The 57130-nt window shown below is 36.7% G+C and overlaps 3 protein-coding genes and 1 pseudogene across 4 annotated transcripts; 3 read left to right on the top strand and 1 right to left on the bottom strand.

Moving 5' to 3' along the window:
- The first annotated feature begins 32577 nt into the window (after positions 1-32577).
- Positions 32578-47642, top strand: LOC120200671. Its single transcript, XM_039201441.1, has 6 exons — positions 32578-32799; positions 32875-33095; positions 33435-34095; positions 34515-34857; positions 34920-35627; positions 47632-47642. Exons 1-5 carry the CDS (start codon positions 32626-32628, stop codon positions 35537-35539), a joined length of 2019 nt encoding a protein of 672 aa, XP_039057372.1. The 5' UTR covers positions 32578-32625; the 3' UTR covers positions 35540-35627; positions 47632-47642.
- Positions 32856-49806, top strand: LOC120200668 (annotated as a pseudogene).
- Positions 35889-41463, bottom strand: LOC120200667 (subtilisin-like protease SBT2.2). 2 transcript variants are annotated; one of them, XM_039201439.1, is made up of 11 exons: positions 41336-41453; positions 40973-41264; positions 40194-40347; positions 39537-39934; positions 39192-39287; positions 38831-38903; positions 37951-38233; positions 37393-37724; positions 36877-37147; positions 36507-36788; positions 35889-36412 (listed from the first exon to the last, which is right to left on the bottom strand). In XM_039201439.1, the coding sequence occupies exons 2-11, from the start codon at positions 41131-41133 to the stop codon at positions 35985-35987; spliced, it is 2478 nt and encodes an 825-aa protein (XP_039057370.1). In that variant the 5' UTR covers positions 41134-41264; positions 41336-41453; the 3' UTR covers positions 35889-35984. The 2 variants fall into 2 exon arrangements, with proteins under 2 accessions (XP_039057370.1, XP_039057369.1); XM_039201438.1 differs by having other exon boundaries at positions 40973-41463.
- A 5215-nt stretch (positions 49807-55021) lies between the features above and the next one.
- LOC120200669 (protein G1-like6) lies at positions 55022-55969 on the top strand. Its single transcript, XM_039201440.1, has one exon. The coding sequence runs from the start codon at positions 55218-55220 to the stop codon at positions 55755-55757; it is 540 nt and encodes a 179-aa protein (XP_039057371.1). The 5' UTR covers positions 55022-55217; the 3' UTR covers positions 55758-55969.
- The last annotated feature ends 1161 nt before the right edge of the window (positions 55970-57130 follow it).

Here is a 57130-nt window from a genome sequence, read left to right as displayed (position 1 = left end):
GAAACCCAGACCAACCTCTAGCCAACAACAGCGTCGCTTCTCCTTGAAACACCATACCCGACCTCATCTCTCTTCAACTAATCTCATCCCCTAAAACCGACTATAGCTTCCTTCTTCTCCCACAGCCGGACTCCCAAAAGCCTTAGTCCCACAGGCCACACTTAGTACAATGAAAATGGCTAAACCGACCACCTATGTTCTATGACATCCTAAACGAAACCCTAACCGAAGCAAAACGGCCCTCACAAACTCCATCGCTCAAAGCCCCAACAACGGAGGAAGTATATCAATGAAAAAGTAAGGCAAAAATTTCATTATTGTTTTCATTCAATAACAAATTTCGTTTCTAACATTTTCATAATACATATTTTTTAGATTATTTTTTCCAAACGAAATCTCCTAAATCGACTCGAAGATGCTAAGTAACAGCTTCTGCCCTAAGGATGTAACCGTGGCACTGGAAATGGCCCCAATCTCTAAGGTAAACATACTGCTATTCCTTTACGTTTTGATTTGGGTTTGATTCGAAATACATACACTCAAGAACATTATGAAAACAATGGAAAATGAAAATAAAATAAATACCCTTGTTGATTCCGTGTGTTCTGTTCCTTGATTTTCAAATTCTTGTTGTACAACCGTTTGATCTTTGAATACCAGGGAAAAGAATGTTGTTTACACTCACTATTTTTATTGTGGTTCTGTATGTAACACAAAACAACCAAAAATCCAGACGATCTTTCGTGCCTTTCTTCGTTGGTTTTCTTTTCACTGTTTTTTTTTTTGATTGTGTTTTTGTTCTGTTTCCTGCCAAAATGGTTCCTCCCCCCTCGTTTCAAAACTGAGCCCCTTATTCTCTGTGCTCTCTCCCACGTTTTCAGTGGTTAATTTCAGTAAAACTGACCCTTCCCCACTTGTTTTGGTTAACTCCAGTAATCATTTTTCGTTTTCCCCTGATTTTACGTGAACTGACTTAGATGATAATGTTGTTGGGTCATGGGCTTGAATTGGGTCGCTGAATTGGGCCTCCAACTGTTGTGCTTCGGGCTGCTCTGGGTCTGCTCCGACTTGGCCCGGACAGAAACGAGCATCTACAGCTGCCCCTCTTTATTCATTGTCGGTAACGAGAATAGAACAAGATTAAAAGATGGTCGAATTTGTCCGGTCACGAGAACTTCAAAAGATTAAACCACTCAAATTACGTTACTTCAGAGAAGTGATACTTGAAAAATCTTCAAATAACGGGTCTGCTCCCTTTCTTTCAAGGAGTATAAGAACTCGACAATCTTCATAAAACGGGTCCGCTCCTATCCGTTCAGGGAGTATAGAACTCGAACAATTCATAAAACGGGTCCGCTCCCTATCCGTTCAGGGAGTATAGAACTCGTTCTTCAATAAACTTGTCCGCTCCCTATTCTTCAGAGAGTATAGGACTCAATCTTCAACGAATTGTCCGCTCCCTATTCATTCAGAGAGTATAGGACTCAATTTCAACAACTTGTCCGCTCCCTATTCTTTCAGGGAGTATAGGACTCAATCTTCAACAAACTTGTCCGCTCCCTATTCTTTCAGAGAGTATAGGACTCAATCTTCAACGAACTTGTCCGCTCCTATTCATTCAGAGAGTATAGGACTCAATCTTCAACGAACTTGTCCGCTCCCTATTCTTCAGAGAGTATAGGACTCAATCTTCAACGAACTTGTCCGCTCCCTATTCATTCAGAGAGTATAGGACTCATCTTCAACGAACTTGTCCGCTCCCTATTCATTCAGAGAGTATAGGACTCAATCTTCAACGAACTAATTTGCTTCACTACTCTTTCGTGAAGGCTTATAGATGATTTGCTTCAAAGGTCAAACCTGAAAATCAAACATTATTCATCATGAATGTATATTTGAAAAATATTATACTAAGAAATTTAGAAGTTGAGAAAATTTTGAAATCCATCTCCATCGTGAAAACTTGTTGGAGCCATTGGATATTTGAATCTGCTTTAGCTCAGTTTTCATATAAACATCATTCTTTTCAAAATCCAAACCAAATATCTTCATCTCGATGCTTCAATATCTTCAATCTTCAACTATCATTGGGGAACCTGCAAATGCTTAAGTCGTCATGCAATTATGAGTGCCATGATCCTATTCATGCCTAAATGTATGCAAATATGCAATTTGATGCACTTTTTCTTTGAAGGAACTCTATCTCCTTTTGATCTCGATGGAACTCGGCTTCATCTTGGGCACAGAACGTTTGACAGTTCACCCAGTTAACAATCTCAATTCCATATCTCTCGGCTTACCAGTACCTGACTATTTCTTTCTTGAAACCCGTCAGTACCCATGACCAACCTCTCGACAAACAACAATCTCTTAGGGTCATCTTTTAATGGCTGAAATTTTCTACGTCAAGATTTCACTTTCCCGTAACCACACAAGCTCAAATGTTTAAACCATTGTCAACTTCAGAATACCTGCATTTTCCAAAAACCTTTTGCACAATAATACAAAATGATCTCATGTACTTCAAGTTAAGCTATATGTTTTAACTTTTAAAAATAAGATGCTTGCAAGAGGGAAATTAACAAGAAAAGACATCTTATTTGTATAAATACATAGAATTTTAGGCAACTAAATGGCAACTTTTAACTGGAAACAGCAAAAGAACAAAAGAGTAGGCGTCTTCAAATATCAATAATGCAAATGCTTTTGAATGGCACGCCGTTAGAATGTCGAATGTAGCTTCTGTCAGAAGGATTTCCAAAATTGTGGTGCTTAAGAGTATGAAGCTACTTCTAAACTCCCCAAATCTCTATCATTAGATGCCCTAAACAGTATTGAATCTCATATGCATTCAATTTCTCTTCTGGTTGTTTTCATCGAGACTCATTAATCTTGTAGTCTCATCCTTGATCACAACTGTCATTGTTACTATCCATTAGGAGCTCTTTCCACTTCTAAAATTGATTCAGAACCTCCACCATGCGCGAATTCTGAATTTCAATTCACTCAAGTAGCCCTTTGCGGGTTTTCAACTTGAGACCTCCTTGGTTCCAAGACGCCCTTTCGGGTTTTCATCTTGAACCTCCTTTTATTCTCTTTTTTCATTTTTCTTTTCCTTCCTTTTTCCATTTTTCTCTTTTTTTCTTTTCGTTTTTCCATCATTTTTCTTTTTTCTCTTTTTTCTTCTTTTTCTTTTTTTTCTTTTCTCTTTATTTCTTCTTCAAGCAAATATCTCTTAACAGCATCGGAATTCTGGATATGGTAATTCTGATCCGTCCATTTCAGTTAGGACTAGAGCTCCCCCAGAAAAGGCCTTCTTGACACATAAGGTCCTTCCCAATTGGGCATCCATTTTCCTCTGAAAATCCTTCTGAATAGGCAAAATCCTTTTAAGCACCAAATCTCCTCATGGAATTCTCGAAGGCGAACTTTTTACCATGTGCGTATCATACGTTTTTGGTACATCTGACCATGACAAATAGCTTTCAATCTCTTCTTCAATCAAATTCAACTGGTCATACCTAGCTTGGACCCATTCTGCCTCATCAAGCTTTACCTCTGACAAAATCCGAAGTGAGGGAATTTCCACCTCAATAGGTAAGACAGCTTACATCCCATAAACCAAAAGAAAACGGAGTTGCCCCAGTTGAAGTCCGTACTGAAGTTCGATAAGCAAACAGAGCAAGGGCAATTCTCATGCCAATCCTTATAGGTCTCAGTCATTTTCTCTATGAGCCTTTTGATGTTCTTATTGGCCGCCTCTACTGCCCCATTCATCTTTGGGCGATAAGTGGTGGAATTATGATGCTTTATTTTGAACTGTTTACAGACCGAGTCCATCATCTTATTATTTAAATTCAACGCATTATCGGAGATAATCCTCTCGGGCAAACCATATCTACAAATGATCTCCTTCTTCAAGAATTTACATATTGTAGACTGGGTAACATTTGCGTAAGAAGCTGCTTCTACCCACTTGGTGAAATAATCTATGGCTACCAGAATGAAGCGAACCATTTGAAGCTTTGGGCGAAATTTGTCCAATAACATCCATGCCCCACATTGAGAATGGCCACGGAGCTGTCATTACGTGCAACAGATGAGGAGGAGTATGTATCCTATCTCCATAAATCTGACACTTGTGACATTTTCGGGCATAATTGATACAGTCTGTTTCCATAGTTGACCAATAATACCCAAATCTCATAATCTGCCTAGCCATAATATGCCCATTAGCATGGGTACCACATATTCCCTCATGCACTTCTTCAAGAATCAATTTGGCCTCTTTGCGTCCACACATCTTAACAAACCTGATCCAAACTTTCTTGTATAGAGTTCACCATCAAGCACATACCCTGATGCCATTCTTCTAATGGTTCTCTTATCATTCTCAGTGGCCTGTTCTGGATAACTCTGATACCTTATATTGCAAGATATCATAATACCAGGGTTTCCATCTTCTTCCTCTTCGATATTAAAACAATGGGCTGGATACTCATAAGCCTTCATTTCAATGGGCATCATATTTGAATATTCGTTCATCTTAAATGCTGCTGCCAGTGTGGCTAAGGCATCTGCCATTTGATTCTCTTCTCTGGGGAGGTAATTGAAAGTTACTTCTTCAAATTCTTCAACAAGCTCCATAACCAACTTACGGTATTCTACAAGCTTGGGATCTTTTGTCTCCCATTCTCCTCTGAGTTGGTAGATTACCAAAGCTGAATCCCCATACACTTTAAGCATTTTTACTTTACGTTCACAGCAGCTCTAAGACCCAGAACACAAGCTTCATACTCGACCATATTGTTTGTACAATCAAAATTAGGCCGAGTGGTGAAAGGATAATGCTCTCCCTCTGGTGAGACCAAAATTGCCCCGATTCCATGTCCCAAGGCATTCGAAGCACCATCGAAGTTCAACTTCCAATATTTGCTAGTGGATGCCACGGCTTCTTCTACCGAAATAGCCATTAAATCTTCATCCGGGAAATCAAAGCTCAACGACTCATATTCTTCCGAAGCCCTGCTTGCAATGAATTCTGCTATAGCACTTCCTTTAATTGCCGTCTGGTTTACATACTGGATGTCAAATTCGGACAATAAGATCTGCCAACGAGCTAATCTTCCAGATAATGCAGGCACACCCATTAGATATTTCAAGGGATCAAGCTTGGATATAAGCCAAGTAGTATGATACAACATATATTGCCTAAGCCTTCGGGTAGCCCATACTAAAGCGCAACACAACTTTTCAATGGGTGAGTATCTTGTCTCACATTCAGTGAACTTCTTGCTGAGATAATAGATAGCCCTTTCTTTCTTCTCAGTTTGGTCACGTTGCCCCAGCACACACCCCATTGAATTTCATAAACTACAAATAAGAATCAAGGGTTTGCCTGAGATGGGTGGCGCTAAAATTGGAGTGCTCGACAAATATCTTTTCACTGCTTCAAAAGCTCTTTGACAGTCCTCACTCCATTCTCCTGAGTTATTCTTGCGAAGAAGGCGGAATATGGGATCACACTTTTCCGTCAGCTGTGAAATAAACCGAGCTATATAATTCAATCTCCCCAAAAATCCTCTGACTTCTTTTTGTGTTCGTGGGGCTGGCAAGTCTTGAATAGCTTTTACTTTATCTGGGTCTATTTCAATTCCTTTTCGGCTTACTACGAAACCCAACAACTTTCCAGATGTCACCCCAAAAGTACATTTATTTGGGTTGAGTTTTAACTGGCATCTTCTTAGTCTTTTAAAAAGCTTTCTCAAATTCCCGATATGTTCTTCCTCTGTCTTAGCTTTGACTATCATATCATCGACATAAACTTCTATCTCTTTATGCATCATGTCGTGAAATAACGTCACCATGGCCCTTTGATATGTTGCCCCTGCATTCTTCAGTCCAAACGGCATTACTTTATAGCAAAACGTTCCCCACATGGTAACAAATGTCGTTTTTTCCATATCTTCAGGGTTCATCTTAATTTGATTATAGCCAGAGAAACATCCATAAAAGAGAACAAAGAATTTCCAGCAGTATTATCCACTAGCGTGTCTATATGTGGCAAAGGAAAATTATCCTTTGGACTAGCTCGGTTGAGATCCCTATAGTCAACACACATTCGAACTTTCCCATCCTTCTTCGGTACTGGGACAATATTAGCTACCCATTCAGGATATTTGGCACTTTAAGAAACCCGGCATCAATTTTTTTTTTCATTTCCTCTTTAATCTTGAGCAGCATCTCAGGTCTCATTCTTCTCAGTTTTTGTTGTACCGGTTTACATTCAGGCTTTATTGGCAGTTTGTGAACAACCAACTCTGTATCTAAACCCGGCATATCTTCGTATGACCAAGCAAACACATTCTTGTATTCTTGAAGCAATTCTATCAAATCATATCGACCTCCAACTGACAGAGTGGTACCGATCTTTATTTCTCTCTTATCCTCATCTGTCCCCAAATTCAAAATCTCAGTAGGCTCTTTATGAGGCAGAATCTGCTTATCTTCATTCTCCACCATTTTCAGCAATTCAGAAGGTAGTTCACATCCCTCATCATCATCACAATCTTCGATTTCCCCTTGACATATAGGCTTCTCGAAATCAATCTCCGGGTCAGAGTCATTGGCATTCATATTATTGATATTGAGCTCCTGAAAAAATAATGAAAGAGAAGATATATACATATATACATATGGGAGGATCTTTTCCCATATAAATAAATAGAAAGAAATAAATACATACATATATACAACAAAGAATGAATGAATGAATAAAATGCATGGGAAAATGTTTGCCATTTGGAACTAACAGAATGCATCTTTTATTGAAAGCAAGAAAAAAAACAAACAGCTTAACCCTTTACATAAAATCACCTATTGCCCCAGGTATGAACAACAGGGAGAAAGTTCCAGTGCATTACTCTGTAAAGATTTGTAAACTACAGGCAGTTCTTCCGCGGTCCAATTGTCCAACACGAAGCCCGGCGGTGCAGGATAAATGCCCTATCTCTCATTTCCTCAAATTCATCATCAGTTATAACGTTAATGCCTAAATCTCCCAAGGTATTCTCAACCATCACCTCAGTATTCATCGAATTCCCTTGAAACATATGTCCCCCAGATATGAAAATGCTACTCAACGGTGGGAAGGTCATGGGTTCCCAACTAAGGTCTTCACCAGCCAATCTGGCCTTTCTGATTTCTTGGCCCTTCTTAATTCCCCTCATCTTATCCCTCGAAGTTGGCTGATACCCCAAACCAAATCGATCTCTTTAGTAACAGGGCATATGGATTCACCGGTCCTTGCAACTGTCGACCTAACCCCTTTCCAACTTTCGCTCCTCTTCCAAGAGTCAATTTGAGCCCCATCTTGGTACAGTCGACAATCGAGGCTTTGGTATCTTCTTGCCTTCGGCTACAAACGTAGCATTGACAAACTCCAACGATCTGAAAGAACACTCGACGGCTTGCTCATCAACTTCAATATACGGAGCAGTAGTAGAAACAGAAGCAATAATGTCCTCTTCAGCATGAATACATACCAACCTTCCATCATCACAAATTTCAGTCTCTGGTGCAATGTGGACGGAACTGCACCGGCCTGATGAATCCAAGGCCTTCCCAACAAACAATTGTACGTAGGCATAATGTCCATTACGAGAAATTCCACTTCATAAGTTGCTGGACCAATATTCAGAGGAACATCAATCTTGCCCAACACTTCTCTTTAGTCCCATCAAAAGCTCGAACCACACTTTGACAGGTTCTCATAAGTGTACTATCTAATGGAAGCTTCTTTAGAGTCACTAAGGGCATCACATTCAAAGCTGAACCATTATCAACCAAGACCCGGGACAACACATGCCCTTTACATTTAACTGTAATGTGCAAAGCCTTCTGACTACCCATCATCCCAGAAGGGATTTCATCCTCAGAAAAAGATAAAAAATTATCAGCTTGTACATTGGAAACTAAACGATCCAACTTTTCAATGGGCAACTCTTTCGGAACAAAAGTCTGGTTCAAAACCTTTAATAGAGCCTTCCTATGGGCCTCCGAACTCAAAAGTAATGACAAAACAGAAATACGGGCAGGCAACTTGTGTAACTGTTCCACAACACTATACTCACTGTGCTTCAGAAACTTCAAAAATTCTACCGCTTCACTCTCAGTTACCGGTTCGTTGATAACATCCCATCTTCTTTTATCTGAACATCAACCTTTTTCCCTTTATCAACCGCAACCTTCTTCTCAGACTCTTTAAGTGGATTAAGAATAACACCTACCACTTCTAGTAAAGTGTCCTACCTCATCTACTTCCTCATTCTCTTTTGTTACGTCTCCCATCTGGCATCATATCTCCAAGGCACTTGTTTATTATCCCGATATGGGAATGAAGATGGAGGTGTAATAACTACTTTCGGGGCTACCTTCTCAGCAACTCGATTTTTGGGAGTAATAATTAGGGGACAACTGGCATTGTATACCCCTTTAGACGATCCTTCTGAAGCGCAAACTTCCGCTTCCTCTTCTTCAGCAATCTCTCTAAAGAACTCAATTTCTTTACTGTCCATCATGTCTGTACCAAGATAGGAAGTCAGGACATTGCTGAATATTGTGTCCCTCACTGTATGATACAGACATACTTTCCACTGTTAAACTGTTCACCCATCAAACTGGGCTTCAACAATCCTACCTGACCATCTGGCACCATACCCAACCCATGGGTGATACCACCTCACCAACATTCTTTATAATTCACTTTCCTTTCTCTTCAGTAATCGCGTTAACTCATGCCCCTGTATGGCTTGGCAACGGATTCTGAGCTATATTTGGCTGCTCACTGTCACCAAAGTTGATGACATTCTCGTTCTCAAAGCTTGGACAACCTTCTTAAAAGCAGTATAATTCTCAATGGAATGCCCAGGGTTTCCTGCATGGTACTCACACTGAGCACTAGCATCATACCATTTGGGAAAGGAGGTTGTATTGGTGTCACGTGATACGGCAAAACCACATGCCGATCATACAAAATCTGAAATAATTCCTTATAAGTCATCGGGATGGGGTCAAATTGAGGCCTCTCTCTCCTCTGGTCCCTTGCCCCTTGTCTATTGTCATTTTGTGTCGATGACCCTGCTCCTTGAGGACGGGAAACAGTGATGTTATTAGAATCGTACTGCCTCACATTACTGACTTCGTTTTCCTTTTTCCTCGTTGGTGGTCTCTTACTAGACTCTCCTCCTCGAGTTTCCCACTCTTAACAGCCATTTCAATCATTTCTCCCGCCGTAACTACATCAGCAAAACTTCGATAAGGATTACCGATAAGATGCGAGAAAAAAGGAGCTTTTAAGGTGTTGACAAAAAGCATATTTGTTTCTTCCTCTTCCAATGGCGGTGGACTTGCACTGCTACATCTCTCCATCTTTGAGCATATTGTCTAAAACTCTCATTAGACTTCTTTTCCATTCCTTGCAACATCATCTGTTGAGCCTAACATCCTTCACATGTTTGTATTGCTCAAGAAATGACTTAGCCAAGTCTTTCCACGATTTATATTAACTCTACTCAGCTGGTTATACCATCGGATTGCCGAGCCAGTTAAGCTTTCCTGAAAGCAGTGTATCAACAATTGATCGTCCCTATGTATCCGGTCATCTTACAAAACATTGTGATATGTGCAGAGGGGCACCTGGTACCATCAAACTTTTCAAAGTCAGGAACTTTAAACTTTGGAGGCAAGACCAGATCGGAACTAGACTTAACTCCTTTGCGTCAAATCCATAGACACTGGTATCTTCCTTCATGGCTCTGATCTCTCTTTCTAACTGCTTCCATTTCTCTTCCAGCAGATTGTTTTGATCCTTCTTGGCTTCTTCATCAAGATCCGGAACTTGATGATATTGATGTTCTTCCTGATACGAACTAGATCCAGGCTGTACGTTAACAGAAGCACCGACTGGATTAATGTGCACCTTCCCGACATGAACAGGGGTCACTTGAACATTCTGAGATTGTTCTGGAGTTAACCCTGGATGATGAAGTGGGTATTCAGTTACACTTCTGGTATAGGGCTTTTCCCATGTTCTGGATTTATTCCTTCCAACATACTCGCAAACTTGGCAAACATCTCCTTTTGGGCATTCATCATATCTTCTTGCATTTTCTTGATATTATCTTGTAACTCCGACTGAGCCTTCTCAATTTGGGCAAGTTTATCTTCCATAACTTTCTTCCTGGTTCTGTAGATATACTTGGGATTTTCCAGTATTACTCTGTCACAGAGTCATTTTGTTATCGCTGATATTTATTAATGAATAATAATGATTATGAATGAATAGAATGCGATGCAAAAATTAAATGCATTAAAAATGCATATGCAAAATGCAGGGTGTTGATCCTGGAACGACTCCTTAGAACAACTCTTATATTAGAACGACGTTCAAGTACAAGTTGAAACACATCACAAATAAACTTGCACCATCTCTCCTATTTCTTGTACTGTGCTAGTAACTCTACAATCTTCTGGTTTTCTTCAGCCTCAGGATCCAGTTCTTCAGTCACATCAGCAGCTTCCTCAGATAGAATGACCAAATATTGAGCTATTCCCCGCGCGTGGTCTAGGTAACAAGCAATAAAATCCTCTATTTGCTTAACTCTCGCCTGAGCTCGCTCCCACCGAAAACGCCACTGTATATCCCCCTCATAAGGAACTATCGATAACTCACTTGCTTGCCTCTGAAAATCTTGAACCATGGCTTCAAGCTCACTCACTTGTTTTTTCAGACTTTCAACCTCTCCCTGGCTCGAGATACTTTCCTTGTTTCGATATCGTCGTAATGCAGTCTCTAAACTTGAAATTTTCTCCTTCAACTTTTCATTCTGGGCTTGACTCTTTTGTAACCGCTGCTCTAAAGAATCATTTTCCTTCGATAAAATCTTCACTTGGTGTCTGCTTTGCTTGAGCTCTTCTTGACTCTCTCCGGCTACTCTTTTGAGGCTCGCCACCTCTTGCCTTAATTCGACAGACTTACTCGAGCTAGAACCTACTTGAGCTTTTACCATTTGCTGATAAGTTGACCGAAGATCGTCAAAGTCTAGCCGAAGTTGCTTCTCTACTTTTTCAATTCGATCTGCTCTACTCTTCTGAATGTCAATCTCCAATCCCTTTTGATACACTTCATCTTCCAGTTTCTGCAAAGTCATTCTCCATTGTCTCCGTTCTGCTTCGAAATCACGCTTGGCTAACTCTAATGGAGATGGCACCACTCTCAACTGTTCCTCCACTGGCTGAATATTTTCAGGATTCACCATTGGGATATTGTCATTTACTCGACCGCTTCTCCACTGCTCGTACTCTTGAGACAACTCGAGATCATAGGTAAACAAATTCACGCGACGAGTTTGCTTCCAAGCCTCAGCAACCCCTTTAACTTTACCCTTATACTGATCTCCTTTGAATGCAAAATCCGACCCTACCAAGTCCCATGTGGCTGGAATGAACTGCCTGACCCATACTGTCTTGAAACTAGTAGCGGTGCATACCCAACAGAACCCCATATACCTGGCAAAGGAACCCAATCTCGCTCTCCACATCGGTAAAGTATATCCGAAGAGGTATTCCACGAAGCTCGCCACAAAATATCACCATCTCTGATATCCTTGAAGATGACCATCCATTTTTCTTCAGTAAAACCCCCAGGCCACTCTTTAGCAAGAAAGTCCTTCAAAGGTGAGAAACCGTCTAGAAATACTCGTCCTGGTGCTCTTTCAACATGTTTGAAATGACTCAGAATCCACACTAGCAGCAAAGGCGCACATCCTATAAAGTGTCCTTCTCCCTCGCGCCTACAAGAACTCAAAGACCGGAACGTCTCAGCAAGAATAGCTGGAACAGGATCAACGCGCTTGTCTAATCTTTCAAACAGGTCAACAACTGATACGTCTATATATCCTAGCACTTTTGGAAAAATAACAAGCCCATAAATCCCTAAAGCAAACAAGTCAAGCTTCTTTCTTTTATCAGGATGATGAGCAATTACTTCTTTCAGAGCAGCCCAAGAGATGCAATCACTGTCTCCCTTCTTCTTAATGTTTCTGATTACCCAATCTTCACTCATTCCGGTCATCAATAGTAATTTCTTCTTAAATGAAGGAGTGACCGGCAGCTTGGTATATATTCTATCCATTTGGGACCTCGGACAACGGACCAAAGCTTGATACTCATCTATTGTTGGTGTCAGGTCCACTCTACCAAATGTGAAACAGCTATAAGACGGATTCCAGAACTGCGCCAATGCTCTAAACAGATTTCGGTCAATAGGAACATCCAGAAGACAAGGAACATCGCCGTACAACTGATAAAACATCTCCTTATCGGCTGCTTCCCATCTTCCCCATATCTCTCTTAGCTCACTCAGATCATTTTGACGTACGTTGATATGAGTGTAACCAAATAACTCTGACACATATCCAGGCATCACGCTGTCTCCATTGGTCAACTGGGACTGTTCCGACCACCTCAGAACATCTGCATTGTCCTCAACCTCTTTCCGAACCGTTCTTTCCATATTACTGGCCTTCTATATGGACATCGACCCCAAATCAACACCATATAATGGACAATGCAATGCAAAACAGAAAAGAAACAAAGCAAAAACAACAAAAGATCGGTTAGTAAACATAAAGCAATTAAGTCGGGATAATAATTTATTCAAGAATCCTACCCACATGCTGGCTACCCAATCACGCTTTATCAGATCCTACCCAACATGATATCTACCCCCATGCTTTGTTATCCACAAAAAGAAATCCTAACCGCATGATATCTAATTCGCATGCTTATTCAAAAATAAACCTAACCGCATGATACCTAGTTCGCATGCATTTATTCGAAAAAAAAAACGAAAATAAATGACTCAAAAAGCTTTTCCTTGTGTACCCTCCTCACGGGATTCTTAAGATTCGGGTTTGGTTCAACCTAAGTTCGGGCTCTACGTTCACTATATGCCGGGTTAGGTTCTAAAGCAATAGGTTCTCGAATTGTCCTTGCCGGTGCCCCCTTGGGCTGCCGAACCCTCAATCCTGGCCCATCACAGGCTTTAGGGGATCGAGTTCAATTTCGAGGGAACACACCTCCTTATGTCCATGCGGAGGTGATTACCATCACGAGGACCATAAGGCGTGAGCTCCAGGAGCGATCCACTATCCCATGCGGAGGTGAAAACCACACGAGGGCATAGTCTCTCACTCCTACTTAAATAGGACGGAGCGGGGTTTTAGCTCATGTTATGACAATGCAGCTGTGCAGTGTGTGAGGAAAAGCGAAAAAAACAAACAATAAAAACACTCAAAATTTCCTAAATTCACACAATTAATCTGAAATCATTAACAAACAGATCAGTACAACTATTTAATTGTCAATCAAATTAAATTAAAGAAATCAAAATACAAACAAAACTTATTAAAAACCAAACAAGGGATCAAAAATCAAATTAAAACGAATTTGTAATTTTCAATTGCAAAGACAATTAATTAATCGACTATCGGCTTGACTCTCCAAAAAAAGTCCACAGCAGAGTCGCCAAGCTGTCGAAATGATTTTTTCTTAAAAGTGAAAAAGTGAGAGATTTTAAAAACCACATTAATTTTTTAATTATCTCTTTTAAATCGCATTTGTTTTTAAATTAAAAAGAGATAATTAAAAAATTAATGTGGTTTTTAAAATCTCTCACTTTTTCACTTTTAAGAAAAAATCGTTTCGACAGCTTGTAGATGCTTAATTTGTCTAGGCCTATATCATGGGCAAATGAAAGTAGTTTTTGGGAGTTGAAAACCAAAAAACCGTGGAGGGGAGGTCAGTTTTTTTTTAACTACTGGAAACCATCAGAAATGAGATGGTTCACGTAGACACAAAACAGAAAAAGAGAAGATCAGAGAAAACGGAGAGCAAAAGAATGGAAGACCTTCATTTTTGTTGATTTTTGACAGAAAATAGAAAAAAAACAGAAAGAACATTGTATTGAAATTGACTTCTATTTTGGAGATCAAAGGAAACAGAATTTACTGGTTTCAACGAACCAAAGTAATTCAAAGCAAATTCCTTCAAGGTTCATTTCTTTATCATTATGTACATTAGCATTTCCTTTGCCAATTTGCAATTTTATTTTTTTTTCTTTTCTTTTCCAAATAAATCAGTAAATAATTACATTTTATATGTCTAAAAAGTTCCATAGGAATCTTAGCTTTAGGTTTTCATTCGAAATAAACAATAAGGAAATAGGATAGAGATTTACCTGGACTGTTTGAATGCAAATAAGGGCATACTGACTCCATTTTCTTCTTCTTTAATTCGTGTTCTAATATCAAAAGAAGGATAAGATTAGGCTTTGTAAAATTTTCGAAACAAAACCCTAATAATAAGAGAAAGGGTCTAGATAGTTTACCTCGCAATGCGTCGTTGTTTGGTGTTGAACTTGTTGGCCTTAGAAGCTTGAGTGTCCGAGAGGCTTTAAAATGGTGATAATAAGAAAGTTTGGGGTCGATTTAAGTTTGTTTCTGGGTTATACAACAATCGAAAGTGACGATCGGGGTATTTGATTTTGGGTATCGTAGCCAGTCGTGTATGGTGCTTCAAGGAGATGAGTGACGCTGTTGTTGGTTAGAGGTTTGGTCTGGGTTTCGTCGGACCACGGTGGCCGAGGCTTTATGTGAGCAGGGGAAGGGGTTCTATTAGGTTTCTGTCGAGAGAGTGAGGAAGAAGAAGGGGAGAGCGGCTGAGTTCTTTGGTTGGTGAGGTTGAGAGAAGAAGTAAATTAGAATCATATGTCAAAACGCCGTCGTTTCAGCTGTTACTTTCCTAGTTTCTATTTCTGACCCAGTATTATGCGTGCATTCCATTTCGGTCCCCAAAATCAGGCATTTCGAGCTTTATTGTTATTTTAATATTGTCTCTTAATTTTAAACGTTTTATGTTTTAGTCCAATTCCATATTAGGGTCATTTTTGCACTGTTCTTACATTGGTTATGTAATTTACGGAACTTTTATTTTGGTCCTTGAACAAATCTTTTGCACCTTATTAATTTTTTCTTCATATTTATGAGCGCTTTTCATTTTAGTCCTGAAATGTTTTTATATTTTATTTTTGAAATGTAACTTGTAATTTTGGTTGTTTGACCATTTAGTCACTTAGCATGTTTTTTTTAATTTAATAGTTAATTCCTATTTTGCATGCTTAGTTTAATTTTATTTTATTATGGTCCTTCATGGTAAGTTTGAATGTGAAGTCAAGTTATTAATAGTATGTTTTATTGTATATATGGTTTTATTCTAATGTATGTTAATGTCGCAAATACATGTTTTTTTTTTAGATTTAGAAGTTTGTTTGAGCGCATGGCATATTTTAATTAGTTTTTGCATGACATTATTTTGCATAATATACATGATAATCTCATTTGCATAACTTGACATATTGTATAATTAGATTAAGGGTAATGCCCTTTTAATTTAAAATTATTGTAAGTGGGCAGTCATAACTGATTTGAGGTCCACTTTTAATGATTTTAAATTAAAAGTGTATCCCGAAAGTGAAACCAAAAAATTTGATTTGTCACCTAAAATTTGGGAATGAAAGAAAAAGAAATGTTCGTTTATTTAAATATATCGAGAAAAGGTTGTTATATCTTTAAGATCTGGTCTCGATATTTATAAATAATCGAACATTCTTTATCTTTCTAAAATGACTTGGTAATTTTAATTTAATTTTGTTTGAGTGTTTTTGAATGTTTTAAATTTACATTTTTGTTTTATGGGATCCAAAAATTAAATTAAGTTCGAATTTGTAAAGTTCATTGCAAAAACGTTAATTAATCGACTAAGTACCGATTTAGGGCGTTGTGGGGGTGCTAATCCTTCCCCACACGTAATCGACTCCCGAACTCAGATTTTGGTAACGCAGACCTCAATTTGTTGTTTTAATTAAAATTAATTTTTATTTAAAATGACAAAGCATTTTTGGGTGCCCAATCACACCCTAATCAAAGATTGGTGGCGACTCCTTGAACTGTATTTTTCGATCGTAAAGGAAATCTAAAAATTTTCGAAACGAGAGGTCTTTTAAATCGCATTTGTTTTTAAATTAAAAAGAGATAATTAAAAAATTAATGTGGTTTTTAAAATCTCTCACCTTTTCACCTCTAAGAAAAAAATCGTTTCGACAGCTTGGCGACTCTGCTGGGGACTTTTTTTAGAGAGTCAAGCCGATAGTCGATTAATTAATTGTCTTTGCAATTGAAAATTACAAATTCGTTTTAATTTGATTTTTGATCCCTTGTTTGGTTTTTAATAAGTTTTGTTTGTATTTTGATTTCTTTAATTTAATTTGATTGACAATTAAATAGTTGTACTGATCTGTTTGCTAATGATTTCAGAATAATTTGTGTGTTTTGGGAATTGATTTTGAGTATTTTTATTGTTTGTTTTTTCTCTTTTCCTCACACACTGCACAGCTGCATTGTCATAACATGAGCTAAAACCCCGCTCCGTCCTATTTAAGTAGGAGTGAGAGACTATGCCCTCGTGTGGTTTTCACCTCCGCATGGGATAGTGGATCGCTCCTGGAGCTCACGCCTTATGGTCCTCGTGATGGTAATCACCTCCGCATGGACATAAGGAGGTGTGTTCCCTCGAAATTGAACTCGATCCCCTAAAGCCTGTGATGGGCCAGGATTGAGGGTTCGGCAGCCCAATGGGGCACCGGCAAGGACAATTCGAGAACCTATTACTTTAGAACCTAACCCGGCATATAGTGAACATAGAGCCTGAACTTAGGTTGAACCAAACCCGAACCTTAAGAATCCCGTGAGGAGGGTACACAAGGAAAAGCTTTTTTGAGTCATTTATTTTTGTTTTTTCGAATAAATGCATGCGAACTAGATATCATGCGGTTAGGTTTATTTTTTGAACAAGCATGCGAATTAGATATCATGTTGGGTAGGATCTGATAAAGCATGATGGGGTAGTCAGCATATGTGGGTAGGATTTTTTATCTTGAATTAATTGCTTCATGTTAACTAACCGATATTTTGTTGTTTTTGCCTTGTTTCTTTTCTGTTTTGCATTGCATTGTCCATTACATGGTGTTGATTTGGGGTCGATGTCCATATAGAAGGCCAGTAATATGGAACGAACGGTTCAGAAAGAGGTTGAGGACAATGCAGATGTTCTGAGGTGGTCGGAACAGTCCCAGTTGACCAATGGGGACAGCGTGATGCCTGGATATGTGTCAGAGTTATTTGGTTACACTCACATCAACGTACGTCAGAATGATCTGAGTGAGCTAAGAGAGATATGGGGAAGATGGGAAGCAGCCGATAAGGAGATGTTTTATCAGTTGTACGGCGATATTCCTTATCTTCTGGATATTTCTATTGACCGAAATCTGTTTAGAGCATTGGCACAGTTCTGGAACCGGGCTTATAGCTGTTTCACATTTGGTAGAGTGGATCTAACACCAACAATAGAGGAGTATCAAGCTTTGGTCCGTTGTTCGAGGTCACAGATGGATAGAGTATATACCAAGCTGCCAGTCACTCCTTCGTTTAAGAAGAAATTACTATTGATGACCGGAATGAGTGAAGATTGGGTAATCAGAAACATTAAGAAGAAGGGAGATAGTGAGTGCATCTCTTGGGCTGCTCTGAAAGAAGTAATTGCTCATCATCCTGATAAGAGAAAGAAGCTTGACTTGTTTGCTTTAGGGATTTATGGGCTCATTATTTTTCCAAAAGTGCTAGGATATGTAGATGTATCAGTTGTTGACCTGTTTGAAAGATTAGACAAGCGCGTGGATCCTGTTCCAGCTATTCTAGCTGAGACGTTCCGGTCTTTGAGTTCTTGTAGGCGCGAGGGAGAAGGACGCTTTATAGGATGTGCGCCTTTGCTGCTAGTGTGGATTCTGAGTAATTTCAAACATGTTGAAAGAGCACCAGGACGAGTGTTTCTAGACGGTTTCTCGCCTTTGAAGGATTTTCTTTCTAAAGAGTGGCCTGGGGGTTTTACTGAAGAAAAATGGGTGGTCATCTTCAAGGATATCAGAGATGGAGATGTTTTGTGGCGAGCTTCGTGGAATACCTCTTCGAATATACTTCACCGATGTGGAGAGCAAGATTGGGTTCCTTTGCCAGGTATATGGGGTTCTGTTGGGTATGCACCGCTACTAGTTTCCAGACAGTATGGATCGAGGCAATTCATCCCAGCCACGTGAGACTTGGTAGGGTCGGATTTTGCATTCAAAGGAGATCAGTATAAGGGTAAAGTTAAAGGGGTTGCTGAGGCTTGGAAGCAAACTCGTCGCGTGAATTTGTTTACCTATGATCTCGAGTTGTCTCAAGAGTACGAGCAGTGGAGAAGCGGTCGAGTAAATGACAATATCCCAATGGTGAATCCTGAAAATATTCAGCCAGTGGAGGAACAGTTGAGAGTGGTGCCATCTCCATTAGAGTTAGCCAAGCGTGATTTCGAAGCAGAACGGAGACAATGGAGAATGACTTTGCAGAAACTGGAAGATGAAGTGTATCAAAAGGGATTGGAGATTGACATTCAGAAGAGTAGAGCATATCGAATTGAAAAAGTAGAGAAGCAACTTCGGCTAGACTTTGACGATCTTCGGTCAACTTATCAGCAAATGGTAAAAGCTCAAGTTGGTTCTAGCTCGAGTAAGTCTGTCGAATTAAGGCAAGAGGTGGCGAGCCTCAAAAGAGTAGCCGGAGAGAGTCAAGAAGAGCTCAAGCAAAGCAGACACCAAGTGAAGATTTTATCGAAGGAAAATGATTCTTTAGAGCAGCGGTTACAAAAGAGTCAAGCCCAGAATGAAAAGTTGAAGGAGGAAATTTTAAGTTTAGAGACTGCATTACGACGATATCGAAACAAGGAAAGTAGCTCAAGCCAGGGAGAAGTTGAAAGTCTGAAAAAACAAGTGAGTGAGCTTGAAGCCATGGTTCAAGATTTTCAGAGGCAAGCAAGTGAGTTATCGATAGTTCCCTATGAGGGGGATATACAGTGGCGTTTTCGGTGGGAGCGAGCTCAGGCGAGAGTTAAGCAAATAGAGGATTTTATTGCTTGTTACCTAAACCACGCACGGAGAATAGATCAATATTTGGTCATTCTATCTGAGGAAGCTGCTGATGTGACTGAAGAACTGGATCCTGAGGCTGAAGAAAACCAGAAGATTGTAGAGTTACTAGCACACGTACAAGAAATAGGAGAGATGGTGCAAGTTTATTTGTGATATGTTTCAACTTTGTAATTGAACGTCGTTCTAATATAAAGAGTTGTTATAAGGAGTCGTTCCAGGATCAACACCCTGCATTTTGCATATGCATTTTTAATGCATTTAATTTTTGCATAACATTTTATTCATTCATAATCATATGTTTCATATTCATTAATAAATATCAGCGATAACAAAATGACTCTGTGACAGAGTAATACTGGAAAATCCCAAGTATATCTACAGAACCAGGAAGAAAGTTATGGAAGACAAACTTGCCCAAATTGAGAAGGCTCAGTCGGAGTTACAAGATAATATCAAGAAAATGCAAGAAGATATGATGAATGCCCAAAAGGAGATGTTTGCCAAGTTTGCGAGTATGTTGGAAGGAAGAAATCCAGAACATGGGAAAAGCCCTATACCAGAAGGTGTAACTGAAGACCCACTTCATCATCCAGGGTTAACTCCAGAACAATCTCAGAATGTTCAAGTGACCCCTGTTCATGTCGGGAAGGTGCACATTAATCCAGTCGGTGCTTCTGTTAACGTACAGCCTGGATCTAGTTCGTATCAGGAAGAACATCAATATCATCAAGTTCCGGATCTTGATGAAGAAGCCAAGAAGGATCAAAACAATCTGCTGGAAGAGAAATGGAAGCAGTTAGAAAGAGAGATCAGAGCCATGAAGGAAGATACCAGTGTCTATGGATTTGACGCAAAGGAGTTAAGTCTAGTTCCCGATCTGGTCTTGCCTCCAAAGTTTAAAGTTCCTGACTTTGAAAAGTTTGATGGTACCAGGTGCCCCTCTGCACATATCACAATGTTTTGTAGGAAGATGACCGGATACATAGGGGACGATCAATTGTTGATACACTGCTTTCAGGAAAGCTTAACTGGCTCGGCAATCCGATGGTATAACCAGCTGAGTAGAGCTAATATTAAATCGTGGAAAGACTTGGCTAAGTCCTTTCTTGAGCAATACAAACATGTGAAGGATGTTAGGCCCAACAGGATGATGTTGTAAGGAATGGAAAAGAAGTCTAACGAGAGTTTTAGACAATATGCTCAAAGATGGAGAGATGTAGCAGTGCAAGTCCACCCGCCATTGGAAGAGGAAGAAACAAATATGCTTTTTGTCAACACCTTAAAAGCTCCTTTTTTCTCGCATCTTATCGGTAATCCTTATCGAAGTTTTGCTGATGTAGTTACGGCGGGAGAAATGATTGAAATGGCTGTTAAGAGTGGGAAGCTCGAGGGAGGAGAGTCTAGTAAGAGGCCACCAACGAGGAAAAAAGAAAACGAAGTCAGTAATGTGAGGCAGTACGATTCTAATAACATCACTGTTTCCCGTCCTCAAGGAGCAGGGTCATCGACACAAAATGACAATAGACAAGGGGTAAGGGACCAGAGGAGAGAGAGGCCTCAATTTGACCCCATCCCGATGACTTATAAGGAATTATTTCAGATTTTGTATGATCGGCATGTGGTTTCGCCGTATCACGTGACACCAATGCAACCTCCTTTTCCCAAATGGTATGATGCTAGTGCTCAGTGTGAGTACCATGCAGGGAACCCTGGGCATTCCATTGAGAATTGTACTACTTTTAAGAAGGTTGTCCAAGCTTTGAGAACGAGGAATGTTATCAACTTTGGTGACAGTGAGCAGCCAAATATAGCTCAGAATCCGTTGCCAAGCCATGCAGGGGCAGGAGTTAATGCGATTACTGAAGAGAAAGGAAGGAGAATTGTAAGGAATGTTGGTGAGGTGGTATCACCCATGAGTTGGGTGTGGTGCCAGATGGTCAAGGTAGGATTGTTGAAGCCCAGTTTGATGGGTGAACAGTTTAACAGTGGAGAGGTATGTCTGTATCATAACAGTGAGGGACACAATATTCAGCAATGTCCTGACTTCCTATCTTTGGTACAAGACATGATGAACAGTAAAGAAATTGAGTTCTTTAGAGAGATTGCTGAAGATGAGGAAGCGGAAGTTTGTGCTTCAGAAGGATCGTCTAAAGGGGTATACAATGCCCAGTTGTCCTCTAATTATTACTCCCAAAAATCGAGTTGCTGAGAAGGTAGCCCCGAAAGTGGTTATTACACCTCCATCTCCATTCCCATATCGGGATAATAAACAAGTGCCTTGGAGATATGATTGCCAGATGGGAGATGTAACAAAAGAGAATGAGGAAGTAGATGAGGTGGGACGCTTTACTAGAAGCGGTAGGTGTTATTCTCTTAATCCACCTAAAGAGTCTGAGAAGAAGGTTACAGCTGATAAAGGGAAAAAAGTGGATGTGCAGATAGAAGAGGATAAGCCTGTTATCAATGAACCAGTAACCGAGAGTGAAGCGGTAGAATTTTTTGAAGTTTCTGAAACACAGTGAATACAGTGTTGTGGAACAATTACACAAGTTGCCTGCCCGTATTTCTGTTTTATCATTACTTTTGAGTTCAGAGGCCCATAGGAATGCTCTGTTAAAGGTTTTGAACCAGACTTTTGTTCCGAAGGAGTTGCCCATTGAAAAGTTGGATCGTTTAGTTTCCAATGTAAGAGCTGATAATTTTTTATCTTTTTCTGAGGATGAAATCCCTTCTGGGATGATGGGTAGTCAGAAGGCTTTGCACATTACAGTTAAATGTAAAGGGCATGTGTTGTCCCGGGTCTTGGTTGATAATGGTTCAGCTTTGAATGTGATGCCCTTAGTGACTCTAAAGAAGCTTCCATTAGATAGTACACTTATGAGAACCTGTCAAAGTGTGGTTCGAGCTTTCGATGGGACTAAAAGAGAAGTGTTGGGCAAGATTGATGTTCCTCTGAATATTGGTCCAGCAACTTATGAAGTGGAATTTCTCGTAATGGACATTATGCCTACGTACAATTGTTTGTTGGGAAGGCCTTGGATTCATCAGGCCGGTGCAGTTCCGTCCACATTGCACCAGAGACTGAAATTTGTGATTGATGGAAGGTTGGTATGTATTCATGCTGAAGAGGACATTATTGCTTCTGTTTCTACTACTGCTCCGTATATTGAAGTTGATGAGCAAGCCGTCGAGTGTTCTTTCAGATCGTTGGAGTTTGTCAATGCTACGTTTGTAGCCGAAGGCAAGAAGATACCAAAGCCTCGATTGTCAGACTGTACCAAGATGGGGCTCAAATTGACTCTTGGAAGAGGAGCGAAAGTTGGAAAGGGGTTAGGTCGACAGTTGCAAGGACCGGTGAATCCAATATGCCCTGTTACTAAAAGAGATCGATTTGGTTTGGGGTATCAGCCAACTTCGAGGGATAAGATGAGGGGAATTAAGAAGGGCCAAGAAATCAGAAAGGCCAGATTGGCTGGTGAAGACCTTAGTTGGGAACCCATGACCTTCCCACCGTTGAGTAGCATTTTCATATCTGGGGGACATATGTTTCAAGGGAATTCGAGGAATACTGAGGTGATGGTTGAGAATGCCTTGGGAGATTTAGGCATTAACGTTATAACTGATGATGAATTTGAGGAAATGAGAGATATGGGCATTTATCCTGCACCGCCGGGCTTCGTGTTGGACAATTGGACCGCGGAAGAACTGCCTGTAGTTTACAAATCTTTTACAGAGTAATGCACTGGAACTTTCTCCCTGTTGTTCATACCCTGGGGCAATAGGTGATTTTATGTAAAGGGTTAAGCTGTTTGTTTTTTTTCTTGCTTTCAATAAAAGATGCATTCTGTTAGTTCCAAATGGCAAACATTTTCCCATGCATTTTATTCATTCATTCATTCTTTGTTGTATATATGTATGTATTTATTTATTTCTATTTATTTATATGGGAAAAGATCCTCATATATGTATATATGTATATATATCTTCTCTTTCATTATTTTTTCAGGAGCTCAAATATCAATAATATGAATGCCAATGACTCTGACCCGGAGATTGATTTCGAGAAGCCTATATGTCAAGGGGAAATCGAAGATTGTGATGATGATGAGGGATGTGAACTACCTTCTGAATTGCTGAAAATGGTGGAGAATGAAGATAAGCAGATTCTGCCTCATAAAGAGCCTACTGAGATTTTGAATTTGGGGACAGATGAGGATAAGAGAGAAATAAAGATCGGTACCACTCTGTCAGTTGGAGGTCGATATGATTTGATAGAATTGCTTCAAGAATACAAGAATGTGTTTGCTTGGTCATACGAAGATATGCCGGGTTTAGATACAGAGTTGGTTGTTCACAAACTGCCAATAAAGCCTGAATGTAAACCGGTACAACAAAAACTGAGAAGAATGAGACCTGAGATACTGCTCAAGATTAAAGAGGAAATGAAAAAACAATTTGATGCCGGGTTTCTTAAAGTGGCCAAATATCCTGAATTGGTAGCTAATATTGTCCCAGTACCGAAGAAGGATGGGAAAGTTCGAATGTGTGTTGACTATAGGGATCTCAACCGAGCTAGTCCAAAGGATAATTTTCCTTTGCCACATATAGACACGCTAGTGGATAATACTGCTGGAAATTCTTTGTTCTCTTTTATGGATGGTTTCTCTGGCTATAATCAAATTAAGATGAACCCTGAAGATATGGAAAAAACGACATTTGTTACCATGTGGGGAACGTTTTGCTATAAAGTAATGCCGTTTGGACTGAAGAATGCAGGGGCAACATATCAAAGGGCCATGGTGACGTTATTTCACGACATGATGCATAAAGAGATAGAAGTTTATGTCGATGATATGATAGTCAAAGCTAAGACAGAGGAAGAACATATCGGGAATTTGAGAAAGCTTTTTAAAAGACTAAGAAGATGCCAGTTAAAACTCAACCCAAATAAATGTACTTTTGGGGTGACATCTGGAAAGTTGTTGGGTTTCGTAGTAAGCCGAAAAGGAATTGAAATAGACCCAGATAAAGTAAAAGCTATTCAAGACTTGCCAGCCCCACGAACACAAAAAGAAGTCAGAGGATTTTTGGGGAGATTGAATTATATAGCTCGGTTTATTTCACAGCTGACGGAAAAGTGTGATCCCATATTCCGCCTTCTTCGCAAGAATAACTCAGGAGAATGGAGTGAGGACTGTCAAAGAGCTTTTGAAGCAGTGAAAAGATATTTGTCGAGCACTCCAATTTTAGCGCCACCCATCTCAGGCAAACCCTTGATTCTTTATTTGTCAGTTTATGAAAATTCAATGGGGTGTGTGCTGGGGTAACGTGACCAAACTGAGAAGAAAGAAAGGGCTATCTATTATCTCAGCAAGAAGTTCACTGAATGTGAGACAAGATACTCACCCATTGAAAAGTTGTGTTGCGCTTTAGTATGGGCTACCCGAAGGCTTAGGCAATATATGTTGTATCATACTACTTGGCTTATATCCAAGCTTGATCCCTTGAAATATCTAATGGGTGTGCCTGCATTATCTGGAAGATTAGCTCGTTGGCAGATCTTATTGTCCGAATTTGACATCCAGTATGTAAACCAGACGGCAATTAAAGGAAGTGCTATAGCAGAATTCATTGCAAGCAGGGCTTCGGAAGAATATGAGTCGTTGAGCTTTGATTTCCCGGATGAAGATTTAATGGCTATTTCGGTAGAAGAAGCCGTGGCATCCACTAGCAAATATTGGAAGTTGAACTTCGATGGTGCTTCGAATGCCTTGGGACATGGAATCGGGGCAATTTTGGTCTCACCAGAGGGAGAGCATTATCCTTTCACCACTCGGCTTAATTTTGATTGTACAAACAATATGGCCGAGTATGAAGCTTGTGTTCTGGGTCTTAGAGCTGCTATTGAACGTAAAGTAAAAATGCTTAAAGTGTATGGGGATTCAGCTTTGGTAATCTACCAACTCAGAGGAGAATGGGAGACAAAAGATCCTAAGCTTGTAGAATACCGTAATTTGGTTATGGAACTTGTTGAAGAATTTGAAGAAATAACTTTCAATTACCTCCCCAGAGAAGAGAATCAAATGGCAGATGCCTTAGCCACACTGGCAGCAGCGTTTAAGATGAACGAGCATTCAAATATGATGCCCATTGAAATGAAAGCTTATGAGTATCCAACCCATTGTTTTAATATCGAAGAGGAAGAAGATGGAAACCCCTGGTATTATGATATCTTGCAATATATAAGGTATCAGAGTTATCCAGAACAGGCCACTGAGAATGATAAGAGAACCATTAGAAGAATGGCATCAGGGTATGTGCTTGATGGTGAGACTCTATACAAGAAAAGTCTGGATCAGGTCTTGTTAAGATGTGTGGACGCGAAAGAAGCCAAATTGATTCTTGAAGAAGTGCATGAGGGAATATGTGGTACCCATGCTAATGGGCATGCTATGGCTAGGCAGATTATGAGATTTGGGTATTATTGGTCAACTATGGAAACAGACTGTATCAATTATGCCCGAAAATGTCACAAGTGTCAGATTTATGGAGATAGGATACATACTCCTCCTCATCCGTTGCACGTAATGACAGCTCCGTGGCCATTCTCAATGTGGGGCATGGATGTTATTGGACAAATTTCGCCCAAAGCTTCAAATGGTCATCGCTTTATTCTGGTAGCCATAGATTATTTCACCAAGTGGGTAGAAGCAGCTTCTTACGCAAATGTTACTCAGTCTACAATATGCAAATTTTTAAAGAAGGAGATCATTTGTAGATATGGTTTGCCCGAGAGGATTATCTCTGATAATGCATTGAATTTAAATAATAAGATGATGGACTCGGTCTGTAAACAGTTCAAAATAAAGCATCATAATTCCACCACTTATCGCCCAAAGATGAATGGGGCAGTAGAGGCGGCCAATAAGAACATCAAAAGGCTCATAGAGAAAATGACTGAGACCTATAAGGATTGGCATGAGAAGTTGCCCTTTGCTCTGTTTGCTTATCGAACTTCAGTACGGACTTCAACTGGGGCAACTCCGTTTTCTTTGGTTTATGGGATGGAAGCTGTCTTACCTATTGAGGTGGAAATTCCCTCACTTCGGATTTTGTCAGAGGTAAAGCTTGATGAGGCAGAATGGGTCCAAGTTAGGTATGACCAGTTGAATTTGATTGAAGAAAAGAGATTGAAAGCTATTTGTCATGGTCAGATGTACCAAAAACGTATGATACGGGCACATGGTAAGAAAGTTCGCCTTCGAGAATTCCATGAGGGAGATTTGGTGCTTAAAAGGATTTTGCCTATTCAGAAAGATTTCAGAGGAAAATGGATGCCCAATTGGGAAGGACCTTATGTTGTCAAGAAGGCCTTTTCTGGGGGAGCTCTAGTCCTAACTGAAATGGACGGATCAGAATTACCATATCCAGTGAATTCCGACGCTGTTAAGAGATATTTTGCTTAAAGAAGAAATAAAAGAGAAAATAAGAAAAAAGAAAAAATGATGATGGAAAAAACGAAAAATAAAATAAAAAAAAGAAGAGAAAAAAATGAAAAAAAAATAAAAAGAGAAAAATGAAAAAAAGAGAAATAAAAGGAGGGTTCAAGACGAAAACCCGAAAAGGGCGTCTTGGAACCAAAGGAAGTCTCGAGTTGAAAACCCGCAAAGGGCGACTTGAGTTGAGTTTGAAATTCAGAATTCGTGCATGGTGGAGGTTCTGAATCAATTTTGGAAGTGGAAAGAGCTCCTGATATGGATAGTAACAATGACAGTTGGTGATCAAGGATGAGACTAAAGATTAATGAGTCTCGATGAAAACAACCAGGAGAAAAATTGAATGCATATGAGATTCGATACTGGTTTAGGGCATCCAATGATGAGATTTGGGAGTTTAGAAGTAGTTTCATACTCTTAAGCATCATAATTTTGGAAATCTTTTTGACAGAAGCTACATTCGAGACATTCTAACGGCGTGCCAGTTCAAAAGCATTTGCATTATTGATATTTGAAGACGCCTACTCTTTTGTTCTTTTACTATTTCCAGTTAAAAGTTTGCCATTTAGTTGCCTAAAATTCTCTGTATTTATATAAATAAAGAGATGTCTTTCCTTGTTCGTTTCCATCTTGTAAACATCTTATTTTGAAAGGTTGAAACATATAGCTTAACTTGAAGTACATGAGATCATTTTGTATTATTGTGTAAAAGGTTTTGGAAAATGCAGGTATTCTGAAGCTGATGATGGTTTTAACATGTAAGCTTGTGTGGTTACGGGAAAGTGAAATCTTGAAGTTCGTAGAAAATTTCAGCCATTAAAAGATGACCCTAAGAGATTGTTGTTTGTCGAGAGGTTGGTCATGGGTACTGACGGGTTTCAAGAAAGAAATAAGTCAAGGTACTGTTAAGCCGAGAGATATGGAATTGAGATTGTTAACTGGGGTGAACTGGTCAAACGTTCTGTGCCCAAGATGAAGCCGAGTTCCATCGAGATCAAAAGGAGATAGAGTTCCTTCAAAGAAGAAAGTGCATCAAATTGCATATTTGCATACATTTAGGCATGAATAGGATCATGGCACTCATAATTGCATGACGACTTAAGCATTTGCAGGTTTCCCAATGATAGTTGAAGATTGAAGATATTGAAGCATCGAGATGAAGATATTTGGTTTGGAGATTTTGAAAAGAATGATGTTTATATGAAAACTGAGCTAAAGCAGATTCAAATATCCAATGGCTCCAGACAAGTTTTCACGATGGAGATGGATTTTCAAAAATTTTCTCAACTTCTAAATTTTTTAGTATAATATTTTTCAAATATACATTCATGATGAATAATGTTTGATTTTCAGGTTTGACCTTTGAAGCAAATCATCTATAAGCCTTCACGAAAGAGTAGTGAAGCAAATTAGTTCGTTGAAGATTGAGTCCTATAATCTCTGAAGGAATAGGGAGCGGACAAGTTCGTTGAAGATTGAGTCCTATACTCTCTGAATGAATAGGGAGCGGACAAGTTCGTTGAAGATTGAGTCCTATACTCTCTGAATGAATAGGGAGCGGACAAGTTCGTTGAAGATTGAGTCCTATACTCTCTGAATGAATAGGGAGCGGACAAGTTTGTTGAAGATTGAGTCCTATACTCCCTGAAAGAATAGGGAGCGGACAAGTTTGTTGAAGATTGAGTCCTATACTCTCTGAATGAATAGGGAGCGGACAAGTTCGTTGAAGATTGAGTCCTATACTCTCTGAATGAATAGGGAGCGGACAAGTTTATTGAAGAACGAGTTCTATACTCCCTGAACGGATAGGGAGCGGACCCGTTTTATGAAGATTGTTCGAGTTCTATACTCCCTGAACGGATAAGGAGCGGACCCGTTTTATGAAGATTGTTCGAGTTCTATACTCTCTGAAGGAATAGAGAGCGGACCCGTTTTGTTGAAGATCGTTCGAGTTCTATATTCCCTGAACGGATAGGGAGCGGACCCGTTTTATGAAGATTGTTCGAGTTCTATACTCCCTGAACGGATAGGGAGCGGACCCGTTTTATGAAGATTGTTCGAGTCTTATACTTCTTGAAGGAATGGGGAGCAGGCTCGTCATTTGAAGATTTTTCAAGTTTTATTTATCCTGACGCAACATTCTCAAGACCAGACAAATTTGATCATCTTTTGATCTTTGCTCTATTCTCGTTACACGACAATGAGCAAAGAGGGGCAGCTGTAGATGCTTAATTTGTCTAGGCCTATATCATGGGCAAATGAAAGTAGTTTTTGGGAGTTGAAAACCAAAAAAACGTGGAGGGGAGGTCAGTTTTTTTTTAACTACTGGAAACCATCAGAAATGAGATAGTTCACGTAGACACAAAACAGAAAAAGAGAAGATCAGAGAAAACGGAGAGCAAAAGAATGGAAGACCTTCATTTTTGTTGATTTTTGACAGAAAATAGAAAAAAAACAGAAAGAACATTGTACTGAAATTGACTTCTATTTTGGAGATCAAAGGAAACAGAATTTACTGGTTTCAACGAACCAAAGCAATTCAAAGCAAATTCCTTCAAGGTTCATTTTCTTTATCATTATGTACATTAGCATTTTCTTTGCCAAATTTGCAATTTTTATTTTTTCTTTTCTTTTTCCAAATAAATCAGTAAATAAATTACATTTTATATGTCTAAAAAGTTCCATAGGAATCTTAGCTTTAGGTTTTCATTCGAAATAAACAATAAGGAAATAGGATAGAGATTTACCTGGACTGTTTGAATGCAAATAAGGGCATACTGACTCCATTTTCTTCTTCTTCTTTAATTCGTGTTCTAATATCAAAAGAAGGATAAGATTAGGCTTTGTAAAATTTTCGAAACAAAACCCTAATAATAAGAGAAAGGGTCTAGATAGTTTACCTCGCAATGCGTCGTTGTTTGGTGTTGAACTTGTTGGCCTTAGAAGCTTGAGTGTCCGAGAGGCTTTAAAATGGTGATAATAAGAAAGTTTGGGGTCGATTTAAGTTTGTTTCTGGGTTATACAACAATCGAAAGTGACGATCGGGGTATTTGATTTTGGGTATCGTAGCCAGTCGTGTATGGTGCTTCAAGGAGATGAGTGACGCTGTTGTTGGTTAGAGGTTTGGTCTGGGTTTCGTCGGACCACAGTGGCCGAGGCTTTATGTGAGCAGGGGAAGGGGTTCTATTAGGTTTCTGTCGAGAGAGTGAGGAAGAAGAAGGGGAGAGCGGCTGAGTTCTTTGGTTGGTGAGGTTGAGAGAAGAAGTAAATTAGAATCATATGTCAAAACGTCGTTGTTTCAGCTGTTACTTTCCTAGTTTCTATTTCTGACCCAGTATTATGCGTGCATTCCATTTCGGTCCCCAAAATCAGGCATTTCGAGCTTTATTGTTATTTTAATATTGTCTCTTAATTTTAAACGTTTTATGTTTTAGTCCAATTCCATATTAGGGTCATTTTTGCACTGTTCTTACATTGGTTATGTAATTTACGGAACTTTTATTTTGGTCCTTGAACGAATCTTTTGCACCTTATTAATTTTGTCTTCATATTTATGAGCGCTTTTCATTTTAGTCCTGAAATGTTTTTATGTTTTATTTTTGAAATGTAACTTGTAATTTTGGTTGTTTGACCATTTAGTCACTTAGCATGTTTTTTTTTTAATTTAATAGTTAATTCCTATTTTGCATGCTTAGTTTAATTTTATTTTATTATGGTCCTTCATGGTAAGTTTGAATGTGAAGTCAAGTTATTAATAGTATGTTTTATTGTATATATGGTTTTATTCTAATGTATGTTAATGTCGTAAATACATGTTTTTTTTTTAGATTTAGAAGTTTGTTTGAGCGCATGGCATATTTTAATTAGTTTTTGCATGACATTATTTTGCATAATATACATGATAATCTCATTTGCATAACTTGACATATTGCATAATTAGATTAAGGGTAATGCCCTTTTAATTTAAAATTATTGTAAGTGGGCAGTCATAACTGATTTGAGGTCCACTTTTAATGATTTTAAATTAAAAGTGTATCCCGAAAGTGAAACCAAAAAAATTGATTTGTCACCTAAAATTTGGGAATGAAAGAAAAAGAAATGTTCGTTTATTTAAATATATCGAGAAAAGGTTGTTATATCTTTAAGATCTGGTCTCGATATTTATAAATAATCGAACATTCTTTATCTTTCTAAAATGACTTGGTAATTTTAATTTAATTTGTTTGAGTGTTTTTGAATGTTTTAAATTTACATTTTTGTTTTATGGGATCCAAAAATTAAATTAAGTTCGAATTTGTAAAGTTCATTGCAAAAACGTTAATTAATCGACTAAGTACCGATTTAGGGCGTTGTGGGGGTGCTAATCCTTCCCCACACGTAATCGACTCCCGAACTCAGATTTTGGTAACGCAGACCTCAATTTGTTGTTTTAATTAAAATTAATTTTTATTTAAAATGACAAAGCATTTTTGGGTGCCCAATCACACCCTAATCAAAGATTGGTGGCGACTCCTTGAACTGTATTTTTCGATCGTAAAGGAAATCTAAAAATTTTCGAAACGAGAGGTCTTTTAAATCGCATTTGTTTTTAAATTAAAAAGAGATAATTAAAAAATTAATGTGGTTTTTAAAATCTCTCACTTTTTCACTTTTAAGAAAAAATCGTTTCGACATGAAAGTTTTAGGAATTTGACCTGGATAGACCACATAAGGTCAAACAAAAAAAGTTGAGCAATTAAACTCGGATTTAAAAGAAAGAAAAAAGCATACGTCAAGTTTGCATGTTCATTACTCCATAATGGTAAACGTGTGTGTGCAGAAGAACTAGTTATAGTGGAAAAGTTCAACAGAATATAGTAGAGTTAAAAATGGTGTAAAAGCATTGTCCGTAATGAATTGATCATAAAGGAAATGAAGAGAGATGCATTTACTTATACCAACTTTTTAAATTTTCACTATATGATCTTTGCTGCTTGTCGTCTGATAGAATCCAAATTGAGATATGTTCTTGTCCGTCTTGACCTCTTCATCATTTATATCTTCAAAGGTAAATTTCGATTGTTGAAGATCCATCAAAGTCCGAAGTAAACTTTTTTTTTATCTTATATTTAAATTAGTTTAATGCTATCAGTATAAAGCACAAGTGTGACTGATGTGATGATTAATTCGGTTGGTTGGATTGGATGACAAAAGTAATATATATATATTGTTGGTGTGGTGATATATATATAATTTGTTTATCACCACACCAACAATCAATGATCATTCGTTAAAATATTTATAAATATCTTTTCCATCCGTAAAATATTTATTTTACACTATCGTGTCAAGTATAATAACTTAATATTGTGTTATTCATATTGGATTGTAATTGCTATTTTATTAATTAAATTAATATATAAAAATTTAAAACTAATAAAATTAAATTTTATAATAACTTTTGTAGATCTACTTGAATTCGGAGTTATGGATTACTTAAAGATTAATTGAATTGAAAAATTATTAATTAAAGGTTTTAAGTTAAAATTAATATTATTACAGAGATACATATATTTGTAGATTCAATACTTGAAGAGCTAACACAAGACTATAAATATATATATCTAATTTTTTTTATTAGTTAACTTGTAATCATTAGTTAAATTAATTTTATAAATATATTTTTAGATAAAATATATCATTCATTTAAAAAGAATTTGCACATGACATTCATTTAAATTTTACTATGAGATATATAAATATTATCCACTTGAGATAAAAGTTTGTGTTACTGGATCTATAACAAGGGGAATGTGAAAAAGCAAATTCCTTTCGAATTTAATTATAAAGGGAATTTAGTTTTAAGTATTTTTCAGAACAAGTTACCGCCTACGCAAGAAAGAAAAAGGAAGAATAAGAAAGGAAAAGAAAAGAAAAGAATATAAACGGTTTTAAAAGAAATAGTGTCTGTCCGTTCGTTCTTCCCAATAGTTGAATCGAACCAAAAGAAAGATGTGGAGTGTGTTCTTCGTTGGGTTGGTTGTTGGAGTGCTAGCAGTTGTGAGTCTGGAACTGGTGGGATTGTTGTTCGTGTTAAATCGATTGAATCGAAGGATCAAACGAGAATCTCTTGCTGCCTCGAATCCCCAGTCTCAACCTCCCCTCGATTTCGCTTACAACAAGCAGGTTTGTACTTTGCTCCCATATTTCGTATATTTTCTTGCTGAAATTTGAACTTGCTTGCATCTTGTTTTGTGTTAGGGGACTGTTTGGGTTCTTGAATCAGAAAAAGCTCCAACACCCAGGGAGCAGAAGCGAAAAAAGGACTCGCCCTTGGAGGTTTCCCCTACCCGAAAACATGCTAAAATCCTGGAAAACAACTTGGTTTTCATACATTCTGATGCTTCCCGCACTACTACTATTCCCCTTAAGGGCTGCATCATTGAGGCTGTTTCCGCAACCAATTTACCCTCAAGAAAATGGTATTCTGCCCCTTTCTTTCACTCTTCTTTCTTGCTTCATTGTTCAATGTTCATGTATTTACGACAATGATTCTTACTTCAGTCTCAACTCTGAAGCCTATCTGCCTCATCTCATCTTTTTGCTTCAAGTTGTAAGTTCAAGTTTTGGGTTTTCAATCAAGCTTTTGTAGTTCTTAAGAATTAAGCATATAGATGCCAGTCTTGGTTAGTTTGTTGCCTTCGGATCATACAATACAATTCTGATATGATATAGCTTAATCAGAGTTGGTCCAAGTTATGCACTTTCAAAATATTTGTCTTTGTTTCATTCATTTGCCTTTGTATGAATGTTTTTGATAGGACCAAGAGATTTCCAATAAGAGTGGAAAGCAAAACTTCACCCATCTACAATGGAAGTAAAACAATTTACCTTTATCTGGAGACTTCTTGGGAGAAGGCATCATGGTGCCAATCTCTTCGTCTTGCTTCATTTGAGGATAAAGAAAAGCTGAGCTTGTTTGCTAAGCTGAATGAAGACTTTCGTGCTTACTTAGCATCTTTAAATGCTGGATATCCGTCGTTTATGAAACCCTCTTTAGGTTTCAGTGCTGAGCCAATGGATAAGGGAGGTAAATTTGATGGATCTTCATCAAAAGTTAGATTATTTTGGAGAAAGCTTTCCAAAAAGGCCATAAAGCCTGGTATGGAAAATAAGGGAATTTGGACATCTCAAACTGCCCGTGAAGATAGAAAGACTTGTGAGAAACAGCATCCATTCCAAGATTCAGTGACAAAGAAAGTACCAAACAATTCGACCGAAGAAAATATGCCATTTCCATTACAGCAAGGTTTTCCTTGTACAGTTAGTCAAAGTGCTTCTGTTGCTTCTGATGCTGATTCAGAACAAGAAAAGTTTAGTTTTGATGAAGGGACGCTCTGCTGGAACTTGTTAATTTCTCGAATGTTTTTTGATATCAAAGGAAATGCAGCGTTGAAAAGTTCTATTCAAGCACGGATTCAGGTTGGATAGTCACCAGAACTGGACTTCCTTTTTCTTTTTGTGCTGGGTATTGCCTGTTCATGTCATTTGTTGCATTTTGGTTCATTTGTTATTATAAAAAAGATTGCATTTCGACTTCTGATTTGTTTTCCAGCCAAAACAAGGGAAAAGGAAAAACTGTTTTGTTTTTTTCAAGCGGTTATTTCAAGTTTCTTTATTCAACATCTCCTTTGTTAGTACAATCAAAATTTTGGTATTACCCAGTATTTTGGTGTCAATGTAGACTACATTTTTGTGTTCTTTTACTGCATCAATGTTTTGATTTAGACATTTGATGGTCATTTTGTCTTCTAGGTATTCATGTAATTAGTTCTTTTGAAAACGTATCCTAATGCACATCAAAGGTGGTTTTTGATTAATTATATGATTTGATATAACAGAGAACATTGTCCAATATGAGGACCCCTAGTTACATTGGTGAAGTCATTTGTACTGATTTAGACATTGGAAACCTCCCACCTTATATCCATGCAACGAGGCTTCTTCCTACAGACATGAATGAGGTATGGGCATTTGAAGTTGATGCTGAATATTCTCATGGAATTCTGTTAGATGTTGAGACCAGACTAGAAGTTAGTGACCAGGATTTTCAAAAAGGCCTAGTGGATCCGAGTTCAGAATCAAGTTCTGCTGAGAATGTCTCTTCAGACCTTCTTGAAGGCTTTGAGCATTTTGGAAAGCATTTGAATCTTCCTGAAGAGGATGAGGTCGACCCCAAAGTTGGTTAGTATAAAAATGAAAGCTAATTTTTATATACATATCCATCAACTTTGGCATTGATACAGTGAAAGAAACTGGCCAAGTGAACTTACATTTGATGTTTCTATCATTTGTGCAGGCGGCTATACGGGAAACTATGGTGCTTCCAAACTGTGAGAGTGCATGCATTCCTTTCATGCTAGCAGAAAAAGATGATTGGGTCCCAAGGAAAGATGCCCCATTTATATGGCTTAATCAAGAGGCAGCTACGGATAATAACATTGAAGCAAAGGAAAATAGCAGGAAAACCTCAAGCTCTCATCCAGAGAGCAAGAATCCAAAGCCGAAGAAGGATTCCTCTCGGGATTTAGGCACCGAGTCTGAAGCCATACCGTCATCAAGTTCTTCAGCAAAGAGTAGGTCTTTGCAAGATCTAAGAACTCCCCTTCTTGCGATTGATGAACCACATGAAACACACCAGCAGAATAGAGAGGAAACTTCAGATTCTGTGTCGGTATCTAGGTCTTTGACCGAGTCTGAACGGCAGAGTAATGTAGGCGACGACATTGATTCAAGGTCAAAGAAGACGGGGAGGAGGGCAAGGATGATGGATTTGACGAAGAAAATGGGAGAGAAACTTGAAGAGAAGAAGCGACACATTGAAGAAAGGGGTAGGCACATTGTTCAGAAAATGAGAGGACCTTGAGACCAGTTGAAACTTCATGGCATTCATTCTTTGATGCTGAAAAGGACTGTAAATGTGAACTTGAAGAACTATATATCAAAGAAATAGTGTACTAACGTTATGGGTGGGATAAGCTGTATGCGATCATTGCTTAGCTGATTCAATTACTTCTGTTCATCAAATTACAAATATTCTTATTCATTATACAATGCTCTCATTTTCTTACATTGGAGCCGTGACATTATTTCAAGGGGTTAGCAAAAGGGAAAAAAAGCAAAAAGGATGGATAAAGTGGGCTAAATGAAGCACAACAAATTATTTAATCCTTTTATTTCTATATTACAATTTGATTTTACTCATTTACAGGCCAAGGGAATGAAAAAAATCGGTTACATCCATGAAAGCTGAAGCCGAAAAGAAGAAACAACAATCCAATCCATCACTAAAATCACTATTTGAAAGACCCTCAGCTATTGGTGGTATTGTAAGAAAATTTTACAATGACCGATAATGGAATGTTGAGCTTATGACCTTGGTCACCAAAAAGTCCTATCCTCCCAAAGCTAGCGACAGAGTGGTTCATTGTTGCATTAAAGAGTATTGTCAAGACCTGCTTCTCTCCCATGCCAATAAAGAATTGAGTTGGAGTCACCTTCACCGACACCCCATACGGAGCACTCCAACCAATTCTGTACGTTTCATTGCCAGCAATGTTAGACACTGTTCTTTCAACTGTTTTAGACTGGTTCAGTCTAGCAACGGTAATGGATGGCAGGTTCAGGTCAGCACTACCAACATTAGAATTATAGGCCCAACAGTTTTGACCAGTGTAATTCAAGACTACTGGACCAGAACCATTGATGCCGCAAAGAAAAGACATATAATCATCATATGCTGCAATAAGAAAGTAAATAGTAAGAATGAGATGCACACAACTACCGCAAAATGTCCTGTAGAAAAAGTTATTTGCAAAAGCAGAATGACTTACTCAAATCTAAGGTTAGACCGGGATTGAGAGCTGAAGTAGCATTCACAAAACCACTCCCCATGTCGAATGGTGTTGCTGGAGACTGGTTTACATCAGGATTAGCATAAGTACGATGGGACATAATGGGGCCACCGCTATTGTCATAAAGAGAAGCTGTTGTAGAGAGTGCAGATGCGATGGCGGCAGGACTAAAATGAGGAAACTTTTGTTTTATCAGTGCAGCAAGCCCAGCAATATGAGGAGCAGCCATGCTTGTTCCAGACATCATCGCAAAGCTTTCACCTAAGAAGTCAAGTTAATTGTTTAAGAATAATGCTGCTGCTTATATAGAATTTTAACTCAACTATCCGTTACTTCTCTATTTTAGTACCTTGGAATTCAACGGAATCCATGCCAAGCGAACTCCAGGCAGCCCATATCATATTTCCAGGAGCAATCAAGTTAGGTTTCATTATGTCTGCATCATCTAGAAAACTGTCTTCTGGGTCTGGTCCTCTGGCCGAGTAATACATAACTTTTGGAGCAGTAATACTATAGTTTGCTTTCAGTCCACCTGAAATGATTGCAACAGCCCCAAATCTAGAAATTTTCCTTGTAAGTCCATTTCTCTCCAAAGAAGAATTGTAATATTGGAGTAAAATCTGCTCACAACAATTATAAAAATCAGTAAATTCTCTTATTGTGTTTGTGTTCGTGGACGCCTGTGTATAGGTAGAGAGAGGGTACTCTGGATTCTAACACCAGTTACAAAAATATCAGATGATATAGAAAAAATTGCCAACATTTTCCCACCATATGCAATTAAAAACAACGAAACAAGACATGAGAAATTATGATAAAAGAATTTGCATGTGCCTTGTGGAAAAAAAATATGTAGAAACTGCACCTTGGAATCCTCTGGGGATGGAATTATAATGCCAGGCGTTTCCAATGGCGTGGGATTAAGCTGAAAACCAATTACAAAAGGATCCATGTAGAACACCACTCCAGCTGCACCGAGGTTCTTTGCAGTTTCTAACGCCTGCTTGATAGTAGAGAGTCCAAGCACAAATCGGATTGAGTAGCTACAGATTAACAGGTTTCCTTGGATAAGTTCCTCATTGAAGTAACTGGAGTCTTGGCATTCGCCCACATGCATATCTTTGGCAAGTATTGTGTCATTGTTTAGAGCATGAACTGCTGAAATCAGTGTATACATTTTATCTGTATCTGTCCCCGCTGCCAAGAAATAAAAAAAAGAGAAAAGTAAGTATTATGTAAGCTTCGTAATAACGGATACTCTGCATGACATTTATAATAAAATTAGGCTGAAACCTTTTTATGCAATGCATTTTTTTTCTCTTTCTTTCTTTGCCAATTTGTCAAAGCATGCCATTTAACAATGAAAAAACTTATAATCCATCAGATAAATGAAGAAGCCAATACATTTAAAAGGTAAACTTACGTGCAAGTCCAACTCCAGGGATAGTTACATTGTTTCCAAGGATGATGGAGTTAGAATATGCTCTGTCATGAGAGGCAGCACCAACAGTGAAGATCCATGGACTGAAAGAGGACATGCTCTTAGGTGATGGTCCAGTATTGCCGGCAGCTTGCACAACAAAAATGCCAGCCTTTACAGCTGATAGCAATGCCATGTCGATGGGATTGAAAAATGTTGCAATACCAGGTGGACGCCTGTTAGGAGTTATCGATAAACTTATTATGTCGACCCCGTCTTGAGCAGCCTAAAAATGTATCATGATAAAGCACTTGATTATGGATGCAAAAATGGTTGCGAGAAAAAGAAGGATTCAATCTCCATGCTTAATTCTTACAAATAAATAAATAGAAGAGTTTTCACTTTAGCCAAAAGAAATCTTGCCGGAGAAGATCCCTTATTTCCAATCGATATTCTGTGGTCTATAAGACGGATGCAAGGTCTTACCATTTTTGCCAAGGAATTCTCAGTGACCAGAGGACCTAAGAAAATTCTCATGGTGGCCTTGGAATGCTACACGCATGGCTTTTATTTCCTTCTGATTTAACAAAAGGGCTTCTTCTAGAACGAAGAAGCATGTCGATTTGGTGCAAATGTTAAAAAAAGACGAGGCTTCTTACAAGAGTGGACACAATGCGTATAGAAAGAAATATTTGCAATATTTTAGGGTGGGGAAAGGCTCAGATAATTTGTTTGAAGGGTTATAGCATGAAACTACAGATAATATTCGAGTACTATAAGATCAGTTCCCAAAAAGCAAGTCCCTCTAAATTTTCATTTTCAAATGGTCATGAATGAGTAACCAAAATACTACTCAACAGTTCCATTTCAAACCATGACGTACCTGGTCTATACCAGCAACTACATCTGCGGCAAATCCTCCGAAGCTCTTATACAAAGCCTTGTAAACAGCAATACTGGAAAACATGGCCACATCATTACTATGATTAAACAGAAACACAGGAAAAGAGTCCGATGCATCTTTATACGAAATATGGCTCAGAAAGTTCAGCTGGAATCATTCCCAAGACTCAGCAACCAAGCTAAATGCATAGTCAGAATGAAATGACTGAGGAATCTGTTCAATATGTTAATTAACGACAACTACGAACGACTCACTATCAAAGTGTTGAAGGAGTAGGGCGGGGCATAGCAAGGTAGTTTTGGAAAATAATTGAAACAGAGATTCAGTTTTGTGAACTTACTGTGAACGAGGAGCCATCCCACTAGCATTTCCAAAGTGGTGCCCAGCTACCACCACTGGAATTCCATAGTTTCCTGCAGCAACAGAAGCTGTGTGCCTGCGTTAATATTATATTCATGGGCAGCATTAGAAGATTGAGTCAAAACCGATAATATCAGTTCAGCACATAAGTAGGTAGCCAGAAGTTATCGCAGATAATTTAGCACCGACACTATTGTGGTAAAAATAAGCCCCTTGTTCATACAATATGTGAAAAGAAGGTTGCCTATAAACTCAGAAAATATCAAAGGACTGAAAATAGCACTAATACAACAATTATCACCGAAGATGCAAGAGATTCACTCACGTGCCATGGCCATCACCGTCAAATGGTGATGCATAGTCCTCTGATGAATTGAATATTCCTCTTGTTATAGCAGATGCTGCAAAATGGCGTGCTCCAACAAGCTTCCTATTGCATGATCCGGACGGAAATTCCCGTGTCACCTCACAGACGCTAGAGAAATGGGCTGGAACTGGGTATGAATGCTCAGATACATCATCAGCAAAGCTGGGATGAGTTGGATCAATACCAGTATCAATGAATCCAATTACAATTCCCTCTCCAGCAGTTTCAAATCCCCCTCCCTGAGTCCATGCACCCTTTGGCAAACCCAAAAACTGTGGAGTATGTGTGGTTGCAGTTCTAACAGAGAAATCCAATACAATATTTGCAACTTCCCTTCTCTTCGAAAGCTTGTTCGCCTTAAAAATGAATAACACAACAAAACCAAGACCATTCTGCCTAATTAATAACAAAAATTTCAAGAAGGAAATTAAAAGCTTTTATGCAAAACTACACAAAGAATATGAGTCAAACGTATTTCATGTATTTAGTAAGTAATCAATTATTATACTTGAAAATGCTATAATTTCCAAAAAGAAAAAAACATTCAGCAGGATAATGATGATAGCATTTGACAAAATGATGGATAATTATGAGGAATGTTGATTGAAGTTCTACCTGTTCAGGGGTGATGAACACAGCGAAGCCATTGACCAAGTACTGGTAACTATACAACTTCAGATATTTCTCCCCCCTCAAGGCTCTCCTTAATAAAGAATCATGAACTCGAGAAATATATGATACAGAACTTGGATGAGATCTTGAATTATTTCTACATATAAAAGAATATGTCCAAAACAAAGAATCAGTCAAATTTCAAAATTTTACATCTCCAATCAACCTATACTATAATGGATTCAAGAAAAACAAATGAGATACATGCAACTCTTGAGAGAAGTGATAAAGGGAACAACAAACACAATAATCAGCATTCAGCAAATTATTGATTATTTATGGAAGTATTTTGCAAGCATAAATAATAGTTTCCAGAAGGAGATTTTGCTTTTTTGGGTAGTAATACTATTAATAGGACACCCAAAAAAAGATTTTAAAAAGGATTTTTTTTCTAAAAAAAACTAAAGACAAGACGTATGCTGGATTTGACATTCTCTAATAGCCAATTCCTCTAAGCCCCACAGGAAGAAACAAGAGGGACCCTTACTGTTTAAATAATAATTAACAATCAACACTTCATAAGTTATTTTTTAAATAAAAATAAATATCAAAACACAGAATTACACTTCAGAAATTCCAAGTACTTAAATTATTAAAACAATTAGAATAATACAAAAACAGAAAATCACAATTTTCAGAAGAACATCCTTTTTTAAATATAAAAAGAAGAACTGTTGCCGACAACGTTTTGATTCTCCTGAAGGGAGGGTAAAATTCCGTACCTTGGTTTGTGAAACCTGTTTAATCTCCCCGAAGAAGAATCATTGTGGAACCGATGATGACCCCACCTTCTTAGCTGTTCCTCAAAGCGATGAGCGGCAGGAGCTTGCTTAAGAATGACAATGTAAACAGCAGTGATTGCATCTGAACCCGAATCCTCCATACTCAGAGTGTTCACAAAAAAAACCCAAAACAAAGCGGCAACAGCACCAAATAAAGGCAATGAAATTTGCTCATTTCGAGTGAAATGAAGAAAACAAATCCCAGATTTTTAAACCGAGCAAAACCTTCACACTGGAAGATGCAGCCAAGCAGCAGAAGGTTTAGTAAGCCGAAGCAGTGGTGAAGAAGAAGAAAAGGCCTACCCTCTTCCTTTATGAGGAATGTGGGAACACAGCTGTAGTTGAAGAAAAGAAAGTTCACAAGGAGCCGTTAATTAAGAAATAGTACCATTGACAGAGTTGATGGACTCTGACAGCACCACTTTTTTTTTCTTTTTTCTCCCATTTATTTATTTATAATTACAAGAAAAAGGGAGTTAAGATTATGAATGGATGAAGAGAATCCGTAACTTTCCAATGCTGTGCTTTGTTTTTCTTAACGTTTTTTTTACTCCATTTTAAACACTATTTCAACAAATATCAACGTTAATTTTCTTTTAATTTCTTAAAAAATTATATTAAAAATCACTGAACTGTATTTAAACTATTTTTAATTATTATATTTTAAAAAAATATAGAATATCGTTACATTTATCGAACTATTATAAAATTATTATTAATTTTTTTTCAAATTGAATTATAAACTTATTTTAAACAAAACATTTTATGGTTTCGAAGAATTGTCCGTCCAGTTCAATTGGTAAGAGTGTAAGGCTCTTAACTTTGTGATTTTAGGATCGAGTCTCACGGTGGACAATTCATAATTCTGAATCCAATTACAGGAAAACCAGGATCGAAGAGCTTTCCCTGTAGCTGATGTTGTTCTAGCGTCTTTCTTTCATAAAGCTTTTCTCCTTTGGAAGTGATTGGGATCTCCTCCCCTTTGCTATAGATTCTTATCAAGAGGTTTTGAGAACCAAATCGTAGAGGTTTTAATAAATAAATGGTTTTTTCGTAAGATCGAAAGGAGGAGATTATGAAATATCTTACGACAATAAAATGATTATTAATTTTCATTGAATAGTTATAAAATTATCATTAAATTTATAAAACTTATAACGTTATAATGATAGATTTGTAATAATTTAATGATTTTTTATTATTTTAAAATTCAATAATTAAAATGATAATTTAAGATAGTTCAACCACCTTTGATCTACTTGCCTTTCGTTTTTCTTTGTTTTTATCAGGAAATGTTGGGTTTTTTTAAATAAAAATAAAAGAGGTTTGGTATCTAATTGTTGTTAAAAGGATATTTATATAGAGATTTACAAAATAAAACCTAAAATATTTCACATCAAGATAATAAACCTTTGGCAAATCTAGTCTACTTACCATTGGATATAAATGATTAATGTAATCATTTTTTAATACTATTATTGTATGTCATTTAATTACTATCATTCTCTTGAATACATTATACTTAAGATGGACATATATGAACGTAAGACTTGATGATAGGGTGTCAACATTTTTAATATATATATATATATATATATTATAAAAGTTTGAGAATATAAAATTAAATTATCAATAAAAATATAAAATATATTTTGATTTTATAAAGTAATTTAAACTTCTTTTAAGAGGTACTACCGTCCCAACCTCTCTCAAATTTTATTGTGTACATACCAAACTTTAAAAATAATTTGTGATTTTTTTACATATTTATAGAAATATTATCACCATAAAACACAATAATTGACAATGACTGTGCAAATTCCAATTGTTAAATGATGATAGTATTATCTTTCCAATAATAATAATTATAATAATAATGTTTGAGAAATAAGTAAAATTGGCAGAATTCATAATGTTTTATATGTATATACACTAAAATGACTAGTAACCTAGTGGTATTCCTGACAGCTGACAAGACACATACGTCAACAAGTTACTTTTTGTTATATTATTTTCATCACTGAAATTAACAAGGCGAGGGGGGCAATCATGAGTCCTTCCGCATGCCTATCCTTAAAGTTGGGGATTTCCCCCATAAATCAGGGTACTTAATCAAAGTATAAAGACGGGATAAAAATAATTTATTTTCATTTAAATTTGCAAATATTTTAAAGTATATTATATTTATATTACGTTTAATTCAATAACGTTATCATAAATAATATTATAATTAAAATTATGAAAAAATAGTAAATATAAATTTTGAAAAATATTCATTTAGTTCAACCAATCACTAATTAATTTAATAGAATAAGTAGTTAATTTTTTTATTAATTTAAGGTGATTACAATGTAGTATCTGTTATAAAGATTCTCAATCATTTAACAATAAAAGCTTAAGCACCCTTACAATCTCTTGTACTAGAACCTAAAACCTATAGGGATAACAATTATCACTTTAATTACTGAGATAAATTGATTCGTGTAGTAAGTTCTTAAATTTTTTAACATTCAGATTTTAAATTTTATATATAAATAATTAAATTGAAAATCTTCAAACCAACATGGTTGATTTAGGTGGTAAGTAGCTTGGTATAATTTATACATGTTTCGAGTTCAAGGCTTTGTGTTTATATAAAATCTTCATCGAAAGATTTACCTACCAAAACTAGATGTGCAACAAAAATCAGATCGAACTAGTCAAGACAAAACCTTAAGGGTGACAACAAAATTTAATGATCTCCAAACCTATAATTTAATAACAAAATTTAATAATGTTATCCTATTAGGTTACTTTCTGAATTAATTCCTATATTTTAATAAAGTATAAAGATAACATTTTAAAATTTAGAGACACTAAAGATGAAAACGAAACAAAGAAAGGAGTTGGAAATTAAACAATTTATTAATATAAGATTAAAAACCAGTATAAATTGATTATATCAAAAGTTTATTAAGAGTATAACTTTTTAAGTTAAATAAAATAATATTTTTAGTTGTAATTAAAAATATTACATTTTTCACAACATTTTAAATTCAACAAAATAACATTTTAAGTTGAACAAAATCATCTTAAATTAAATTTTACCACAACAAAACTATTGGAAAGGAGTGGAGGGGGGAAAGGTTGGGAATGGGCAGCAACAAAGAATGATGATGATGATAATAATATAGTATAAGAGGAAGAGTTAAAAGTGAAGGATAGTGGAGGGCAAATGCATGAGTGATGGAGCATGATAATGGCGGTGCGGTGGCTGGCTGTTTCTGAGATCCGAAGGTGGTGGCCACTAGCCATGGCACATCCACTTTTCCCTTTTTCTTATTTATTTATTTATTCCCTTCCTCCATTCCATTTTTCATGGATGATAACCATGTCAAATATAGGCAATTGCCTTCCAACATTACCACTAAAACACACACGCGCGCTTACATCTAAGGTTTCAATTATTCATAAGAAACAAAACTCAAAACCAAATGTGAGACAATAATCACCAAGTGAAACACCTCGTGTAGAGTCTCTGCACCTATCATTTCTTTCCTTTTTTTTATTATTCTCGCTTGCTGAACCTTTGTTTATGTTTATTTTCGTAAAATAATAGGATTTAGCTCTGGATTGCCCATTTTTCATTCCAGGGTTTATCTGAATTTGAAAGTTATCACTTAGTAGGTTTCCATACCAAGGTTCAATCCAATTAAGTCCGTAGCGTCTACCAATTTCGCCATATCCCCTTTGTGTCTTGAGTTTAGGATCTCATTATAGGAAGCCCTCCCCCCTTTCCTAATCTCCACACAATTATTTTAAAGAATTTATTCCTATTTAGACGATACTTTTTTTAGAATAATTTGAAAATAAGATTAAAACAGTTCTTCGATTTAAGAGATTATAACATGTAGTCTATTTTTTTAAAGAAAATGTTATTAAATAGAATTTAAATTTATGATTTTATTTAAAAAAAATTAATGTCTCAATTCATTGGATTAGACCGAACATAAAATAAATAAAAAAGGGAAAATAACATGACCCCTAAACTATTGCAAATCTTCTTATTATATATGTTCTTAGAAAACGTAAATTTTAGTTACCTATAGTTTCATTCCATTTATTAAGGTGGTTTATGTAGCGACAATATCATGTAACATTGCTTAATATCATGTGACAAATCAAAATTTATTTTGATTTCATAGTTTTAGAAGAAACTAACATATGGCCCCACTAGAGGATGACACATTCTAATTTTAACCTTTAAAAATAATTTTCTTTTGACAAGTGGCATCATTATATGACACCAAGTGTTAAATTGTGATTGAAGAAGTATGTCAACTTACGAGAAATTATTATATGGATTTGGTTCACCACGTCATCCATAGTCTCAGCCAGTAAGTTCAATCCATCTTAAAATAACTTTCAAATAATTATCTACTTTTTATTTATTTGTAGGAAAAAGGTGAAGATTCACCTCCAAAAAATTAAAATAAATGAATTTTATAAGTTGAGACAACGAATGACACAATGAGCCAAATCCATCTAATAAAATTTTCAACTTAACACCATTACCATTTTAATAGATGAAAATGAATTTGTAAGTATCAAAATGGAAATTCTTGAATAATTGTACCATATTGAAATATTTTCTATAGTGTAAGGGCCATTCATGGCATTGTCCCAAGAGATATAAATTGGAAACGGTGTCGTGTAGAATGGAAATTTTGTCAGTCACTCTTCATAGGCGTCGGATTATTTTATTAAAAAAAAGAGAGAGAAACAAATTTCTTCGTTTCGTTTTGTGTTACTGAGAATATTTTTTAGATCTATTGATTCACCATTCGAATTTCTTAGGGGGGAAAAAGAAAGAAATGGCTGGAAACCCAGATCACTTGTTCAGTTTGAGGAATGATTTATATTTGGGTTCGTACCAAGTTGCCATCAACAACAGCGATATTCCCCATCTCTCAGCCGATGACGCAGTCGAGCGCGACTGTATCGTCTATCGCTCTTACATCGCCCTCGGCAACTATCAAGTATTTCCAGCACTCCCTCCTTTTTCATGTCAATTGTATTTCTTCTCTCTAAACGATTTACAGTTTCTGAAAATTTTAGCTGGTGATCAGTGAGATCGATTCCTCCGCTGCCACTCCTCTTCAAGCCGTTAAATTGCTCGCTCTCTATCTCTCCAACCCTCACGATAAGGTTGAAGTTCCTTTCAGACCTGCTTCGTTTTCTTTTTTGTTACATGAATGATCTGTAATTGAATGAGGTGTTTTATGATTAGGAATCAACAATTTCCAGCTTGAAGGAGTGGTTGGCAGATCCAGCAATCGGAAACAATGCCATCTTAAGGTTGATTGCTGGAACTGTTTCATGCACGAAGAAGATTATAATGAGGCTCTTAAACACACCAATGCTGGTGGCACTATGGAACTGTGAGTTGTCCCTGATCGCGTGTATAATTGTGTGTTGTGTCACATAATTCTATGCAAGTATACACGATCGAAGTAAGTAATATAATAGTAAATGATTTATTGTCTCCACAGGATTAGTGGGATTTTTTTATGATTGCTATAGCTAGAACTAGGTGTCACTTACTAGTGTGTAAGATTCTTGTATAATGGTATTCACAAAGGAAAAACAAGTAGTAGAAAACAGATGGAAAAAGTATGGCCAAAGCAAAAAAATTGTAAAGTGAAGTGAACAGAAAATTTTTGTGATGGCGAGAAAAATATGCGAAGGTTAACAAATAAAAGTTGTCAAGGCAAAAAAATGTTTAGTTCAATATATTCTAAAAACTAGGATGATTTAGTATGCTTTGCCTATGCTGCCCGACAGGATTTACTAGAGTGTTTCTAGAACTTTTGCTAGGGCAATACTACCCAGCCTGAACTGCATCCCTTGGTTTGTCAAACTGTTGTTGCGGCAATATCCCTCAGCGTAAACTGTATCTCTAGCCTATCTACTCAAGCATTTACCCTTCTTAGTCGAATGAAACCCTCTTCTTATCTCTAAGGCGGATTAGAATCTCAACATCTCGGACTAGTTCCCTTGTTCACCTAGATCTAACCTAACTCTTTCGAATATTAGGTATAACTCCTAGAAAAATGACAATCTTTCAAAAGCTCTTACAAAGAGTAGGAATGTTTTGCCGTGGCACCAGACAATCTTTCAAAAGCTCTTACAGTATCAAGGTAAAAGATTAAAACAATGAACAAAACAACATTCAACAAAACATACTTAATCATTCATTAACAATCGAATAAAGTATCATTTAAGCATTTCCGACACCAAATAAAACAGTTTATGGTGTGACAAACATCATCCCAAAAATAATCTTTAAATACAAGCCCTTAAATGATATGAAAATTAATAACAAGAGGGGGGAAACTCTCATAACAAAGCTCTGCCGTTACATCAGACCACGACCATGATTGCTCCAACGGCCAACCTCTCTCGAGGGTCTGGCCACTGCTATGGCGAAGCCTGGCTATGGAGGGCATCAAGGATGGTCGAGTGGGGAACGGTGGAAAAGGATTTGTTGCAGACGCCTTTCTCCAAGCCTCACTTTTAGGGTATGTTCTCTCCTCCTCCCTTTAGGGTGGTATAATAAGATATTTATAGTGGGAATTTCTAGGGTTTAGTGCCCTTAGAAATTCCCTAAATACCCTTGGTTTCGTGCCCATTGTGTGAATAATATGGCAACTGGTAATGGTCCCAAATTCCTTAGTAGGGGCGGCATGGTTTCACGTGAGATGTATTGGACAGCTGGCCAAGTGATGTCAGCAGTTTTGTCTCGTGTTGCGTCAAACTTGTGAGATAAAAACTCGCATTGGCAACAAAATTTGTTCCACTGGCCCTAGCAAATTAATTTGTCTCGGCAAATAAATTCTTCCTCAGTCATTTCCTGCATCATCAAAACCAACAAACAACCCTTCTCCTCAGCAGCATCAGTTTAGTTAAATGAACTTTGCCTCGGCGAAACTTATATTCCACATGCAAATATGTCCTGAATGCAACTATATGCAACTAAAATGCTATGTCAATGGCTTTTAGACAATCAATAACTTAAGTAAAAAGACCTAAAATATAGTCTTTTTACGGAGTTATCAGTCCTTTGACTTGATTTTTCTCTGTCTCATCCTAGTTTATATTACGTCTTAATTATATTTTTTTTACTTCGTTTATTATTCTTTGTTTAGTCAAATTTGTGAACGTTTGTTATGAACTGTAATTATCTGCCATGCTTAACCGTAGGTCTGATCATTTGATCTTTAGGCTTTTAGGTTCAAGTGTCTTAGGTACAGAACGAATTATTGTGTTTTCAGTTCTCTTAGATAGGGTAAAGACTGGTAAGAGAATAAAAGCTCTTGGTGGAGAAAAGCTCTTTGAATTGGTTTTTAAGCGTGGGGATTGGGCTTTTCATTTGTATAAAAAGATGATATGTAACTGGTTCAGTACACAAATATCAATTGCTCCCAATTTCCAGTTCATTGAATACACTAGAGTATATATTCTAAGTGATGTGCTTTATTTATTCTTCTCTTTGCAAAGAGAAAAATAAATGACCCACCGGGATTTAATGGTTCGAAATAGATGCAATTGCTACAAATTTGAGTTATCCCAGTTCATTTTAGTTTATACCAGCCTAACATTGAAAGTTATAATTTTAAATGCAAAACACATATCAGAAAAGATTTAGAACCAAACAAACAAATGACATTTTTGAAAAAAAATTCAGATAGGATATCTCTTCAAAATACAAGATACCACAGGAATGGGTTAGCAAAAACTACAGTGAGTAATTAGGCTCTTATATGTTGCAGCTGATTCCTACCTGCTTAATGTATATATTTTGAAATAGAAGGAACCGATGCAGTATGTTTATTCTGTTCTCAATTTTGTTTGGTGGGTCGAAATAACACGGAGTCTTTATAGTTTCCAGCTTTTGACAACCTGATGGGACTTGTTAATAATGTTAGTTGTAACCTTAAGCCAGTATTTACCGTAAATGCAATTTTCAAGTGGTTCTGTCTTTGATGTTGAGTTATTATGGAATATTTTTTTCCGCAAATATACTTACAGGTGCAAATCAGGAGCTGATGTCCAATTCCACTAGAAAATATGTTCCTTCAAGTGAGTCTCTTGAAAGGCCTATGTTCCTTCTAGTGAGTCCTTTGAAAGGCCTAGGTTCCTTCTAGTGACTGTTTTAACTGCTAAAGCAAAAAACTGAGTGATTTATACATATACAAGGCAAATTGGAAACTCTGATACATCTGATGAAGTCATTGTGCTCTATGCTTTCAGGCATGTGCTGAATGTGCAAATATTCATTAAGATGCACCGGTCAGACTACACAGAGAGACAGCTGAGGGTCATGCAGCAGATTGACGAGGATCATACACTGACACAACTTGCAAATGCATGGTTGAACCTGGCAGTGGTATGGGATATTTTTCATTTTAATAGCATTATAAATGAGAAACCATGGATGGTTCAGTGACATTATTCTACTCTATCAGGGTGGTTCCAAGATACAGGAAGCTTATCTGATCTTCCAAGATTTCTCTGAGAAATATCCTATGACTGGATTGATCCTCAATGGGAAGCCTGTCTGCTGTATGCATATGGGAAACTTTGATGAAGCTGAAACACTTTTCTTGAAGCACTTAATAAGGCAAGTTTATATTGTGGCAACTTTTGTTTCTCGAAATTCAGACTTGAAAATTCTCAATTCTTTTGGTGTTTGTTTATATCTCCAAGAACAAGATTGGATACGACTGTAGTGTTTCATGATTACAATTACTGTGCCCCCTGCCCCTCACAATCCTGTCAATTTTTAGATTTTGGATTCATCATGAAGCTGAATAGTTCACCCCAAAGTTTTATTGCTTCGAAGCAGTTAGTCGATACTCAAATGTGTTTAGTGCATGTGATAAGGGTTTGTTTCTAAACTGATACAGGATGCAAAGACTCCCGAAACTCTTGCCGACCTGGTTGTATGCAGTCTTCATCTGGGTAAACATCTTCACGTTACGTAAGGTAAACTACCTTCTTATTTCCTCTATTTTTGAGTTTTTTTCCTCTTGGCTATTTGATTATATTTTCCTAAGTGCTCTATAAAATAGTACAAAATGCTAGTTTGGTTGATCAAAAAGAGTCCAACATGTTCAATTGTGTATCTCTGAACCTGCTAGCCAAACACCTATGTTTTTATTCTGGTCTGCCAAAGTTGGCAACATATGTTATCCATGTCTTTGTAAACTGAGATTTGACCATCCTTTTTAATCATCACAGTCCTTATTTTGGTTTTATTTTTTCAGTTGATATATTTGGTTTCAATGTATTTTATCTTTTGAAGCTAAGGCTTGGAAAATTTCAATTGTGCGGCTTTAGTTCAAATTGTGTTTGCTGGTGCTAATCAGGATTTTGCTCACCAATTTATTGTAAAATCTGCTTTTTTATGTTAGCTAGTTGCTTTGTTTGCTTTTCCCTGCTCCTAATAAGGGGTGATGAAGATGGCAGAGATTCCTACCTTAAATCAATTGAAAGTGCTGACTCTTTTAATATATATTAAGGTTCGGCAAGATAGGTTTTTCAAAAGTTTTTACCTCATCTTTTGAGGGACAGTTATGGTTCCCATCAATGCAGTACGCTATCAACCAATTCAATGGAGTGGACATCTAAGCCTTCAATGCACATAGATCACTTTAATTTGCATTTGCCCTTTTTCTTTGAAGAACATGTCAAGTTGACATGCAAATTACACATACTGTGGTATGCACTGAGCTGAGTTGTGAGTGGCACTCTATAGAATTAGGTTCCCCGGGTAGAGTGAAAAAGATTATGTAGTTTTCCATGGCCAAAATATTAGGGAATTTTAGTGTCCCTGTCCCTGATCAGTGAGAGTTCAAGTAATATGCATACATTGTTAACAGTATCTTCTTTTGTTATTTGATAGGGATTCATATATTCTTAGCGTGCAAAACTACTTCAACTCTTGCAAGTTAAATGGCATTTTTCGAATGAAGAGAACAAAATGTTGGATGTTCTCTTAATCTAGATGTAGTTTGCATGGCATCTTTGCTCCTTAATGCTCCACAATTTGATTGTTGCCCTTAATTCTACCTTTGAGGGTCCATACTTCAAGCCTTATCGCTAATTCCTCCTGTAAAGAAATTTGTAGACTAACGTCTTACTTTTCCGATGTTGATGCTCTAGATCTTAACCGAGTTGCCGCATTCATGATTGATGATAATTGCAAATGCCCCAATCCTTACCTTGTAATGTTCAATATGAATGCAGCCAATCGAAACTCACATATCTGGTTAAGCATGCATCATCAGCAGAAGACAGCTTTGAAAGAGCAGTGCAATCAGTTGCTTGAAGATGTGGAGTTGGTTTCTGATAAAAGGTACATTGGTGCCTGTTTACTCTCCTCTGGGTTCTGCAACTTACCGGAATCAATATATATTCCGTCTGTTGACGAAAGAGGTTAAGCTTTTAACTATACTAGATTGGTATTGTTCGGGTTATTACCAAGTAAATGTTTCCATTTAGTACATTAAGAGTAAAATATGGAATTGATGCAAAATCATCAAAAATATATATATATTACAAATAAAAATCTCACTTATTCCAGCAAGCAACTGGAATTCAGTACTGTGATACTCGAATTTGGCTCGACAGGTAGTTGAAGCTGGATAGAAAAATGAGGCAGGCCAACGATGAGAATTAATCCAGAGACTAGGAAAGAAGAAAAACAATTGAAGTATATTGGTGTCCAATAATAGTGGAGGTGTGTTGAAAAAACTGAAGGTATTTTAGTGGAGTGAACACTGTTAAATTGCACCCTGGTCAAGGCCTTGTCAATTCCATAAACAGCAGTCAATCTCTTGCACGCCAATCAGCACATTTTGAGTCTTTGATGTGTGCATATTTTTTTCAAGCAGGACAGGAGCAATAATGAGCTAAGCATAGCCGTTTAAATACCTTCTATCCCCAAGTTGTGCGCACGGCCACTATCATCCACCCCGACATATACCAAAATTTTCTTGGTATCTGGTGTCCAAATTGAACCACTGAAATGGCCTAAACATACCCCATGACCCAAATCATGATTTGACTTGAGGTGGTGTGTCAATGTTGATTCACCACCTCTTAATTTTTCCTCCACTCTTGTTTGTGACTTTGTGAAATTTCCTTCAATTAACCAAACCCCGTGCAAACCGCCAAGGGGAGATTTCCATAATCAAGTTTTTTTTGGTTTTCTGCACAAACTTTAATTTATTTTTATAAACATTTTTATTCATTCATATTTATTTAATGAAAAATATTTTTGATTCGTTAAATTCTTAAAGATATAATTGTACCAAAATTAAATTCTATATATACCCATGGATGTAGCCATTATTAAATATTGACAGGGGTCAAAATGTTAGAATATTTAAGAAAAATATAAAGACTTATTAGGTATTTAAACTCGAAATTCAGCATAGCGATCTTAGTGATTAAGAGATTGTTGTTATACTTGAGATTCCGAGTTCAAGCACGTATGTAGGGGTTTGAACGTTCATTGTCAAATAGTTGAAAGTCTTTATACATATATTGCATTGTATTCACCTTAAATTGAAAAGAAAAAAAAACTCAAAACTCGAAAGACAACTTCTAATTTGTCTAATATTTAAATTACACTGACTTAAATTGTAATTAGACCAAAAATTTTAGAATACGGACTTATCATTCTCTAGTTTGACCCCTACTTGATTAAATATTTAATAATTTTTTATATTTTTAAATTTAAATATTTATTTTTACATAAACTAAAATACTATTAAACTAAAATTATATTGAATATATAAATTTTAACATGAATCAAATTCCTTAGACCCTAATGGAGCTCTGTCCCTGTATATACCATTAACATTAACATTTTTTTTTGAATAACCATCAACATTAACATTTATGCATGGGGTATATTAAAAAAATGCGAATGTGTGGTGCGAGAGACAAACTTATTTATGTCCTGTTGTCTTATCTTCTCATATTGGGTGAGTGGATAAATCTGGGCCACATATATTTTGGCAACAAACATAATATCTATTCTAACTATTGACATTGCTCCTCTCCGGTCTCCACCCGTCACTGCCTTGCCTCCCAATTATTGCTTTCTTTCCTTTTCTTCCCTTTGGATCCTCAATTTATTGTTTATTTCCCTACACACTACACAAATATGTGTTTCATATGCATGGAGGTTACTCATTTGCGTGAACATAATGTTTTTAATATAAATAATCAATTATCTAAAAATAATGTAAAAAATGAATATAATTAAAAATAATGAGAAAAAACTAAATTAAGGCGTTGTTTTATAATCCGAAAAATTAAGGACTATAAAAAGATAAATCATTAAACGTCCTTAAATATATATAAACAATCCTATAAATTCATCGATTCAAATGAATAAATGATATACATTTCTTTTACGATAGAAATTAATCAATATAAATAATTACAAAATAAAATAAAATAATTATAACTATATATAATATTTTGTAAAAGTATAATTTTAAAATTTTGTATCATATGATTACAAAAATTAGTGCAATAAAAGATTAAGTACTACAACTGATGCATATACGAATCACAATAATAAAACATGTTAAAAAATAGAATAATATATAGCATAATAAACTAATAGGCTTTTGAAATATGACCCAGTCAACAGACCAAGCACCACACTTTGCTCATATTCAATTTTTTTTATAAATATATTCAATTTAGTTTTTAAATAATATGATGTAATTATAAAGTACTATTTATTCATAATTTTCTTAGTCTATTAACAACGTATGCATATCTTGTAGATATAGTTACTCGAATTTGAGCCTTCAATGAAGAATAATACTCTTTTTTACCCTTGAAATCACTCAATAAATTTTACATTAATAATCAATTTTGTATGTACAATCATCGTTGGATTTACATCAGATTATAATATTATTAGCAAAATATCGTAATTAAATATTTAAAATATATAGAATTTTTATAAAATAAATTGAAATTGATTATAAAGTAATATATGTTATAAATACTCTTAATTATTTAATAATAAACGCTAAACTATCCTTATAATCACTGATACTTGAACTCATGATTTCTAAAAAAACAATAATTCTTTTACTTACAGAAGAAATTAATTTATGCGCGCAGCAGTTTTTGAGAATCTAGTTGATAATCATACTTAATCTACAAATAATGAAATTAAGACATAAGCGTCCCAAGACCTCAAGGTTTACGTTTCATCCCGTGCCTTGTTCGAAAAGGAAACGAAATAGTCTAACGTGAGAGAAGTTTGGTCGGGCGCGTGAACAGACACGGCACGCGGCTGCTCGATCGGCCCTTTACATTCTCACTGTTTGCTCTCTGGCAAAAAACTGGCATCCATTCCCAAAATTGAATAATTAATCAAAATTAAAATAAACATAAATATAAGAAAATTGAATAATCGACTTCGATATTTTTCAATTAAATTAAACAAATCCAACCCAATTTGAATTTATTAAAAAAAAATTACTCTCATAATATAAACCTTAAATCTAAAATGACAAGAAGAAAATCAAAGTTTAATTTAAGCGAATGTGATGAGAAGGTATATAGAGATGATACGGAAGTTGAAAGTGTCATCTGAACTGATCTTCTTTCGTAAGTTATCTCCACCACCTAATATATTAATAATAATAATATTAAACTTGCTTCCTTAATTAAGTAAAAGAATTCCAACCATTTACGCCCTACTTTCCACGTCCTCCCTTGCTCTTTTTAACAAAGTCCTCTCAGTTTCAGCATCATCCACCTTTGTTTCCCAGTATGGATTTGGTTAATGCATACCGTTTAATGCTAATGTAACAAAATTTTACTCTAAACACGTGTCTTATAATTATTGGTTTACAAATTCATGTTGTTCACATCTGTATGTATATATATATATATATATATATGAAGGTACGAGTGATCTACATTTCAAAACCCATTGTTCTTCTGATCATCATATCTAAATTATCGTAATTATATGCAGAGAACAAAGAACAAAAAGGTAAAGGAATCATCCTTAATCCGGTTGCCGTTTCTGTATATTCGTCTCTTGTTGTATCTTCACAATCCTAGTTAGCCATCTACCGCAAACGCTAATTAAATCAATATGTCAGCCGCAGTAGCCGCTGCCGCCGCCGCCGCCAACGCCGCAAGAGTCTCATCTAACCGCTCTTCTCATCAGCGAAGTAATCAGGTAGTGAACCATCGGCGAATTCCCTTTTACCCACCGTCGCCACAACCCGCACTGCTCGTCCCGGTTGTGGGCCGCTATGAATCTCTGAAGCGACGCGACTGGAACGCGTTCCAGCAATATCTGAAGAATCATCGTCCCCACTTGCGTCTCTCCCAGTGCAGTGGTGTAAATGTGCTCGAATTCTTGGAAGATCGGTTCGGGAACACCAAAATCCACACCCAAAATTGTCCCCTAAACCGGCCTGAACCACCATCGCCATGCTCATGCTCTTGCCCTCTGACAGAAGCATGGAGCAGCTTGGATGGTCTGGTAGGCCGGCTCCTTGTGGCTTTTGAAGAGAATGGCGGCGGCCAAGCGGAGATGAACCCTTTCGGTTCTCCTGTTGTGAGGCTGTACCTAAGGGGAGTGAAGGACGCTCAAGCTAGGGCTAGAGGAATAGCTCATAGCTCATGAACAAAGAACAACTCAGGAACTGGTGATAATTATATGTATTGAAATCCCCATTTCCTACAAGTTGGGTGGTCCTGGAGGCTTGATGAATGCATTATCTGTGATGGACTCCATATAGGATGCTGCCCACAGCCACTGGACTACTAATGAGCATGTGATTTGCAGCTTTTTCATTCTCTTCATTAATCCGATTAATGGAAGAAAAATTACGACTATTTTCATTTTGTCACTTCAAATTTGATTTCATCTTAAAGTTAATCTTATGTACTTTCAAGTTTTAATTGCAGTTTTTTTAGTGACAGACAAAATTGATGCATAATGGCTGAGCTTCATATTCCACCTTTACCGATCTAATTTTTTTTTCAAATCCCATTATATTACATTGATCTGGAAATTAATTTGAAGTTTGTATATATAGTAACTATATTGCTAAACTAAATGTTAATTCATAAAAAGAAAATATTAGAGTAAAGTACAAAGAGGTCACTCATTATGTTAAAATATTAAACTCTCCCACGTTATAAAATGATTAAATTTATCAAATTATTATAAATAATGCATGTGATGTTATAAATAGTAATAACTTTCAATAAGTTTAATGATTAATATGTAACAGATTGATAAATTGAATAATCATTTTATAACAGTTTAATATATTAATAATTATTTTATAGTTGTTTAAAAAATATAATGATTGTTTTATAATTTTAAAATTACCAACCAATAAATAATTTTTACATATCTATAATTTAGTTTATCCAAAATAGTATGTAAACTAATTGTAACACCCCCAACCCGTATCCGACACGGATCCGAGTCCGAGATGTCACATTGACTTTTCAAACTTTGACTCTTAAAGAAAAAACATGAAAATTTTAACTTTCATTAAAATAAAAGATGTTAATTCATACAAGTTGGACCAAAATAAAAAATCAATCAGAGCATTAGTAATTCACAATTTCGCTACATGCCAACACACATTATACAACCAAATATCTACTTAACTACAATTCTGATCTGATATGTGGAAAGGAGAGTCTGACTTGTCTTGCTCTTCTTCACTTCTCATCTCACTTTTAGAACCTACGTATGAAACACTCACACGCTAAGTCGATGACTTAGTGAGGCAAATAACATATAATGTAAACTATAACTTGTAATCATGCATGAATAATTACTACTATTATATCATACCACTCATATCATACCACTCATATCCTTATTCATGTAACAATACACTATATATACATACATACATACATCATACATACATACATACATACATACATACATACATACATACATACATACATCATACATCATACATACATACATACATACATACATACATACATACATACATACTACATACATAC

This window comes from Hibiscus syriacus, unplaced genomic scaffold (genome assembly GCF_006381635.1).
Source record: "Hibiscus syriacus cultivar Baekdansim isolate YM2019G1 unplaced genomic scaffold, ASM638163v2 tig00006399_pilon, whole genome shotgun sequence".
Lineage (NCBI taxonomy): Eukaryota > Viridiplantae > Streptophyta > Magnoliopsida > Malvales > Malvaceae > Hibiscus > Hibiscus syriacus.
This window is presented reverse-complemented; position numbering and strand designations above follow the sequence as displayed.

Bases quoted from the DNA above. Each gene is read 5' to 3' on its own strand.
- LOC120200671 (XM_039201441.1), top strand. From the start codon at position 32,626: ATGTGGAGTGTGTTCTTCGTTGGGTTGGTTGTTGGAGTGCTAGCAGTT. The intron at 33,096-33,434 runs GTATTCTGCCCC...TGTTTTTGATAG, and splicing joins AATTTACCCTCAAGAAAATG to GACCAAGAGATTTCCAATAA. The intron at 34,858-34,919 runs GTTAGTATAAAA...GCATTGATACAG, and splicing joins TGAGGTCGACCCCAAAGTTG to TGAAAGAAACTGGCCAAGTG.
- LOC120200667 (XM_039201438.1), bottom strand. From the start codon at position 41,133: ATGGAGGATTCGGGTTCAGATGCAATCACTGCTGTTTACATTGTCATT. The intron at 38,234-38,830 runs GTACGTCATGGT...ATACATTTTTAG, and splicing joins TAGTTGCTGGTATAGACCAG to GCTGCTCAAGACGGGGTCGA. The intron at 37,148-37,392 runs GTGCAGTTTCTA...TGTTGTGAGCAG, and splicing joins CATCCCCAGAGGATTCCAAG to ATTTTACTCCAATATTACAA.
- LOC120200669 (XM_039201440.1), top strand. From the start codon at position 55,218: ATGTCAGCCGCAGTAGCCGCTGCCGCCGCCGCCGCCAACGCCGCAAGA.